This window comes from Oncorhynchus nerka, linkage group LG12 (assembly GCF_034236695.1).
Source record: "Oncorhynchus nerka isolate Pitt River linkage group LG12, Oner_Uvic_2.0, whole genome shotgun sequence".
NCBI lineage: Eukaryota > Metazoa > Chordata > Actinopteri > Salmoniformes > Salmonidae > Oncorhynchus > Oncorhynchus nerka.
The window spans coordinates 39,097,228-39,169,316 of record NC_088407.1 but is presented as its reverse complement, the minus strand read 5'-3'; positions in this window follow the sequence as shown (position 1 = coordinate 39,169,316).

Genomic DNA, 72,089 nt, shown 5'->3' with positions numbered 1-72,089 from the left:
TTAAAACACCCCATAAACATACAAAACCCCTAGACCAGGGAAACACATAAATCTCCCATGTCACACCCTGACCTAACCAAAATAATAAACAAAACCAAGATAACTAAGGCCAGGGCGTGACAATAAGGTTGAATATATTATTATAGACCTGCTAGATCTACTGTCTCATTTATATTATGACAGACCAGCTAGATCTACTGCCTATTTTATATTATGACATTTCAGCTAGATCTACGTGTCTCTATTATATTATGACAGACCAGCTAGATCTACTTTCTCCATTTCACTTTGGTCATTGTTGTGGGCCTACCCTCTTTACACCGGAGTTTACTACATGGGTTGGTCTTCCAACACATAAACATTACATATTGCTGATTTCAAGACGATCAGTGGTCATTGGGTTAAAATACAGTCAATCAACAAAACAGCGGTCATATCATTGGTGCACATTGATGTTATTACTTGTTGTCCTCAAATCGTTTTCTTTCAGTCAATACGTCCCACGAAATGACCCATCAGGTTTGGTTGTGTTACAAACAAACCAGTTGATTGCAATGAAACCAAACATGACAGGAAAAGTCACGTTTCGTGTGTGTATTTACATCGAATGTGTCATCGTAAATGGAATGAGACAGAATTCACGACACAAGCGGTTCACAAAATGTTTCGTGTTAGGCTATAAAAATGGATGTTATCAAGCAAAAGACCATTCATTGTGTAACAATGAGCATTGGGATTGCAAACAGAGGAAGATCGTCAAAGGTAAACAATTTTATTGCAGTTTGTGATTTTGTTACGCCTGTGTTTGTTGAAATAGTTGATTTTTATGGGGCTCTATCCTCAGATAATCACATCGTATTCATTCGCAGTAAATCCTCTTAAAAAATCTGACAACGCAGTTGGATTAGTAAGATTCTAGGCTTTCAAAACATGTGAGACACTTGTATTTTCATGAATGTTTAATATGACTATTTATGTAGCGATCACCGTATGTTGTCGAATTTCATCCCGCTAACGGGTTCGGTGCAAAGAGAGGTTAACCTCTTCAGTCGACCCTCTACTTTTTTGAACATTCTGTTAAAAATCGTGCAACATTTCAGCGCCCTGCTACTCATGCCAGGAATATAGTATATGCATTTGCTTAGTCTGTGTGGATAGAAAACACTCAGACGTTTAAAAAACTGGTTAAATCACTGCTGTGGCTTTACCAGAACGGCATTTACATCGAAAAGCACAGGAAAAACTGATCACTGAAAATGGGGAAAATATATCCATGCGCTACTTGAACCCATTGATAAACGTGAACCACAATTAATTGACTGAGGTTGCAGTACCTACAGCTTCCACAGGGTGTCTACTAGAGTCTTGTCATTTCCCTTCGAGTTTTTTCTTGGTCAAACACATACAGGACACCGTATCTAATCCGGTCTAGGACCGGATATTTTCGTTGAGTTTCTAGCCGGACATTTTTCCAGACGGACAGCTAATGATTTTTACATCGCCTCCTGATGAATTTTATCGCTTATTAACGTTTACTAATACCTAAAGTTGCATTACAAACGTATTTCGAAGTGTTTTGTGAAAGTTTATCGTCGACTTTTTGAATTTTAAAAAATGACGTTACGTTTTGAAACAATGTTTTTTTCGTTTATCACACAGTCTACATATAACGATATCTAGGCTTTATATGGACCGATTTAATCGAAATAAAGACCCAAATAGTGTTTATGGGACATCTAGGAGTGCCAACAAAGAAGATGGTGAAAGGTAATGAATGTTTTCTATTTTATTGTGCGGTTTGTGTAACGCCAAAATGCTAATTATTTTGTTTACGTCCCATGTGGGTCTTTTGGGGTGTTGCATGCTATCAGATAATAGCTTCTCATGCTTTCGCCGAAAAGCATTTTAAAAATCTGACTTGTTGCCTGGATTCACAACGAGTGTAGCTTTAATTCGATACCCTGCATGTGTATTTTAATGAACTTTTGAGTTTTAACTAATACTATTAGCATTTAGCGTAGCGCATTTGCATTTCCAGAGCTCTAGTTGGGACGCAAGCGTCCCGAGTAGAAGCAACAGGTTAAGAAACAAGGTTCATGAAATTAATAACTTGCTATTAATTAACAGTGTAACGAATTTCCTCCTCTTCGTCTAAGGATCGGACCAAAGCGTTTTAAGTGTTCATGATGTAATCTTTAATGAAACGAACTGAACACTGAAATACAAAACAATAAAGTGAACGAACGAAAACCAAAACAGTACTGTGTGGACCAAACACTCACATGGAAAACAAACACCCACAAACCAAAATTGAAACCCAAGCTACCTAAGTATGATTCTCAAAACCCCAACATAGAAAAACACACAGACTGCCCACCCCAACTCACGCCCTGACCATACTAAATAAAGACAAAACAAAGGAAATAAAGGTCAGAACGTGACAAACAGATGACATTCATATTCTGATTATCTCTGAAACTCACTTAGATAATACCTTTGATGAGTCAGTGGTAGCAATACAAGGTTATAACATTTACAGAAAAGACAGAAATGCCAATGGTGGAGGTGTTGCTGTTTAACCCTTTCATGCGTGAGTTCCAAATATCTCTAACGGTCACCCCAGCATGAGTTTTTTTGCGTGTGATGTTAGATAGTTCTCTCCATTCCAGAATGTGATTGTTCGGTAACAGTACATTTAATCGGCGCTGCCCTCAAACCAAAGCACGCAGCCTGTTTTTATTTGTCAATTTTAAATTAATTTCTAATAAGCTTTTTATTTCTAATAACAGTTTGAAATGAGGTGTGTTCCGCCCCATTCATTCACATGCAAGTAGTCATTTTTACTTTTGCGGACCAATTAATTTTTTTGACATTTCTGACCGGGAGAAAATTAGCATGTGTCGTATTTTGAAGCTACCCTGGCTATATGACTCCCGAGTGGCACAGCGTCTCCGTGCTAGAGGCGTCACTACAGACACCCATGTTCAAATTCAGACTGCATTTCTATCAAAGTGCCTTATTACGTTATAATAGTTTCTGTGTGTCGTGTTATACTGTGTCTACTGTAGCTCACTGTGTGTATGGAACATCATATATTTGTGTATATTCCTTAGAACCGCAGACACGCGGTTATAAGGTAACGTTACTCACCTTTTATGGTGTTATATTCAATCGTGCTTATGTAGCTAGTTAAATTCGTCTGTTAGCTCTGTAAAACAATGCTAAATGCATCAGAAGAAGATGTTATATTTTGACGCTACCCTGGAAAAATGTTTAAATATCTTATACCACTTGGTCGTTTCCTGAGTGCATTCCACAAAGCTGTTTATCATGTCAGCCTTATCCACTGCCCCCATTTTGAGGTTATAGTCAAGCACGCAGTCTGGTTTGATGTTCCTCTGTCTGCTTTGTTTCTCTCTCCCGTCAGGTGGTCCAACTTCCCTGTGGTCGACATGGTTGCTGTATGGACAGAGGAGAGGACATGGACGTCTCGTTTGTCATGGAACTTTACTGGCAGCTGTTAACATTTTTTATTTTGTATAATGGGTCATTTAGGATGGCAGTAGCGTTGCTGATGAAATGCAGTCATAGCAGCAGAACTAGAAAGCAGTCTTGGGAAAAGAGGGTGGCAAAGAAGGGAGTTAATTTGGAAAAAAGTTTGCGTTGTAATGACTTAATTTTTATTTATTTTTTACCCAAACGTGATGAACAAAACGGAGCGATTTGTCCAACACAAATAATATTTTTGGAAAAACTGAACATTTGCTATCTAACTGAGAGTCTCCTCATTGAAAACATCTGAAGTTCTTCAAAGGTAAATGATTTTATTGTAATGCTTTTCTTGTTTTTGTGAAAATGTTGCATGCTGAATGCTAGGCTTAATGCTATGCTAGGCTATCAATACTCTTACACAAATGCTTGTTTAGCTATGGTTCAAAAGCATATTTAGAAAATCTGAGATGACAGTGTTGTTAACAAAAGGCTAAGCTTGAGAGCTAATATATTTATTTAATTTCATTTGCGATTTTCATGAATAGTTAACGTTGTTATGGTAATGAGCTTGATGCTATAAATAGGATCCCGGATATGGGATTGCTCGTCGCAACAGGTTAAAAAACAGATAAATTACACGTTATGGAACAGCGGGTACTGTGAAGCAACACAAACATAGGCACAGACACATGTATACACACACATGATTACATACGCACTATACACACATGGACACATGGTTTTTGTGTTTTAGATATGTGGTACTGGAGTAGGGGCCAGTATTGAAATGTTTTTAACATTTTGCTGAACCCCAGGGATCCACAATAAATACAAATAAAAAATGTAAAAAAAAATAATAATCTTTGAATAAAAGCATATGCTTACCTCTCAGACAAAGACGATTATTTGAGTTGATCCAGAAGGCCAGCCTAGAGTGGCTCAGGGCCCAATCCCCACATTTTTGTTCAAAGTGAAAACATAACACAAGTAGTGGGGCGGCCGCTGGGTACGCCAGCGGGAAGTGGATTCGCGCTTTAACCTCTCTGGGATATGTTGGACGCTAGCGTCCCACCTGACCAAAAGCCAGAGAAAATGCAGAGCACCATATTCAAATAAATTACTATAAAAATCTAACTTTCATGAAATCACACATGTAAGATACCAAATTAAAGCAACACGTTGGGAATCCAGCCAACATGTCAGATTTCAAAAACGCTTTTCGGCAAAAGCCAACGATGCTATTATCTGAGGATAAACAAAGAGAGAAAAGCATATTTCAACCCTGCGGGCGCGACACAAAGCGCAGAAGTAAAATATAAAACATGCCTTACCTTTGACGAGCTTCTTCTGTTGGCACTCCAATATGTCCCATAAACATCACAAATTGTTCTTTTGTTCGATTAATTCCGTCGATATATATCCAAAATGTCCATTTATTTGGCGCGTTTGATCCAGAAAAATACCGGTTCCAACTGGCGCAACGTGACTACAAAATATCTCAAAAGTTACCTGTAAACTTTGCCAAAACATTTCAAACTACTTTTGTAATACAACTTTAGGTATTTTTTAAAGTAAATAATCGATAAAATTGAAGACTGGATGATCTGTGTTCAGTACAGTGTTCAATACGCTCCTCTAACAAACAGTACACTTGAAGTGACCCTCGTTTTACTTCTTCATTACACAAAGGAAAAACCTCAACCAATTTCTAACAACTGGTGACATCCAGTGGAAGCGGTAGGAACTGCAAGAAGGTCCCTTAGAAATCTGGATTCCCAATGAAAACTCATTGAAAAGAGAGTGACCTAAAAAAAATCTGAATGGTTTTACCTCTGGGTTTTGCTTGCTACATAAGTTCTGTTTTTTAACCTGTTGCGACGAGCAATCCCGTATCCGGGATCCTATTTATAGCATCAAGCTCATTACCATAACGCAATGTTAACTATTCATGAAAATCGCAAATGAAATGAAATAAATATATTTGCTCTCAAGCTTAGCCTTTTGTTAACAACACTGTCATCTCAGATTTTCAAAATATGCTTTTGAACCATAGCTAAACATGATTCAAACAGTTTTGGAAACTTCAGAGTGTTTTCTATCCAAATCTACTAATAATATGCATATCCTATCTTCTGGGATGAGTAGCAGGCAGTTCAATTTGGTCATGCATTTCATCCGGACGTGAAAATACTGCCCCCTATCACCAAGAAGTTAAGTACATTGAGATTTTTTCATGAATGTAATTACTGCATTGACTGTTCCCAGATATAAAGGATTCCCACAAGCTCCATGATCCCAATGCATTATGGATTTCCACTACTCTTCCTACTTTCACTCCTTCCATCTCTCAATCTCTCTCACCCCTTCTGTTATTATTACCCTCACCCTACTTTAAAGGCTCTCCAATGATCCCAGATAAAAGTAATCCCACTTAATCTTCACCTCACCCGATGGTCTCTAGGTTGTGTGATATCATCAGGCGGATGTCATCAGTGGCGTGGGAGACTGGAGAAAGTGGCGTTCTCAACTTCTCACTCCTCCCCACGAGGGTTGTCCTCAACAACAAAGTGTAAATCGCCTCCTTTCGTCCGATTTCGTCAACCTCTGGACCGAACTGATGTCACATGTTGAACCTGTCTGGAACCTGTGTGAAAGCGTTACCCCCAAAGCTAGGATTTTGGTGTTTTAGGGAAGGGCTGTGTGTGCGTGTGTGTGTGTCAAAGTAAAGGGGATCAGTGATCCGTCTGCTTGTCTGTGTGTCACTGCAAATCCCCTTAATGTCAATCCTGAAATCCCCCCTCTCTCTCTCCCTTTTCTAAAACCTCACTTCTTTTTATCTGAGCATTTGCTTTTTCAGAGTTAACAGAACTTGATCATTATCTGTGGACCAAACAAACTTTAATATAACATTTCCCATTGTATACAGTGTATTTATTCATTTAAATTGAGTGTTTTGCCCCTTCTTTTTCAGAAAAGCAATTTACACCTCAAATTTGTTGGTTTTCAACTTAATCACACTTCAGATTATAGCTTTGACCTAAAAGTGAAGTCATTGCTATTTTTTTATCGTAGTTACAGCACCTAATTGTCTAAAGGCTATCAAGGGCATTTCTGTGGTCATTTTTTAACTGTAGTTCCACCGTATCACCAGTGGGTGACCCCATGCCTCCACTGATAACCTTCCAGTTGTTGGTTGGTTCTCAGGCAGGAGAATGAGTGGTGGTATAGGAGCTTTTTCTTTCCTCTGTATACTCTCCTCCTCTCTTCTGTTCTCCACTTGCAGACTCTATTATTAAAGGCTTTTAACTCTATAGCTGTGCCTTAATTGCTTGCTGAACCGTGAGTGTGTGTGTGAGTGTGCTCATTCTTGAGAATTGGAGAAAACAAAAAAAAGAACAAGTGAGAGATGAGTAAGAACAACAAGATAAAGGAAAGAGAAGGAGAAGTAGAGCAGATAGAGCGTAGGGAGTGATAGAGGGAGGGAAAAACAAGTGCAGTGCAGGAGAGATATGGACAGGGCGAGTGGAGGAGTATCAGGTCAGTGTGTCCATTATCTTGACTTATCTTGACTGTTTGAAGTGTGTGCACATGTGTATGTGTTCAACCACAACTTCTGTTGATCTCTTCATCAACAACCCCCTCCTCCCTCTGTCATATTATTTACACATGCTGCTCACAATAAAAAAATGTTCTTCCACAAAAAAAAAAAAATTAAAACAATAAATTATGTCTAACCCACATTACGTATAATTATCAGCATTATCAGTGGCATGAGTCATTTCATCCTATTTTCATTCATGTCCCCATCTCTCCATTTTCCATCTAGAGAGAGAGAGAGAGAAAGCTCCATATAAAATGCGGTAAAGTTCACAGCCCTTTGGTGGCGTTTGTGAGTGGCTCCGTGCTACTACACTAAATTGGTGCAATAGTAAAACCCCAGGGAGAGGTGCACATGCTCCGTGTCAGAAATTAGTGTTAGCTGCTCCCTGCTATTGTTAACAACCCACCTTTATTTGAGAGGAAGGATCCCTAGCGGACCCTATTAAGCGTCTTAATTTCGGCCCGTTTATCTTTTTCTTTCTGCAACCATCTTCTCTACCTCCCTGTCCATCAGTTTTTTAAGGTCCCCTCCTTTTCTTTTTTGAACACATCTCTATCTCTATCGGAATCTTTAATCTCTCCCTCTCTCTATCTCATTGGAAAGCATAATGTCCTTACTTAAATCTTCATTGGGGTATTTCTGGCCTGTATAGGATGCATAAATAGATTTGCATGTCAAGGTCACTCATTTAAGAAACTTACCCCAGCCAAACCCAGACAACACTAGGCCAATTGTGCACCACCCTATGGGACTCCCAATCACAGCCAGATGTGATACAGCCTGGATTCAAACCAGCGACTGTAGTGACACCTCTAGCATTGAGATGCAGTGCCTTAGACCGCTGCTCCACTCGGATAGTACAGCACAGTGCACCATCAGTATCTACTGGGAGCATCAGATTCAGGTCAACTTTATTGGAGAGAGAAAAAAAAGGAGACAGGGTGTTTTTATCCAGCGTACTTTGCAATGATAATGACATTATTGATATGAATAATGCAATGTCTGGATGGCCCTCTTTAATCCAGTACAGCATCCAGCAATAATGTATTCTAATTCACTGTGGGGAGAGAACATTATGGTAACATAATGTACTTATGCTTTATCCACCATCACTACAACGTTTCAGGGCTTTTTGTTTCAGTTTTCAACTTTATATTAAGTGTGAGTGTTAGGGTTTTGGACCGTTAGTAATCGTCAGTAGTTTGACGCAACATCAACATTGTGAGTGGGAATTTAAGGTTATGGATAGGTGTCTGGTTTGGCACAGTCTATTTTGACTTGATTTCTGACAATGTGGAAATGTGACCCAATACTTTCAATGTTGTTGCCTTGGGACACCAGCGAAAGAGGGTCACCGATGTCTCCAGTGCAAAATGATTATTATTTGCCTGCTCATTATTTGCTAGTGCTGGTTTGGAGTGTGGGTTAATGAAATACTCCGCAGCCCCCAAATCCCTGTTCACCACACACACTTTCTGTGTGGCTAGTACCACAGTAATGTGGTTCTATAATTATGGGAGTGGTTTGTTTTCTGGTTAGAGATTTGTTATAGGATTTCTATTAAGCACAGAGAATAATACGGTATGTGTTTGTATCATTTGTGAGTCGGTACGTGTGTGTGTGTGTATATGTAGTCTGTGTGTATGCTTGTGCACCAAACTACACCTGTGAATTCATGTGTGTGTGTCTGTGTTTGTGTATGCGATGCAGCTCTCTGTAAAATCTATGTGTGTATGTGTGGGTGGGTGTGTGCACCTGAAAGACCCACTGTGTGTATAAAGCATCATTGTCTCTCTGTGTTTCCCTACAGGAGATGTGCTCTAAAGGCCTAATCCTGTGTGGTGTGGTCACCACCCTCAGGACCTTCTAATTCCGGGTAGAGAGTGACGGTAAAGGGAGCACAACTCCCATCTCACACCTTACATAAACTAGTACTAGTAGTAAACTCTCTTACATAAACTAGTACCTACACCCTCCCTCTTATCTCCTCCCTCTATCCTTCCTCTCCTCCCCCAGTAAAATATAAAATAACCCCCACTGGCGATGCCTGTTAAACGTATGCATTAGAGCTGTTTGTGGAGTGCAGTGTAGCCTTGTAGCTTGGCAGCTTGCCTTCAGTCTCTCACTCTCTGTTTCATCTCTTCCACTTTCCCTTCCTCCCTCAAATTCTCTCCGTCCTCTCTATCTTATGTATCTGTCTCCCCCTTTTCCCTCTCCCCCCTCCCTCCTTCACTCTCTTTCGCTATTTATTTTCAAACAGAATAGTGGAAGAGCTTTCTTTATGTAAACATCTCAGCCAATTAGGTCCCCCCTAACTACGTTTGATGTATCCGTGGCCCGGGTCAAGCCTCGACCTGCTTCTGCCAAAAAAGTGACAAAGCGCCGATGCCATCACGCGGAGTTATAAGCCTCTTAGTGAATGATGATTCTTGGCTTGTGTGTCTGTGTATGCGTGCGTGCTTGTGTGAGTAGGCTATAGGCTAAAACAAACACTTCTGACAGTCTGTCCACATGAGAAGGCAATGTATACTTTACTTGATTAAGGGAATGTGTTGTCATGGCAACAACAATGACAATGGTGTGTGTCCCTCTCTTCAACAAAGAGTTAACATTGTCCTCAGACCTAAACTAGTACCAATAACAAAGTTTTTTCTGTACAAGTCGATAGAAATCTATACAAAAAAGTTACTGATCTTGAGCTCATCCATGTGACCCTAGGCATATCACCATTGAAAGCTTAATCCAACAGCCACAGCAATATTAACAATAACCAAACTACATAACCTACTCCTGAGATATATTGTAGCTACCCTCGCGACCGCCAGAACTGTGTCGTCAAACACGCACGCACGCACGCACACACACACCATCATCATACTGTATGTCCCTCTGTCAATATGTCAAGCGTATTGATATGCTGCTGACTTATCTATCATACTGTCTGGGAGATCATCTTCATAAGTCACACTCAGCCTTCCTGACAGTGGGGGGAGAGGAGGGTCGTGTTTGATGTTGCGCAATGGATACTGGGTGAGTTTGGGGAAAGTCTCACACAGAGTTGTTGAGAGGGGGGGGTGGATCTAGAGAGAGAGGGAGGAACGTAGGGAAGGAGATAGGGATGGACAGGTGGGGGGTGGGGAGAAAAGAGGGAGAGAGAAGAGAGATAGAGAGAGAAGAGAGATAGAGGGGAATAGAGTGGGAGAAAGAGGAAAGCTTGGCCCCGTCACCTCATGCATCTTTAAACAGGCCCCTGGACCAGTCTGAAAGAGTCATCAATCTTTGGGCAAACATGAGAGAGCATAGGAGAAAGGGATAGATTGGAAAAAGAAAGTGAAAAGGACAGCATGGAGAAAGATGTATCTTTAGAAAACCAAAAGACCCAGACGGAAAGAGAGAGAGCGAAAGCAAGAGAGCAAGGAATTTTGAAATAGAGAAACAGAATGTCAAAAACATAGACACACTGAGGTAGAGAAAGATGGTGAGCGAGAGAGAGATAGAGAGAACGATAAAAGAGAGAGAGAGGGAGGGAGGGAGTGAAAGAAAGAAAGAAAGAAAAAGATAAAGAAGAGAGATGGAGCAGAGAGCAGATTAATAATTTAAGGAAATAGAGAGTCCCCACAGCTCTCCGCTGCATGTTTTTTCACTGGACTGCAGGTGCACTGTTCCCCCAGATATACCTCACCTGGAGATAGATGGAGGGAGGGAGGTAATTGAGGGAAGGATTGAGAGAGAGAAGGAAAGAGTGCATGAGGGAGGGAAAGAGAGTGGAGATGATGGAGAGAGAATGCATTAGAGCAAAATATATATATTGAGGGAGAGACAACGGGGACAGGATCAAGTGGAAAGTTAGTGAGAGATCAATAGTGGTAGAAAGCATTAAATTAAAAAGTGTGAGAGAGAACGGGAATTCTGATTATGAAGAGGCTTGAACATTTGGACGATTGAAATATTGGCGATAAGATTTTGCCATTGCGGTAAGAAAAGACTGGCCACACCATTTTGGAACGTTCAGAAATAAATATTTGATGTATAAAAAAACTTCCCTCCTCGTCAGATAGAATAAGGAATTGTCTCCTTTAGTCATGGTATTTCTATCAGCAATGTTCAACAACACCCTGTTCACCTCTGGACTGTACCTCACCTCTCTGAGGTTCCCCTCTCTTTTATGATGGAGAGAAAGAGAGGGATAGGCAGTGAGATGGTGAGAGACAGACATGAAAATACGTTTGCATCCCAAATGGAACCCTCTTCCCAATTCTCACACTATTCCCTATCAGCCCTGCTCAAAAGTAATGCACTATGGAGGGAATAGGGTTCCATTTTGGATTCAGACAGTGTGTGTCTGCTTTGTTTTTCCTTACTCCATTGATGTGCGTCATGATGGCGTCTGTGTGGGCTGTGATTTCAGTGATCTCTGCTGTCGTCCATTTAACAGACTAAAACCCCCATTTAATTTCATCAACACTGAATACTTTTTAGCCTTCCTATCCCTTCTTTGTCTCTCGCTCTCCCTTCAGAACATATAGCCGCTCTGCTCTGAATGGCATCAAAGTTGCTGAACGCTGTTTCTCTCTACACTCGTTTGTTTTTTCATGTGAACTGAGGATGGCGAAGAAGAGATTAGTTTTCCACAGTGTGAAGATGTTGTGGTCTAACTGTCCTCTCTATTCTGTGCACATGCTTTAGATACAGTTGAAGTCGGAAGTTTACGTACACCTTAGCCAAATACATTTAAACTCAGTTTTTCACAATTGCTGACATTTAACCCTAGTAAAAATTCCCTGTCTTAGGTCAGTTAGCATGACCACTTTATTTTAAGAATGTGAAATGTCAGAATAATAGTAGAGAGAAGGATTTATTTCAGCTTTTATTTCTTTTATCACATTCCCAGTGGGTCAGAAGTTTACATACACTCAATTAGTATTTGGTAGCATTGTCTTTAAATTGTTTAACTTGGGTCAAATGTTTCGGGTAGCCTTCCACAAGCTTCCCACAATAAGGTAGGTGAATTTTGGCCCATTCCTCCTGACAGAGCTGGTGTAACTGAGTCAGGTTTGTACGCCTCCTTGCTCGCACACACTTTTTCAATTCTAGCCACACATTTTCTATGGGATTGAGGTCAGGGCTTTGTGATGGCCACTCCAATACCTTGAATGTGTTGTCCTTAACCTCTTGCTTCTACCCTCTACTTTTTTGAACATTCTGTTAAAAATCGCGCAACATTTCAGCGCCCTGCTACTCATGCCAGGAATATAGTATATGCATTTGCTTAGTCTGTGTGGATAGAAAACACTCAGACGTTTATAAAACTGGTTAAATCACTGCTGTGGCTTTACCAGAACGGCATTTACATCGAAAAGCACAGGAAAAACTGATCACTGAAAATGGAAAAATATATTGCTGCGCTACTTGAACCCATTGATAAAGGTGAACCACAATTAATTGGCTGAGGTTGCAGTACCTACAGCTTCCACACGGTGTCTAGAGTCTTGTCATTTGCCTACGAGTTTTTTTCTTGGTCAAACACATGCAAGGCAGCGCATTTCTTCAGGTCTAGGACCGGATATTTTGGTTGAGTTTCTAGCCGGACATTTTTCCAGACGGACAGCTAATGATTTTTACATCGCCTCCTGATGAATTTTATCGCTTATTAACGTTTACTAATACCTAAAGTTGCATTACAAAAGTATTTCGAAGTGTTTTGTGAAAGTTTATCGTCGACTTTTTGAATTTTAAAAAATGACGTTACGTTATGAAACGCTGTTTTTTTCGTTTATCACACAATCTACATATAACGATATCTAGGCTATATATGGACCGATTTAATCGAAAAAAAGACCCAATAGTGTTTATGGGACATCTAGGAGTGCCAACAAAGAAGATGGTGAAAGGTAATGAATGTTTTCTATTTTATTGTGCGGTTTGTGTAGCGCCGAATATGCTAATTATTTTGTTTACATCCCCTGCGGGTCTTTTGTGTTGTAGTGTATTGTTACATGCTATCAGATAATAGCTTCTCATGCTTTCGCCGAAAAGCATTTTAAAAATCTGACTTGTTGCCTGGATTCACAACGAGTGTAGCTTTAATTTAATACCCTGCATGTGTATTTTAATGAACGTTTGAGTTTTAACTAATACTATTAGCATTTAGCGTAGCGCATTTGCATTTCCAGAGCTCTAGTTGAGACGCAAGCAGAGTAGAAGCAAGAGGTTAAGCCATTTTGCCACAACTTTGGAAGTATGCTTGGGGTGATTGTCCATTTGGAAGACCCATTTGAGACCTAACTTTAACTTTTGCCAAAACCTTAGTTTGTTAACAAGAAATGTGTAGAGTGGTTGAATAACGATAATTATTTTAATGACTCCAACCTAAGTGTATGTAAACTTCCGACGTCAACTGTACATACACACACACTTGACCTCTACAAACCCCTCTGTATCCGTGTGTCTCAGCTAGTTGTGAGTATTTGTATGGTCCAACCACTCTGACCATGTGCGTCTCCCTCACCTTTCTCCTGGTGAGTCAAATTTACGCAGGCTTGTTTGTCTCTCTTCCGTGCCTGTGAACGGCCAGGCCTACCCTCTCACTCTCACTCACTCACTCACTCACTCACTCACCACTCACTCACTCACTCACTCCACTCACCCACTCACTCACTCACTCACCCACTCACTCACCCACTCACTCACTCACTCACTCTGAGTGACGAGGCAGGGCAGATACAGAAGAGGAAGGAAGTCCCAAAATAAATGAAGATGCAGATATGAGTCTACCAGACAGACAGGTAATGAAACTAAGAAACCAGGGGAAACACAGTAAAGACTGGTGATGTAAAGATCTGTGAATTATTAAAGGCTTTATGGATTATTAATCTGGTTTCTTTGTGAATTCATAATATATTGAGATTTTTGGGAGCTGTCGTGAAAATGTCCTGTATCACCAAATGATGAGAGAGCAAATCACACACCAGTCAGAGTTATGCTTAATCTTCACCTTTAATAATAATTAAGCTTTTGCAATGGCATTTTGACTTTCAACATTTCAGTATCTCTAATGAAACGTTGAGAGTGGTCAACATAATGGCAACAGAGATCTTTTATAGCAAAGATCCACCACCCTAGTCGACATGACAAACCACAGATAATAGGAACTTCACAAAGTATCCCATAGCCAGACAGCATTAGCTATAAATTATCGTTCAGTTTGGTCTCCTAAACGAAGTTCCTATTTGTTCTTGGTACAACATAGTACCAAAACATTACCTCATCCAATGGTGTATATCAATTGTCAATTCTAGATACTCCCATCTCAAATCCATCCCTCCTGGACAAGCTCACGGAGAGGAGAGTGAGCCTCTAGGTCAAGATATGGGCAACCTCAGAGGGGACATACAATGTTTCCAGACACTGCCATCCTCCTCCCCCCAATGAGAAAAGTAGGGAGTAACTAGCACACAGACATTGTGGAGCCAAGAGATAATTGGTTCCCCCTCAATCATTCCTTCACATGGTTTAAAAGATACGTTCACATATGAAGACAAGCCTGACTGTAGAAAAGGCCCATGGAGTTGGTGGAATAATCCTTTAATTCATTGCCATTTACTCAGCTGGGCCAGGGGCGCTTTAATTAGGTCAGGTGGAAATGTCCGACAGATCTCAACTCCATAAAAGGAGGAAATTGCCATCGCCTGATCTCGCTGCTTTCTCTTCCTTAAACTCCATCTGATCCAGAAGTTCTGTGCATCCATGAATCCACATCCTTTCATGTTACCTTTCATCTGAACTATCTGTTGCGATCCGGAGATGGGCCATCAGTTATTGTTAATAGTTATTACCGCGGAGCGCGCGCTTCAAAAACATTGTGTAATGTGAATTGTCAATGATCACGTCCCTACGGATCCTCATAGGCCATTTATGCAATCGATATGGTTCATGTGTATTGAAATTAATTATATGTACACATGAAGACAATTTAAAGAGTGAAATGAGAAATGTAATTGTTTGCTAACTGATTGACTTTGATAATGGGGATTATAGATTGTATAACCATTCACTGTTTGTATTCTTTCATGATTTATGATAAATAGTTACGAGCCTAAATGACTCACGGATGATTACTATTGACTTAATGAACTGAACTGTTGACCTCCCTAACTTATGTTAATAATGAATGATATGATTTGATCTTTGATTATGAATTTGATTGGATACATGTTATTTGTTTCCTTTGTGATGCAGCACAGACTACTCAGTAAATATACCACTTTATGGTTAAAGGAATTCCTGCCTCAGTCTCATACATTCCTCTGTCACCTGACACGTGACCACCTGTTCACCTTCACTGACAGTCATCCTACCTGTCCAGCTACCCACACAGATTCCACTAATCTTTCACTGAACTCTCCCCTCTCTGGGGCCCAAGTAACTGAGCCCTAGCAGAGAAAGGATAACTGCAAACTGCCAACACTATAGTCCAAAAATATACATTCTAAATGACAAGTATCTCACAAGCATATTATGAAAATAAAACATCTTATCTATGTTACCTAACTAATTCTGATTCATCCCCCACAGAGCACAGAGGGGATAGTGTTAGGATGGGTGTGGAGGGGTTGGGGTAGGTTTGAGGAGGTTCTTCTCTATACAAACAGGCACATTTGGTCCTCGGTCAGTGAAGGTCAATAGTGACTAAACACCTGGATTCGGTCTTATGTAGCAAAGTTTGTAATGGTGTTTTTTACATTATATAAAAGTAGAGACTCAGAGCTACAAAATGGTATATCATACACTGCATTTGAGGAACAATGGGAAACTAATTCTGCTTTGAAAGTTGATCAACTTGTAAAATCACTTTTGAGAAAATCGTCTTTGAATGTTTTACTATCTAGTAAAGAGCTCCTCTTTGTCGACACCCATTCAGCATATTTCACACCCACACCCCAAGCATAAGCCCCAACCATCCCGTTTTGCTATAGAAGCGCACACTTGACACTCTCACAGATAATTTTCTTACCTCTGGATTACATGAACAGCCTAACCAGCTCTGCCGGCAACAATTTCATTACACTTTTTTGCAGACGTTTACTGACACAGACCATATTCAATGGGTGTTGTATACATGTCATGTAACGTTAGCTAACGATGCAGCCAGCTAGTTTAACAATAAACAGTGCCAACAATGCCACGGTGCTGGGAGATAACCAACCATGTTCAATGTTAGCTAGCTAACATTAGGCTCTAACTGTCAGTCATCCTACCTGTCCAGCTACACTAATCTTTCAATGGTCCTTCGAGCCGGATGATGACTGAACCAAAGACAGGTGAAAAGGAAATTGAGGTGGAGAGGGAAGAATTGTCTCCACTGGAACGAAGAAGAGAGGAGGAGAGAGCAGCTGAGGGAAAGGTCTTGGAACAAAGGAAATATCCAGGAGCTAAGCCTAAAGCAACAAAGGCTTCATCCACAACCACCAGCAGCACCAGAAGAACCAGGCAAGCACCTGGTTATCTTAAGGATTATGTGGTGGAGTTTCTGACATCAAACGGCAAGCCCACCAGAGCTCAAAGTGTTGATGGATCAACTATACGTTTCAGCCATCAACCATCCCCTCTGAGCCAAGGACCGGAAACTGCTTTGGAGCAGGAAAGTGGTCTACATGAAGAACCTATGGAGGAGGTAACTCCCACCGCACAGGTCGACCAGCTGCCAGAGGCAGGCTCCGCTCACCCCTTAACTAATGGGAAATCGTCGAAGCACTCTAGACGGAGTGGGAGTTCGACCAGTGGATACCCCTTTGGAAGTGGCCATGGCAGCCGCCATTCACTAGCCCTCAGCGATTCACAGACCGCTGTCCTACAAGAGAGGATGAAACTATTAGCTTTGGAAGAAATTGAGCGTCAGATTGAGGAGGAACGACAGGCTGATGAACGATGTCACCAATTGGATGTGCAGGCCGGTAGAGCTCTACAGGAACGGGAATTCTTTGCCAAGGACCTGGCACAGCAGCGACGGCACCGTCAAGCCAGAAGGGAATTGGAGGAGGCATGGATGGTCTCATCCTACCTGGAGAGGAACGAACAGGGAGTTGACCTGAACACCCCTCCACATGGACCTGAACTGTCTGCCTTTCTTTCCCAATCTGCCCCTCTGGTACAGCATGGCACACAGTCCCCGGAGGCTCCGGGGTCAACAGCCAACACGGAGCACGCGAGACAGGCCGCTCCGCCAACGCCCTCTATGCCAGTGACACAAGTTAGCATTCCTCCAGCTGGACAAAGCATCACTCCTTTGCCTTTCCGCCAATTACCAACCAAGGCAAATCGTTCCTTTCATCCAGGGCCAGGCCAGTCCTCAAACAACGGGTCGGAGGGCTCTCGCCCAATTCCGGCTGCCACAAATGGAGGGTCTGGGGCAGTAGGGGACCGGCCGAATGAGGCCACAGTGGGCTTATCAGAAGTCCCGGGTTTATCCTTCACGCAACCAGAAGAGGGAGCCAACATTATGAAACTTCTAGTAGCCTCAGCCTATGGAATTCCCAGACCCAAACTGCCATACTTTGAAAACGGAAAGGAGAGTGAATTTGTCCTTTTGGAAATGGCATTGGAGAGCCTACTGGGTATTCACAGTCATCTGTCAGAATGCTACAAATACCAAGTACTAATGGATCATTTGCAGTTTCCCAGTGCATACAGGCTGGCCCAATCCTTTATGCACTCCGCAACACCATACACTGCTGCTCTCCAGGCCCTGAAGGCGAGATATGGTGAATAGTCCAGAATGAACTAAACAACATCCTGAACACGTCTCCAATTAAAATGGGAGACCATGCTGCCTTCCAAGAATTCTCCCTGGCTGTCCAATCCCTGACCTCGATGCTCCAATCCGTTGAAGGAGAAGACGGGAACGAGCTGAAATATGGCTCCCACGTGGACAGGCTTCTTAGCAAACTTCCAGTGTACCTCAGAGACAGTTTCATTGAACATTGTTTGAATAAGGGCATCCTGAAAGAGGGCTCGAGAAGCACCTATGCTCTTAGAGACCTGGCCGCATGGTTGGAGGTGAAGGCAAAGGCGAAGAGCATCGCTCACCAGGCCACAATCTCAGCCATAGCCACCGGGGGAAGGAAGGAGTTTGAACGCCAGGAGGGACAGAAAAGGCCAAATCCCACTACTATGTACTTAAATAGTGAAGCTGGGGAGGAACCCGGGAAGAAGACCACTCTCAAGAGCAAGAACATCAAATTCCAGCCTTACTGCCCATATTGCAAAAGTAAGGGGCACTTCCTTGGCTCATGCCCCAGGGTAAAAAAGCTCACTCAAACTCAATTGAAGGCCTGGATCACTTCAGGCGAGCGATGCTACAAGTGTGCCCGTAGCCATAAGGCGGAGACCTGCACATTGAGGAAACCCTGCAACCGCTGTAAAGAAATCCATCTCACCGTGTTGCATGATCTAATTCCCCAAGCAAAGAAGGAGCAGAGTATGCTCATGGTGGGAGCTGCAAAGGAGCTGTACCTCGACCAGCAGAACCAGTCTCCAAGAGTCATGTTGAAGGTGGTCAAGGTCACTCTGCAAAATGAAGGGAGAAGCATTGATACATTCGCCGTTCTAGATGATGGGTCAGAAAGAACAATCATTCTCACGGCGGCCACCCGTCAGCTTAACCTGGAGGGGACCCCCGAGACCCTTAATCTCAGAACGGTGCGACATGATGTTATCCAAATGAAAGGTTCTGCTGTAACCTTTAGCATTTCACCTTCAGGAAACAGGGACGTGGCCTATAACATCACCAATGCCTTCACGGCAGATGGCTTGAATCTTGCAGAGCACTCCTGCCCGGTAAGTGTTCTACAGAACCAATATCCTCATCTACGAGGATTGCCTCTTCCTAACCTGGCCAGAGTAGCGCCACTTGTCCTGATTGGGTCAGACCACCCACATCTCATCACCCCGACTGAGCCTATACGAGCTGGACCAGAAGGAGGGCCCATTGCTGTCCATACATCCTTGGGTTGGGCTGTGCAAGGTCCATCCCATCTACTTCTCTCCACCCAAGCTGTACAGTCACAGCAAGTCCTCTTCACCAGAAGCAATCCAGATGCAGCCACTGACCTCCTTTGGAATGTTGAGATGCTCTGGAAGATGGACACCTTCTCCAACCGGAAGCTACAGGAGGTCACTCGCTCGAAACATGACTCCTATGCATTAGACCTCCTGGAGAAGAGCACCACCACCACCACTGAAATGGATGGCATCCGCAGGTATGCAACCCCACTGCTACAGGTGCCCAACCATCCTCCTCTGGCAACCACGACACGGGCTGTACTCCTACTACTGCGTGGAACGGACGACGCCTGGTGAAGAATCCTGAGCTTGCAGAAGTTCATAACCGAGAGATTCATAACCTTGTGAAGGCAGGCTACATCACTGAAATGACAGTTCATGAAGAGGGAAACGCACTCCGTGAATCCTGGTATCTCCCTCACAATGTTATCCAGCAACATGGTGGGAAGTATAGACTTGTCTTCAACTGTTCATTCCAAGCTGCTGGTCAAAGCCTGAATGACTGTCTACTCCCCGGACCAACCGTAGGTCCTTCTTTGCTCGGTGTCCTTCTCCGGTTCTGGCAGCACTCTACAGCCATCAGTGGAGACATCAAAACCATGTTTCATCAGATTTGTTTACTGCCTTCCGACACCACACTGCTCCGGTTCATATGGCGAGATATGGAACGAGATGCAGAGCCCACAATCTATGAATGGCAGGTACTCCCATTTGGCACCACCTGCAGTCCTTGCTGTGCCATATACGCTCTGCAGAGACACGCACGGGAGCATCCACACAGTGACCCAGAAGTATTGGATTCAGTGGAAAATGCCTTCTATATGGATAACTGCTTACAGAGCATCCCATCCACGGCTGAAGCGAAAGCACTCCTTGATAAAGTACGGAATCTCCTGTCCAAAGGGGGATTTGAGGTCCGACAGTGGGCTAGTAACAGAGCGGAGGTTATCCAGCACCTCCCGCCACAAGCTAGGTTCAGTAGCAGTGAACTATGGCTAACGCAGTCTGGTGCTAACCCAGAAGAGCCCACTCTAGGACTGAGGTGGAGCTGCATACCGGATACCCTGGGGTATAAGCACCGCTCATCCCCGAGTACCGAAACCCCCGCTCTGCGCACCATCTATCGGACCCTGGCCAGTCAATACGATCCCCTTGGGTATATCCTGCCATACACAACACGGGCCAAAGTCTTAGTCCAGGACCTGTGGCAGACCAAGAGGGACTGGGATGAACCAATCCACCCGGCTGACCTAGTGGAAGGATGGATCTGTTGGGAAACAGAGTTAACGGAGCTCTCTGATGTCCAAATGCCAAGATGTTATGTACCATCCTGTGCTGACCAACTGGGATCACGCCTGGAACTGCATGTGTTCTGTGACGCTTCGGAGCGAGCTTATGGGGCTGTTTCCTATCTTAGAGTGGAGGATAAGGCAGGCCACACCCATGTCTCCTTTGTCATGGCCAGGTCCAGGGTCGCACCCAAGAAGCAGTTGTCAATGCCTAGGGTGGAACTCAGTGCTGCCCTTTCCGGAGCCCAGTTGGCCTCTACCTTGCGAGCCGAGCTCACCTTGCCAATCCAACGGGTCATCTACTAGAGTGATTCGACCACTGTATTGACCTGGCTCAAGTCGGAGTCCTGCAGGTATAAGGTGTTTGTCGGAACTCGCATTGCGGAAATCCAAGACCTAACAGAAGTCCAGGACTGGAGGTATGTTGATAGCATAAACAATCCTGCTGATGACGTTACTCGCGGTAAAACCCTTAAGGAATTGGCTAAACCCCATCGCTGGAGCTTGGGACCACCATTCTTGTCCCAACCAGAGAACGAGTGGCCGACAGCCCCCTCCGCAACCAACTGAAGCTCATGAGTTAAGGAAGTCCGCCCAATGCTACAGCATCTCTATGGAACCAACAACGGCTCTCCCTGACCTAACACAATCCCAAACACTGCCGGATCTGATCGCCAGACCAGACCTCAGATGGGGTGGCCTCTATACCCACCTCCCTCGCGGCAGAGACACTACTCCTCCAGCAAGCACAAGCAGTTAGCTTCCCTGAGGAGTTAACAGCTCTGAAAGCCGGTAGGGAAGTGGCTAAGGACAGCCGTCTTCTCTCTCTTGCCCCAGAATATGATCCAATCCTTGGAGTGATCAGAGTCGGAGGGAGGCTGCGCCAAGCAGAGGTTTTGGACCCAGATGCTATCCACCCAATTATCCTTGACTCCAGGCACCCTCTTACCAGGCAGCTCATCAAGAGTTATGATGAGAGGCTTCTCCACCCAGGGCCAGAGAGGGTCTATGGGGAGATGAGGCAGAGGTACTGGATAATTGGAGGACGAGTAGCCATTCGTAAGCACCAATACGCCTGCGTAGAATGTCAGAGATGGCGGGCCGGAGCTACGGTGCCCAAAATGGCAGATTTACCCCCTGCTCGCTTGCGCCTCCTTAAACCACCCTTCTGGTCAACAGGAGTAGATTGCTTTGGCCCCTTGATGATCAAGTTAGGTCGTCATGTGGAAAAGCACTGGGGCATTCTATTCAAGTGTTTGACCACCAGGTGTGTCCACCTGGACCTACTGAAGAGTTTGGATACTGAAGCCTTCCTCATGGTCCTACGGCGGTTTATCTCCCGACGGGGGAAACCCTACGAGATCCTGGCTGACGGCGGTACGAACTTCAAGGCAGGAGAAGCCAGGGTGGAGGAAGCCTTCCAAGCCATGGAACCCAGCCTCCAGGATCAGCTGATGGACCAACAAATCTCATTCAAATTTAACCCTCCAGGCGCTCCTCATTTTGGAGGAACATGGGAGCGAGAGATCAAATCTGTAAAGACGGCCTTACGAGTCATACTAGGGGACCAAACTGTCACTGAAACTGTCTTGAGGACCGTCCTATTAGAGGTGGAAGGGATTCTGTACTCCAAACCCTTGGGGTATCTCTCTGCAGACATCGCTGACCCCGATCCGGTTACACCGAATATGCTCTTGATGGGTATGCCGAGATGCGTCACTTCCTCAAGCCATGTATGCTGATACCAACCTCGTAGGCAGATGCCGGTGGCGACACAGCCAAATCTTAGCTGACCATTTTTGGGCACGATTCATTCGGGATTACCTACCAAGTCTACAGCACAGAGCGAAATGGCGGAGAGAAATGGCCAGCCTGGAAACTGGCCAAGTAGTAATGATGGTGGACCCTCAGCTGCCTCGAGCCTCCTGGCCGGTGGGCCGTATAACTAAGACCATGCCTGGGACCGATGGTCGTGTTAGATCAGTGGAGATTCAGGTGAAGAACCGGACATATATCCGGCCAGTTGCCCGACTAATTCCTCTCCCTGAGATGGGGAGCAAATGAGCCTTTTTTGAGGAGTGTTGGAATTTAACAAATTTCTGGGGTGGCTGTAGAAAAGGCCCATGGAGTTGGTGGAATAATCCTTTAATTCATTGCCATTTACTCAGCTGGGCCAGGGGCACTTTAATTAGGTCAGGTCGAAATGTCCGACAGATCTCAACTCCATAAAAGGAGGAAATTGCCATCGCCTGATCTCGCTGCTTTCTCTTCCTTAACTCCATCTGATCCAGAAGTTCTGAGCGTCCAGGAATCCACGTAAGTCCACCGACTCTGTTACCTTTCATGTTACCTTTCATCTGAACTATCTGTTGCGATCCGGAGATGGGCCATCAGTTATTGTTAATAGTTATTACCGCGGAGCGCGGCTTGGAGCGCACGCTTCAAAAACACTCTCACCGATAATTTTCTTACCTCTGGATTACATGAACAGCCTAACCAGCTCTGCCGGCAACAATTTCATTACACTTTTTTGCAGACGTTTACTGACACAGACCATATTCAATGGGTGTTGTATACATGTCATGTAACGTTAGCTAACGATGCAGCCAGCTAGTTTAACAATAAACAGTGCCAACAATGCCACGGTGCTGGGAGATAACCAACCATGTTCAATGTTAGCTAGCTAACATTAGGCTCTAACTAGAACAGCACACGGCTCTGGGAAACGAATAATAACATCAGCTAGGGAGCCAGCCAGATAACATTCACTAGCTAGCTAACAGTACACTTTAGCTTGAAATTAAACCTATTTCTGTCAAAATTAGAAAACGTGTAATATCTGAAAATGTAACCATCTTACCTGGATACAACATAGTGCATGGGCGCGTCTCCCTGTCAGGAATGCCATGCCACGGCTAATCCATAGACAGGTGTTTCCTCCATCTCTTTAGCTATCATACTCTAATTCCACTGATTTCAAAACTTGATCATCCAGAAAGTGGAGAGCCACACTTATGCAGCTCCACTACACAATATATTTTTGTTAAAGGCGTGTTCAACAGGATTACCAACACAGACTGACGAGCTTCTATGGCAGACCAATCCAAACTCCTCTCTCAGCATGTCCAGCCCACTCATTATCTGAGCCAATCATGGCTAGTGGGAAAGTTGCTCACTTTATCTGTGGCTTAACTTCTCTAGGGTAGGGGGCAGCCTGCTACTCTGGCAGCCTGCCAGAAGATATGATATGCATAAAACTGGTAGATTTCGATAGAAAACACTCTAAAGTTTCCAAAACTGTTACAAAAGTGTCTGTGAGTATAATAGAACAGAACTGATTTGGCAGGCGACAAAAAATCCATTCAGGAAGTCTTTGTTTTTTTGTTTTTGTAGTTTTCTATTCAATGCCATTACAGTATCCATTGACTTAGGAATCAATTTGCAGTTCCCATGCCTTCCACTAGATGTCAACAGTCTTTAGAAATTGTTTCAGGCTTTAATTCTTATAAATGAGGGAGTAAGACCAGTCTGAATGAGTGGACCCTGATGTGTCACAGAGTTTTTTCATGCGCAATCCCGAGAGAGTGCATTTCTTGTTTACCTTTTATATTGACAACGTTATTGTCTGGTTGAAAAATTATAGATCATGTAGGCTAAAAACAACCTGAGGACTGAATATAAATATCGTTTGATATGTTTCTATGAACTTTACGGATACAATTTTTATTTTTTTGTCTGCCTGTTTTGACTGCGTTTGAGCCTGTGGATTACTGACGAGCCTGTGGATTACTGAATTACTGAAGGTTTTTGGATATAAAGAGACTTTATCGAACAAAAGGAACATTTATTGAGTAAATTAATGTCTTCTGAGTGCCACCAAGATCATCAAAGGTAAGGGATTAATTTTAGCTCTATTTCTGAGTTTTGTAACGCTTCTGCTTGGCTGGTTACTGTTTGTAAAAATTTGTCAACTGGGCTATGTTCTCAAATAATCGTAAGGTATGCTTTCGCTGTAAAGCATTTTCTAAATCTGACACTGTGGTTGGATTCACAAGAAGTTCATCTTTAAACCTATGTAAAATGTTTTGTTTTCAGAATTTTTATAATGAGTATTTCTGTATTTGAATTTGGCGCTCTGCAATCTCACTGGATGTTGGCCAGATGGGACACTAGCGTCCCACATACCCAAGAGAGGTTAACCAACATGGCTGGTAATTTAACAATTTTATTCATATTTACAGATGGCATACTCGTTTGTTATTAAGGCACATGAAAGTCTACATGTTCAAGAAGACATTTCTGCCAGAAAACACATTTTTTACATTCAATAGTCTCTCATGTGAAGTCGCTACTTGCGACATACGCCAAGTTTCCTGAATCAGGTCACAATAGGTAAAGTTAGGACAGCACTGTGCGTGTGTGCATTCTCGCAGTTGATAAAATATAGCATCTGTGTCTGTGCATGCATGTTTTAGTTCTTTCTCTCTTTGTGTCTGTATGTCTAGTGGTGTAAAAACAAACTTGACACATTACATTTGACATTTTAGTCATTTAGCAGACACTCTTATCCAGAGAGACATACAATTAGTGTATTCATCTTAAGATAGCTAGGTGAGACAAAAACTTATCACAATTGTATCAATTACATTTTTTCACATCGAAGTCAGAGATAGTGGGAGGGGGGGTGTCGGAGGCGCCGTCAGAGACACTCCTAAAATCTTTTAGTCCCTCTCCAGCCATGCATGCCCCATGACACCCAACTACCATCCACTACCAGCGCTGTTCACAGACTCCAAAGACTCGTCTGAAAATAGCTGTTACACAAATGTTAACACTTTTTAAATATTTTTTAAAGGCTTTTGAGTTAGTGACTTGGCTGCACAGGGGTTTGTGATTGAAGGTGACATGTTTTGTGAGTTGGTTGTGGTTAAAAAGAAAAGTTGTGGTTAATGTTAAGCCTAGTGAGAATTTGTCTAAACTTTCTTTCCACCGCACCCCAATTGATGTATTGTTTGTTAGCCTAAAGTTAATAGCCCTTTCTCTCCGTCCTCTCCCTTTTTCTCTCGCTCATCTCTTACCTCATCCTTTCTTCTCTCCCTCGTGTGGTCTTTTTCAGAGCAGTTGCCAGGTGTTGTGGACCTGCACAAGGCTGAGTGTTCCAGCTGTTGTGTGTGTGTGAAGCTCTCCCAAGCCCCCGTTTAATATGCCACTGGAGAGGCTTTCGATACTGCAGAGATTTATGTATACTTCCTTTGTGTGTACTCCCCCCCCCCCCTGCCATACTCCTCCACTATCCCTCCACTCACAGACACCTCCTTACTTGATGGTCCCCTAAAAATAGCCTACAAGTCCCCTATTACTACATACAGTATCATAAATATTCTAGTGCACAAAAACTATTGAACGTCTTGAGTGTGAAAGTATTTTTCCACTCCAAGCATACATCATAGAAAGGGTGGGAGACGGAGAGAGGAAGGGGAGGGAGGGATTGAGAGAGGGAAGTAGGGAGTACATGAGGGAGGGAAAGACAGGGGAGAGGATGGAGAGAGAATGTGATAGCGATAAATAAATACACTGCTCAAAAAAATAAAGGGAACACTAAAATAACACATCCTAGATCTGAATGAATGAAATATTCTTATTAAATACTTTTTTCTTTACATAGTTGAATATGCTGAGCACAAAATCACACCAAAGTTATCAATGGAAATCAAATTTATCAACCCATGGAGGTCTGGATTTGGAGTCACACTCAAAATTAAAGTGGAAAACCACACTGTTCCTGCTTTGATGTAATGTCCTTAAAACAAGTCAAAATGAGGCTCAGTAGTGTGTTTGTCCTCCACGTGCCTGTATGACCCCCCTACAACTCCTGGGCATGCTCCTGATGAGGTGGTGGATGGTCTCCTGAGGGATCTCCTCCCAGACCTGGACTAAAGCATCCGCCACCTCCCAGACAGTCTGTGGTGCAACGTGGCGTTGGTGGATGTAGCGAGACATGATGTCCCAGATGTGCTCAATTGGATTCAGGTATGGGGAACGGGCGGGCCAGTCCATAGCATCAATGCCTTCCTCTTGCAGGAACTGCTGACACACTCCAGCCACATGAGGTCAAGCATTCTCTTGCATGAGGAGGAACCCAGGGCCAACCGCACCAGCATATGGTCTCACAAGGGGTCTGAGGATCTCATCTCTGTACCTAATGGCAGTCAGGCTACCTCTGGCGAGCACATGGAGGGCTGTGCGGCCCCCTAAAGAAATGCCACCCCACACCATGACTGACCCACCGCCAAACCGGTCATGCTGGAGGATGTTGCAGGCAGCAGAACGTTCTCCACGGCATCTCCAGACTGTCACGTCTGTCACATGTGCTCAGTGTGAACCTTCTTTCATCTGTGAAGAGCACAGGGCGCCAGTGGCGAATTTGCCAATATTGGTGTTCTCTGGCAAATGAAAAACATCCTGCACGGTGTTGGGCTGTAAGCACAACCCCCACCTGTGGACGTCGGGCCACCCTCATGGTGTCTGTTTCTGACCGATTGAGCAGACACATGCACATTTGTGGCCTGATGGAGGTCATTTTGCAGGGCTCTGGTAGTGCTCCTCTTGCACAAAGGCGGAGGTAGCGGTCCTGCTGCTGGGTTGTTGCCCTCCTACGGCCTCTTCCACGTCTCCTGATGTACTGGCCTGTCTCCTGGTAGCGCCTCCATGCTCTGGACACTACGCTGACAGACACAGCAAACCTTCCTGCCACAGTTCGCATTGATGTGCCATCCTGGAAGAGCTGCAATACCTGAGCCACTTGTGTGGGTTGAAGACTCCGTCTCATGCTACCACTAGAGTGAAAGCACCGCCAGCATTCAAAAGTGACCAAAACATCTGCCAGGAAGCATAGCAACTGAGAAGTGGTCTGTGGTCCCTACCTGCAGAACCACTCCTTTATTGGGGGTGTCTTGCTAATTGCCTATAATTTCCACCTGTTGTCTATTCCATTTGCACAATAGCATGTGAATTATATTGTCAATCAGTGTTGCTTCCTAAGTGGACAGTTTGATTTCACAGAAGTGTGATTGACTTGGAGTTACATTGTGTTGTTTAAGTGTTCCCTTTATTTTTTGGAGCAGTGTAGTTCATTTGTTTGCCCTCAAAATAAATGGTTTATGCTATGAGGGAGCGAGGCATGTGCAATAAAAGGGACAGAAATGACAAAAATACATAAAGTACAAAAATATACAATTGTTTCTGTAAATTGTTTGTTTGTCCTCTTGTGCTGGTATGGAGTGCAGTGCATAGCCTAACATATAAAAATGAATGGATTGGACCTATAACATTGGATACGACACTTGTCCTCCTCCGAGCATCAGTGACCTCCAGGAACATTTGCCTTTCCTTTTCACCAAGTTATGGCTCTGCAACCACTACAATACCCTCACTGGCATCGTGATTGACATTCGCCTGACTCAAGCTCTCCTAAACAAGGGTAAGAGAACTGTCAACCTTTTTTAAAGCGAAAAGTCCAAGTTGAGGAGAGAGATCTAGTGCCTGCTGAATGCAATTGACGGTTACATCAGAGGCAATGATGATCTAACAGCCACTGCTGCCATTATTTTGTTGATGACCCACTTCAAATAGAAGGATGAATCTCTGTTCCTCTTGGAAGATGTAAGGAATAGTGTTTTTATACTTATATGGGGTATATGATTAATGGTGTTTATACTGTACTTTACCCATGATTTGAATATTTGTAATATGTATGTTTTGTGATTTTAGGTCACTGCAACTCAGGTTGATTCCTTTGCCAGCCACACCAAATCTGATCATGCTCGATTATGCTTGTTAATACTTTATGTATTTAAGGTGGAACAGCAATTTATATAGTTCTGGTACCTAATCTAGAGATATCTAGTAAGTATACAATAACACCCTTACTTTTGTGTATTTCAGCAAATACTTTATTGGGTTCCTCAAAATGGATAGTGTTGATCGAGGGGAGAGGGGTCTGTGTTTTGAACAGTGTGAGTCAAACTTTGCTGCTGCACTCTCTGTGCTCTTCAGCACTTCCTATATTTTTAACATAGAATACCAGGAGTTGGCCTCTGCAACCTTGGAGCTGATACAGAGGTAAGCATTGAATATTAATTGATCCAACACTTACATTTCACATTTGTTAGTTAAATTGCAATGATATTTCTTATTGTTATTTTTTCAATGTCTCAACAGATTTAATATATTGTGGCAGACCAGGGGGCTAGGTCAAAACTTTACACAGATTAGACACGGAGAGAGTAGAATTAGCTCAGTTTCAAAGGTGTTTATTAAAATAATAGTCCAAAACAAAATAATAGGTCTCCCCCAAGAGACCCTCTCCGGCATACCGTCTTCTGGGCTCTGGGTCTTTCTGTATCCTGTGGGGATCAAAACTGAACTCCCTCCTGTTACCTCTGGTACCATCCCCAACTATACATGAGTCCTTTCCTCCCCCAGTCTCTCCCATGTGTGCTGCCCTTCTGGCAGCTTTATGGGACTTGTACAGCTGGTGAGCAATCAGCCCTTGATTACTCCCCAGTCCCCAATCAGCCTCAATTAGTCCTGGCTGGAGAGACTGTCGAGACTGTTGCCTCGTGATGTATACTCCGTCTGTCACCAGGCCTCGATGAGTCTCCCCCTGGTGGCTGACCTGCTGTACACCACAATATTCGATGTTGGGTTGTGCAAGTTCCTGGTTTGAATAAACCCCGAAGGAACCAAATGCACAGCGAAAGCAGGAGTGAACCGCAGGACTGGAAAGGTCATTCAGAGGAAACCAATACCAATTAACCAACATGTTACATGCTTCTTCGCAAACCTGAAGGAGTTTGGGTGGAAAGCTCCAGCATGTATATACACAATGTCGTGGCTGAATCAGAAATAGTTAGGTAACATAGATAAATAAGATGTATTATCTTATTTTTATCATTAGAATGTCTTCTTTTGGACTATACTGTTGGCAGTTGCAGTTATCCCTTCTCAGCTAGGGCTCAGTCACTTGCGGCCCAGAGAGGGGAGAGGTCAGGCTTGTCTTCATATGTCAACGTTTCTGTTAAACCATATGATGCTATGAAGAATATCAGGAGGGGAGGAGGACAGAATGGAGGCTTGTCTTCTTATGGGAATGTGTCTGTAACTATTGTATGTCCCCTCTGAGGTTGCCCTTATCTTGACCGAGTATATGACCGAAGAGGCTCACTGTCTCCGTGAGCTTGTCCAGGAGGAGTTGTATTTGAGATGGGAGTATCTAGAATTGACAATTGATATATGCCATTGGATGATGTAATGGTTTGGTAATATGAAGTACCAAGAACGAGAAGTAGAACCTTGTCTTAGAGAGCAAACTGATCGATAATTTCTAGCTAATGCTGTCTAGCTATGGGATACTCCTCTCTCTCAATGAAAAGTCTTCCTTTGTAATGTTCCTAAGATCTGTTATTCGTCATGTGAGTTGAGAGGGGTGTGTCTTGGCTATAAATGATACTAAGAATTGTTTTGTAAGCACTCTCAGAGAATTCATTTATAGACACTGAATTGATCTGAGAGTCACAGGGCTATGGTGAAGCTTATATTTGATTAAAGATGGACTTTACAATACAACTCTGTGTGTGGTTTGCTCTCTCAATGTTTAGTAATACAGGAAATTAACACAACATTTGGCGCTGCGAGCAGGGAATGAATCTTCACTCGGTGACCGTTCCTGATGATCTAGGTAAATAAATCGTGCACGAGGGATCCCTCAAACTTGGGATCTTAGGGAAACCACACTTCGGGAACAAAGCAGTTGGACCAACCTTTGATCTGCGAGGCAGCGAGCCGAGTGGATACCACATCTCAAACTTAGTTATTTTTTAAAGAAAGAGGTGAGCGAACCACACACACTTGAAGTCGAGTTTTTTAAAATATGCCTCTGTTACACATACTCTGAGTGTGAATTCCTTTGTAAGGGAAGACCCCCCTGTATTGGACAAAAATGAATGGGAAGTCATTGGCATCGGACAAACCATGTACACATTGTCCAATACCACCCAATGCGGCGTTGATTCATGCAAAGTGTATTGCAAATGCCATATGGCAATTGCCAGTTGTAACACTTAAAAAATTCAACAGGTGGCGAATGCGTTCCACCATGGTTTTTCATATTGGAAATGTAACCCAAGTCAACGTCCAAAAGCAACATTTTGAAAAAATGATTTTTTTTACAAAAACTCACCCCTTAAAAAAGTGCTTTCTGGACCGTTTTTCGAAATTCTTTCGATTTTTTGTCAATTACACATGTGTAAGAACTGTATGAATATACTTTTGTCCAATTTTATTATCATATTGTTTTTTGTTTTTTTACATGCGCATAAGTAATATGTTTTGTCCATTTTCAATATGATTTCATAGGAAGTCAAAAGTCAAAAATGTCAAAATTTTGCAAAAAACTTCACACACCCTTAAAAAGTGCTTTCTGGATCGTTTTTCGAAATTCTTTCAAATTTTGTGTCAATTACACACGTATAAGAACTGTATCAACATACTTTAGTTGTATTTTATTATCATAATTATTATTTTTGTTTTACTTGTGCATAAGGAATATGATTTGTCCATTTACAATATGATTTCATAGGAAGTCAGAAGTCAAAGTCAAAAGTCACTTTTTTTGGGGCCAAATGCCAAATGAAATTTGACATGCTCAAAAATGCAAAATTGACTGGCCTGATGAACACAGGATGGCCGAGCAGTGATAGTTGTACCTTTCCATCACTCGTTGTGTTGATTTCATCATGTCCATTTGTTTATGTCTTCTCACTTTTGCAAAGTCACTGCGCATTTGCAATATGGTTCAATGGGCATGTACCATCACGATTTTGTCATGCTATAAAAATGCAAAATTGACTGGCCTGATGAACACAGGATGGCCTGGCAGTGATAGTTGTTCCTTTCCATCACTCGTTGTGTTGATTTCATCATGTCCATTTGGTGATGTTTTTCACTATAGAATCATATTGCAAATGCACGTGCATTGTTGTGCAACTGGTAACCCAAAAATAAAAATATGGTTGTAAATGCATTTACCGGGACTCCTATTGTCCATGCCCGCTATGGGAGTACCCTACTACGGACCTCTATCTATGGGGGCCGTCCTGAGTGCTTTATGGACTGTTTAAAATATTCTGATGGATACGCATTGTTGTGCAACTGGTGATTGAAAATAGGCACCTGGTAACCCAAAAATAAAAATATGGTTGTAAATGCATTTACCGGTCATTCTGATATTAATGCCCGCTATGGGAACACAGGATGGCCGGGCAGTGATAGTTGTTCCTTTCCATCACTCGTAGTGTTGATTTCATCATGTCCATTTGGTGATGTTTTTTCACTATACAATCATATTGCAAGTGCACGTGCATTTGCAATATGGTTCAATGGGCATTTACCATATGAAATTTGACATGCTCAAAAATGCAAAATTGACTGGCCTGATGAACACAGGATGGCCGAGCAGTGATAGTTGTACCTTTCCATCACTCGTTGTGTTGATTTCATCATGTCCATTTGTTTATGTTTTCTCACTTTTGCAAAGTCACTGTGCATTTGCAATATGGTTCAATGGGCAGGTACCATCACGAATTTGTCATGCTATAAAAATCCTGCAGGAATGTGAAATTGACTGGCCCGATGAACTCGGGATGGCTGGGCAGTGATTCTGGTTCATCTCATTGGCTCGTTAGGGTTGATTTCAGAATGTCACTTTGGTGATGGTACCTCACTGTTTAAACATATTGCAAATGGACAAGAGTCACCAGCAAGTCACTGTCCATCAGTCAATTAGATATCATTCTGACACCAAACTGATACAAACTGACATTAAACCCACTTTTCCAACTCGTTTAGTAGCCAACTATCACATACTTCAGAGCTGGCCCAAAATTCACAACGCCTTCGGTTCAAACCATAAAAAAAAACATAAAACACGTAGTTATGTTCTAGCTGCGGGTCCATTTCTTATGTTACTTGTAGGCCTAGCTGAGGCGACCCCGAATCCCAAGTTTCGGCTCGATCGGTCATTTGGTGTCCGAGCAAAACCCTAATTGGTGCTGAAAATCCACTTTTTTCCATGGCTTGCTACGGGGTCCTTGAATGAGCTATCGGACAGAAACGTTGGGGTCTGTCTATATGGGCCGAGTCGGTCGCAATGCACCTAGTCTTGCGACTCTGGGACATTTCTAAATGTTGCCATTTTCGTGATGCAAAAATTAATTGAAGTCATTGCAAATGTACGAAGCTGTTTCTCGGTCCGAGAACCGTCTAGAGCCACGTAACTCACCACGCACTATCGACCTGAGGTCTAGAACAGGATTCTAAAGTTTCGGAACTCTAGGGCTGACGGTTCTTTAAAAGTTCCAACAAGGTTAACTAATGCAGGCAGTGTATGTCTCTACGCACCCCAATGGGTCCCTACTTCCAAGCTGTGTGTGTGTGTGATTTAGTTTTCCTTTGAAATTTTATGGGAAAAATGACTGATTTACAGTTCATGGGGGTTGCCTAATCACATATATGAAGTTTTGGAAAGATCTGACTTTTTTAACCCCTCGAAACAGCCCAAGAAACACCAATTATGGCACTTCCGGTTGGCACAGGAAGCTATAAGTCAACACATATCCTCACTGGGGTATGCTTTTACAGAATCCCGAGTTTTAAGTCCTTACGTTAAGAATTGACTGATTTACACAGGGTTGAATGCACTATGTCTATCAAACTGCAGGCTGTGTATGGATCAACACTGATAAGGTGATTTCAACCACTTCCGGTAGCTTCAGGAAGCTTAGAATTGGCACAGGTAGACCTCATAGTGGTCTGATGGACTGTCATAGAAGACAGGTTCATAAGGCATTCATAACCCACATAGGCTTCAGGTTGAATTTAGAGGTGCAGGCAATGTATTCCTATGGGGAGAGAAGTCAATGCAAACTCTTTGAAGTAAACACCTTCTTTTAACTATTAAGGGTTAATGCTACACGGTCCAGGTTGGGCTTGCACGGATCGGGAGGACCTTAGGAACGTACCTGAGGTCGAATTGTGCTTCTCACCCTAACGGTTCTCTCACTGTCACCCAAAAGCAAATGACATTGAGGGCCAGGCTTAATTTTGGTTCTGCTTTTTTTCAAGGTCACTGCACTCAGAGCGAGCTACGGTCAAGCGGCGCGTCTCGTTGAACTCGGCACAGTCTGGAGACTATAGTGATGCCATTTTTTGTGTTGATTTCAGAATGCCATTTTGGTGATGGTCCCTCTCCATTTAAACATATTGCTAATGTACAAAAGTCAACTAGCAAGTCAGTGTCCATCAGTCAATTAGATGTCATTCTGACACCAAACTGATACCAATTGACACCAAACCCACTTTTTCCAACTCATTTAGAAGCCAACCATCACATATGTCAGAGCAGGCCCATAATTCACAGCGCCTTTAGTTTAAAACATAATAAAAACGTAAAACACATAGTTACGCTCTAGCTGCGGGTCCAGGTCGGACATTATGTGAAGGCCTATGTGAGGCGAACCCTAATCCCGAGTTTCGGCTCGATAGGTCCTTCGGTGCCAGAGTAAAACCCTAATTGGTGCTGAACATCCACTTTTTTCCATGCCTTGCTATGGGGTCCTTGAATGAGTTATCGGACAGAAACGTTGGGGTCCGTCTCTATGGGCCGAGCCGGTTTCAATGCACCTAGTCTTGAGTCTCTGAGACTTTTCTAAATGTCGTCATTTTTGTAATGGTCAAAATTAATTGAAGTCATTGCAAATGTACGAGGCTGTTTCTCGGTCCGAGAACGTTCTAGAGCCACCTAACTCACCACGCACTATCGACCTGAGGTCTAGAACAGGTTTCTAAAGTTTCGGAACTCTAGGTCTGACGGTTATTTTTTAGCTCGAACAAAGCTAACTATTGCAGGCACTGTCAGTCTCTACGCACCCCAATACGTCCCTCCTTACAAGTTGTGTGTCTGTGTGATTTAGTTTTCCTTTGAAATTTTATGGGAGAAATTACTGATTTACAGTTCATGGGGGTTGCCTAATCACACATATGAAGTTTTGGACAGATCTGACTTTTTTAACCCTTCGAAACAGCCCCTGAGACACCAATTATGGCACATCCGGTTGGCACAGGAAGCTATAAGTCAACACATATCCTCATTGGGGTATGCTTTTACGGAATCCTGAGTTTTAAGTCTTTACGTTAAGAACTGACTGATTTACACAGGGTTGAATGCACTATGTCTATCAAACTGCAGGCAGGGTATGGAAAAACACTTTTAGGGTGATTTTAACCACTTCCGGTTGGTCCAGGAAGCTTAGAATCAACACAGGTAGACCTCATACTGGCCTGATGGACTGTTACCAAAGACAGGTTCATACGGCATTCATAACCCATATAGGCTTCAGGTTGAATTTAGGGGTGCAGGCAATGTATTCCTATGGGGAGAGAAGTCAATGCAAACTCTTTGAAGTAAACACCTTCTTTGAACTATTAAGGGTTAATGCCACACAGTCAAGGTTAGGCTTGCACGGATCGGGAGGACCTTAGGAATGTACCAGAGGTCGAATTGTGCTTCTCACCCTAACGGTTCTCTCTCTGTCACCCAAAAGCAAATGACGTTGTGGGGCAGGCTTCATTTTGGGCCTACTTTTCTCATGGTCGCTGCGCTCAGACCGAGCGAGCTACGGTCAAGCGGGATATGTCGTTGAACTCGGCACGGCCTAGAGATTATGTTTATGCCATTGCCTGCTCTCTGTGTCTTTGAGCACCGCACTTTTTCACTCCATCCTTGCTGTGTGTGTGTGTGAGAGCTTTTCTTTGACATCTGTTGGGATAAATGACTGATTTACAGTTCATGAGGTTTACCTAGTCACACACATGAAGTTTAGGAAAGATGTGACTTTTTTAACCCTTCAAAACAGACAATGTGACCCAATTAAAGGCACTTCCGGTTGGCACAGGAAGCTATAGGTAAACACATGTCTTGACTGAGGTAGCCTCTTACAGAATCCTGAGTTTTAAGTCTTTAAGTTAAGAATTGACTGATCTACACAGGGTTGAATGTAGTCATTTTCACCTTTGAAGGTTATGTACATCAAAACACCTTTTGGGTCAATTTAACCACTTCTGGTTGCTCCAGGAAGCTTAGAATCGACACAGGTAGACCTCATAGTGGTCTGATGGACTGTCATAGAAGACAGGTTCATTAGGCATTCATAACCCACATAGGCTTCAGGTTGAATTTAGAGGTGCAGGCAATGTATTCCTATGGGGAGAGAAGTCAATGCAAACTGTTTGATGTAAACACCTTATTTTAACTGGTAAGGGTTAATGCCACACGGTCAAGGTTAGGCTTGCACAGATCGGGAGAACCTCAGGTACGTTCCTGAGGTCGAATTGTGCTTCTCACCTTAACGGGTCTCTCACTGTCACCCAAAAGCAAATGACATTGAGGGCCAGCCTTCATTTTGGGCCTACTTTTTCTCATGGTCACTGTGCTTAGACCGAGCGAGCTACGGTCAAGCGGGGCATCTTGTTGAACTCGGCACGGCCTAGAGAATATGGAAATGCCATTGTAGGCTTTGTGTGTCTTTAAGCACCGCACTTTGTCACTCCATCCTTTCTCTGTGTGTGTGTATGTGAGAGAGAGCTTTTCTTTGACATCTGTTGGGAGAAATGACTGACTTACAGTTTATGGGGGTTGCCTAATCACACATATGAAGTTTTGAAAAGATCTGACCTTTTTAACCCTTGGAAACTGCCACTGTGACACCATTTAAGGCACTTCCGGTTGGCACAGGAAGCTATAAATAAACTCATATCATGATTGGGGTATGCCTTTACAGAATCCTGAGTTTTAAGTATTTACGTTAAGAACTGTGTTATTTACGGAGGGTTTAGTGAGTGTGTGTTATTTCAGAAAATCATAGAAAATCACAGAAATCTCACAGAGCTCCGCAGCACGCTTTAAAAAGATTCGTAAAAACACCTATCCGTGAACATCACCAATCTGTCGTTGTACGATTTCTCTTAAATGACGATAGATAAATGGCTGGTTCTTTTTTTATTGACACCGGAGGCTCCTTAACTTTGACGTGAAGTGGAAAAATAATTTCTCTATTTTCATTTTGGACCTTTAATCCCAGATAAATGGCCATAACTCAAAAACCATTGAGGCCTAGACGCCATCTTGTTCGGGGCCAACTGCCAATTATGCCAAACCTACGCTCACCGAGTTTCGGCTTCAAAATATTTTCAGTTTTCGAGATAAGGCCCCGTCGTGAATCGTGATGTTTTGTCCAATAGCAATATGATTGCTTATGCCCTCTTGTGGGAATAAAAATGACCAAAATCTTATTATTTTTGTAAAACGGAAACCGAATGTCCGACAAAGTTCATTTGATGACTTCCTGGTAGGTCCGGCCCTGCCGCTCGGCCCGACGCCGTCCGCAAATTTTACAAACGATTTCGGACGTCTAGTAAGGGACCGTACATTTGCAATATGGACTTTCTCACTAACCATACAGCAACTGCCAAAATCTTAAGGTATGTAAGGAGGGCACCTTGGAGGCGTAAACAGGGCCGAGTCAGAGGAGAATGATCTGAGAGTTTGTGGACTCAAAGAATGCTCTGCTCTTGGTCGGTTGCAGGCGACTTAGAGCTGTCCCGGCACTGAATTAATCACAGTGGGGATTGGTGCGGTCTGTGGGGGTGAGGGGCCAGGGTGACTGTGTGTTCTGTGTGAAACATGGTACTTGGTGAAGCTCTATTGGGAAAAGGACCTCATTCTGTGTGTTCTGTGTGACTGTCTAAGTGACTCCAATTATTTGAAATGTGCTAGCCAGGTATGCCCTGGGTTACTCTGTGTGAGTATTTTGTTATGGGATCACTAGGTAATATTTGTAGGAGTGTTCTGTGTGAGCGTGGTAGGTTGACTCTGTGTGGGTAACCTTTTAACCTGTTGCCTCTACTTGGGACGCTTGCGTCCCAACTAGAGCTCTGGAAATGCAAATGCGCTACGCTAAATGCTAATAGTATTAGTTAAAACTCAAAAGTTCATTAAAATACACATGCAGGGTATCAAATTAAAGCTACACTCGTTGTGAATCCAGGCAACAAGTCCGATTTTTAAAATGCTTTTCGGCGACAGCATGAGAAGCTATTATCTGATAGCATGCACCAATACACTACAACAGAAAAGCACAGCAGGGGAAGTAAACAAAATAATTAGCATTTCGGCGTTACACAAACCGCACAATAAAATAGAAAACAGTCATTACCTTTCACCATCTTCTTTGTTGGCACTCCTAGATGTCCCATAAACACTATTGGGTCTTTATTTCGATTAAATCGGGCCATATAAAGCCAAGATATCGTTATATGTAGACTGTGTGATAAACGAAAAAAACAGCGATTTCACAACGTAACGTCATTTTTTAAAATTCAAAAAGTAGACGATAAACTTTCACAAAACACTTCGAAATACGTTTGTAATGCTACTTTAGGTATTAGTAAACGTTAATAAGCGATAAAAATCATCCGTAGGCGATGTAAATATCATTAGCTGTCGTCTTGGAAAAAATTTCAGGAGAGAGCTCTTCCGGAATGATCTGGGCGGAGACCGGAGGTAAGCGGTGCCCCTCTTTCGGTTCAACCAAGAATCAAAGATGATTAAATTCACAAGACTCTCGACAACACGGGGATGCTGTGGGAGTTGAATGCTCGGTCTTATCTAATTCGGCTCACTGTTAACAATTGCTGGAAGTGGCGCAAGGATATTTATTTCCATTTTCTGTGATCAGGTTTTCCTGCGCTTTCCGATGTAACGCACGTTATGTAATAGCCACAGTCGTGATTTAACCAGTTTTAAAAACGTCCGAGGGTTTCCTATCCACACATTCTAACCATATGAACGTACTATATTCCTGGCATGAGTAGCAGGGCGCTGAAATGTTGCGCGATTTTTAACAAAATGTTCAAAAAAGTAGAGGGTCGACTGAAGATGTTAATTATGTTCTGATGTTCTGTGTGAACATCTGACCAGTTCTGTGTGAACATCTGACCAATCCTGTGTGGGTGATCCTTAAAGTTCTGTGTGAGTACCTAAGATTTTCTTACGTTTTATATGGATTCTGTGAATATTTGAAATTATGTTTGTGAAATTGTATGTGTGTATAATCAATTACTAGAGATTTGAAAAAGTAATGCTGAGAATATAATTAGATACAATTTAAACCACCCATTCGTAGACGTACATAGGTTTTGATTATCTTATCAAATTATCTTTAACCTGTTCAACCTATGGGGGCGCTATGTCATTATTGGATAAAAAGACGTGCCCGTTTTAAGCGCAATATTTTGTCACGAAAAGATGCTCGACTATGCATGGAATTGACAGCCTTGGAAAGACAAAACTCTGACGTCTCCAAAGCTGCAAAGATATTATCTGTGAGTGCCCCAGAACTAATGCAACAGGCAAAACCAAGATGAAGTTTCATACAGGAAATGCCCCAGATTCTGAAGGCGCTGTGTTCCAATGTCTCCTTATATGGCTGTGAATGCGCCAGGAATGAGCCTGCGGTTTCTGTCTATTCCCCGAGGTGTCTGCAGCATTGTGATGTGTTTGTAAAACTGCCCTTAAGGTTTGAATTTTTTTTCTTTTTTCTTCCCAGTATGAGAGAAGTTGTGGGATTTATTGAATAAACTGTTTTCCATAAAGTTAGAGCGAATTAAGAGGGAATCTCGACATAATTTATAATGTCGTACAAAGCCTAAGGTTTTCCATCAAACTAATTATCATTGCGTGATTAATGTGAGGCAGTAAAATAATTGAAATACGTTGCAAGAGAAAACAATCTATTTTTACTAAAAGGCGCAAGATCTGTTTCCTAGTCTATAAATGTTGATTTTATTCTTTGTGCATGTGAGAATCGTAGCCGAAGTAACGCTTGGACCTTTAAATTAGGGCTATTTATTGTATAGTGTTTGTATAAGATATAAACTGAATGTTTTAATAGCTTGTTTGGTTCAAATTGAAAGAAGGGATCAATTTAACTTGTTAATAGATTGTTTAGGTTAAATTGATAGACTAATTCATTCATAATAATAGCGAAGCGAATTTCGATGCAAGACGGTGCCTGTTGCCTAAATTATCTACTGGAATAATGTATTGAGAATTGAGTCGTATTTAAATAACTGTATCAATAGAGGAGAGAGTTACCTAAATTAAAGTAATTCTAAATAATAGTGGAGAGATAATGGCAATAGAGTGGTGCCCACCGAAATGTTTTTTCATTCTTATAGATTGACTGACACATGTTATAATTTTGGCGCTGTTATTTTTTATAAACTTGGACATTTCATAAGTGGGAAGAGCAAAGAGAAGAGAAAGTTGTAAAGTTTGGTTTTATTCTTACCACAGAGGTAAGGAAAAACGTTGAAATGAGAGGGGTTATATTTTTGAACACTGAGAAAAAATAAAGAGGATATGTTAACCTCTTAGTCCGCCCCATCCCGCATGCGGTATCGTTACTACAGCCTCAAGCTCATTAGCATAACGCAACATTAGCGATTTTTAAAAATCGCAAATGAAACGAAATAAATATGCCTGTTCTCAAGCTTATCCTTTTCTTAACAATCCTGTCGTCTCAGATTTTCAAAATATGCTTTAGAACCAGAGAAAATCACTAATTTGTGTAAGAGTGGTGATAGCTAGCTTAGCGTTAGCATTAGCATTTAGCACGCAACATATTCACAAAAACCAGCCAAGGAATCAAATAAAATAATTTACCTTTGAAGAACTTCAGATGTTTCAATGAGGAGACTCTCAGTTACATAGCAGATGTCCAGTTTTTCCTGAAAGATTCTTGTGTAGGACACATCGTTCCCTTTTGTTACTATGCATATGGCTACCGAAACTAACCGAAAATTCAGTCACCTACATGTCGAACTTTTTTCCGAATTAACTCCATAATATTGACTGAAACATGGAAAACATTGTTTGAATCAATCCTGAAGGTGGTTTGTCATATTTCTCTCCATTGAAAGCACCGTCCTTGTATCTTGCCTCGTTCTGATAAGTGAAAAATACTAGGACCTGACTTTTGCGCACCAATTGCCACGCAGACACCAAGAGGGACACCTGGGAATTGTAGTCTCTTATGGTCAATCTTCCAATGATATGCCTACAAATACGTTACAATGCTGCAGAGACCTTGGGGAAACAAGATAAAGTGTCCGTTGATTCCTGTCGCATTCACAGCCATATAAGGCGATCATGGAAAACGTAGCCTCAGAAATCCTGTGCATTTCCTGGTCGGTCATACATCTTGGTTTTGCCCGAAACATTTGTTCTAAGGGACTCACAGTGAAAATCTTTGCATTTCTGGAAACGTAAGACTGTCTTCTTTCCAAAGCTATCAATTCCAAGCATATTCGAGCATCTTTTCGTGACAAAATATTGCGCTTAAAACGGGCACGTCTTTTTATCCAAAAATGAAATACTGCCCCTATAGGACTAACAGGTTAAGCTGAAAGTGATTCAGGAAAGGAAACATTGTGGTAATGTATTATGATGGTTATTGATTCTTGGTTTGATTGTTTAGGTAACACCAGTGATTTTGAGCAAGAAGGTTCATGTAGTCTAACATTATAATATGTTTCTATTATGTGGAACAATGTCAGTTCATTGCAATTTGAGTAGTTTTATTTTTACAGGGACAATGCATCATTAATCACAGTTGTGTGTGTCTAATGGCAGGGTATCCCAGACATGGGAAGCTCTCACACGAAAGCAGATTGACTAAAGGTTATTTTATTTGAGGGAATTATACAGTCATTTCTCATGGCGGATCTTGTAGATCTGTTGCAATAAGGTTTTGGTTTTCTGTTCAATAAAAGTACTGAGTAGAGGGGGAGCCTGGACATTTAGAACCTGAATACAAGATAGGAGTCAATGTATTGCATAAGATTTTTTCCAACTCAGGAGCTTATGCTTTCTATAGCTATTGAGTTTCCTATCAAGTTTGAGAGCCTGTTTGCAGAAGACTGAATGGGTATTAATGTTGAAAAGCAAGCTTGTGCCAAACTAGTAAGGTAGTATTTTAAGTGGGGGAGTATTATACATTTTAAGTCTAGTTTTGTTACCTCTTTAGTCAAAACAATTTCATATGTTTTTTTGAATTTGGTTATTTTAGTTATTTTTTTAAAAGAGAGGTTGGAATCAAGTATGATGCCTTAAAATCAGATACCACCTGGAGCTTTTCCCCTAATACATAGATATCTGTCTCAGGTGCATCCGTTGTTTTCTTTGTGAGAAACATGCAGACTATGCAAACATGAGTCTCTGAGCAAGTTTGTCATCTGAACCATTATAGTAGTGAGTTCTTGTGTAGTTTGTTGTTTGTTATTTGCATGAATTTATCACTGTATTATTTGCATACTTTGGAACTTCCGACCCTGTACAGACAGAAGGAAGATAATTAATGTACAAGCTGAACAGTATTGACCTTTGGGGAATGAAAACATTGTGGATATGAGTGGAAAAAAAGTTAGTTTTGATTTTTACGCTGATGAGACAGTGCCAACTTTTGAAATAATTTAGATTTGTTAACCTCTTGAAGCTAGGGGGCACTATTTTTATGTTTGGAAAAATAACGTTCCCGAAGTAAACAGCCTATTTCTCAGGACCAGATGCTAGAATATGCATTTAACTTCTTCGATATAGGGGGCGCTCTTTTAATTTTTGGATAAAAAAACATTCCCGTTTTAAACAAGATATTTTGTCACGAAAAGATGCTAGACTATGCATATAATTGACAGCTTTGGAAAGAAAACTCTGACGTTTCCAAAACTGCAAAGATATTATCTGTGAGTGCCACAGAACTGATGCTACAGGCGAAACCAAGATGAAATTTCAAACAGGAAATGTCCCAGATTTTGAAGGCGCTGTGTTCCAATGTCTCCTTATATGGCTGTGAATGCGCCAGGAATGAGCCTACACTTTCTGTTGTTTCCCCAAGGTGTCTGCAGCATTGTGACGTATTTGCAGGCATATCATTGGAAGATTGACCATAAGAGACTACATTTACCAGGTGCCCGCTTGGTGTCCTCCATCGAAATTATTGCGTAATCTCCAGCTGCGTGTATTTTACCATTTGCTTCAGAGGAGAAACCCAACTGCCACGAATGATTTATCATCGAATAGATATGTGAAAAACACCTTGAGGATTGATTCTAAACAACGTTTGCCATGTTTCTGTTGATATTATGGAGTTAATTTGGAAAAAAGTTTGGCGTTGTAATGACTGAATTTTCTTTTTTTTTCTTAGCCAAACGTGATGAACAAAACGGAGCGATTTCTCCTACACAAATAATCTTTTTGGAAAAACTGAACATTTGTTATCTAACTGAGAGTCTCCTCATTGAAAACATCCGAAGTTCTTCAAAGTTAAATTATTTTATTTGAATGCTTTTCTTGTTTTTGTATATTTATTTCATTTAATTTGCGATTTTCATGAATAGTTAACGTTGCGTTATGGTAATGAGCTTGAGGCTATGATCACGCTCCCGGACACGGGATTGCTCGACGCAAGAAGATTGACAGATTAGGATAGAAAACACTCTAAAGTTTCCAAAACTGTCAAAATATTGTCTGAGTATAACAGAACTGATATCGCAGGCGAAACCCTGAGAAAAATCAAACCAGGAAGTGGCTTTCTATTTTGAAAACTCCATGTTCCATAGCTCCCATTGCTCCATTTAAAGGGATATCAACCAGATTCCTTTTCCTATCGCTTCCTCAAGATGTCAACAGTTTTCAGACATAGTTTCAGGCTTTTATTTAGAAAAATGAGCCAGAAAGATAACATCGCGTCAGGTGGTCACATGAGTTTTGGTCACGCAACAGAGTTTGGACAGCTATTGTTTTTCCCTCTCCTACTGATGAAGACATTTGCGGTTGATATTTTATCGATTATATATATATTTTTAAACCTGAGGATTGATTATAAAAAGTTTGACATGTTTCTGTGGACATTACGGATATTATTTCGAATTTGTCTGCGTTGTCGTGACCGCTTGTCACGCCCTGACCTGAGTATTCTTTGTTTTCTTTATTGTTTTGGTTAGGTCAGGGTGTGACATGGGTGATGTATGTGTTTTTGTACTGTCTAAGGGTTTTGTAGGTTATGGGGTTGTTTATCATCTAGGTGTTTATATATGCCTATGGTTGCCTAGATTGGTTCTCAATTAGAGGCAGGTGTTTATCATTGTCTCTGATTGGGAACCATATTTAGGCAGCCATCTTCTTTGGGTATTTCGTGGGTTATTGTCTATGTCTAGTTGCCTGTGTCTGCACATTTGTAGTATAGCTTCACATTCGTTTTGTTGTTTTTGTAGTTTGTTTAGTGTCCGTCTTCATTAAATTATAATATGTATTCAATTCACGCTGCGCCTTGGTCTACTCCATAAGACGAACGTGACAGAGTAACCCACCTTAAAAGGACCAAGCAGCGTGATTGGGAGGAACAGCGCTTAATGGAGAAATGGAGGGACGAATGGGTAACAACCAGGAAGGAGATTGAGAGTTGGTCGATCCAGGGAGAGAGCCAGAGCCTGCATGGGATTCTTTGGAACAGTGCGAGGAGGGATACAGGAGAATGGAGGAACGGCAAAGATATAAGGGTACACTGCTAGCACGGAAGCCCGAGAGGCAGCCCCAATAATTTTTTGGGGGGGAGCACACGGGGAGATTGGCTAAGTCAGGTAGGAGACCTGAGCCAACTCCTCGTGCTTACCGTGGGGAGCGTGTAACTGGTCAGACACCGTGTTATGCAGAGATGCGCACGGTGTCTCCAGTGCGCATTTCTAGCCCGGTGCATTATATTCCAGCTCCTCGCATTGGCCGTACTAGAATGAGCATCCAGCCAGGACGGGTTGTGTCAGCTTTACACTCCAGACCTCCAGTACGCCTCCACAGCCCAGTACGTCCTGTGCCTGCTCCCTGCACTCGCCCTGAGGTGCGTGTCCCCAGCCCGGTACCACCATTGCCGGCACCATGCACAAGGCCTATAGTGCGCCCCGGCAATCCAGTACGCCCTGTTCCTCCTCCCCGCACTCGCCCTGAGGTGCGTGTCCTCGGCCCAGTACCACCAGTGCTGGCACCATGCACCAGGCCTACAGTGCGCCTCGCCAGTCCAGAGCGTCCAGCAACAGTACCCAGTCCAGAGCGTCCGGCTACAGTACCCAGTCCAGAGCATCCGGCAACAGTACCCAGTCCAGAGCGTCTGGCAACAGTACCCAGTCCAGAGCGTCCGGCAACAGTCTACAGACCGGAACCTCCTACGACAGGCCGCAGACTGGAACCTCCTACGACGGGCCGCAGACCGGAACCTCATACGACGGGCCGTAGACCGGAACCTCCTATGACGGGCCGCAGACCGGAACCTCCTATGTCGGGTCACAGTCCGGAGTCTACCACGACGGGTCACAGTCTGGATCCGCCAGAGTCTCCCTCCAGTCCGGAGCCGCCAGAGTCTCCCCCCTGTCCTGAGCCGCCAGAGTCTCCCTCCTGTCCGGAGCCGCCAGAGCCGTCAGCCAGCCAGGAGCCGCCAGAGCCGTCAGCCAGCCAGGAGCCGCCAGAGCCGTCAGCCAACCAGGAGCTGCCGATGCCGCCTGTCACGCTGGCGATGCTGGAATCTCCCTCCTGTCCGGAGCTGCCAGAGCCGCTCCTCAGTCCAGTGATGCCCTCTACGATGATCTTCAGTCCGGGGTCCGCTGCGAGGGTCCCCGCTCCAGAGGCGCCACCTAAGTGGGTCAAGACTGAGGTAGAGCGGGGTCCACATCCTGCACCCGAACCGCCGCCATGAAAAAGGCCCACCCATTTTCCTTGACGGCCCTTTAGATTAGGTTTTGTGGCCGCACATTTGTGGGGGGGTACTGTCACGCCCTGACCTGACCTGAGTATTCTTTGTTTTCTTTATTGTTTTGGTTAGGTCAGGGTGTGACATGGGTGATGTATGTGTTTTGTACTGTCTAGGGGTTTTGTAGGTTTATGGGGTTGTTTATCATCTAGGTATTTATGTATGTCTATATATCTTGCCTAGATTGGTTCTCAATTAGAGGCAGGTGTTTATCGTTGTCTCTGATTGGGAACCATATTAAGGCAGCCATCCTCTTTGGGTATTTGGTGGGTTATTGTCTATGTTATATTGCACGTTAGCACAGTATTTTGATAGCAGTCACGTTCATCTGGTTAGTTTGTTTGTTTAGTGTACTTCGTGTTTTTCCGTCTTTTCATTAAATCATGCATTCACACCACGCTGCGCTTTGGTCTCCTCAATACGACTATCGTGACATCACTCTTTCCTGTGGATTTCTGAACATCGCGCGCCAAACAAACAGAGTTTTTTGGGAAATAAAAATAATCTTTATGGAACAAAAGGAACATTTGTTGTGTAACTGGGAGTCTCGTGAGTGAAAACATCCGAAGATGTAAACTATTAATTTGATTGCTTTTCTGATTTTCGTGACCAAGCAACCTGATGCTAAGTGTACTTAATGTTTTGTCATGCGATCGATGGCCGCCTCGCTTCGCGTTCCTAGGAAACTATGCAGTTTTTTTTTTTTTTTTACGTGTTATTTCTTACATTAGTACCCCAGGTCATCTTAGGTTTCATTACATACAGTCGAGAAGAACTACTGAATATAAGATCAGCGTCAACTCACCATCAGTACGACCAAGAATATGTTTTCCGCGACGCGGATCCTGTGTTCTGCCTTACAAACAGGACAACGGAATGGATCGCATGCAGCGACCCAAGGAAACGACTCCGAAAAAGAGGGAAACGTAGCGGTCTTCTGGTCAGACTCAGGACAAGGGCACATTGCGCACCACTCCCCAGCATTCTTCTTGCCAATGTCCAGTCTCTTGACAACAAGGTTGATGAAATCCGAGCAAGGGTAGCATTCCAGAGGGACATCAGAGACTGCAACGTTCTCTGCTTCACGGAAACATGGCTTACTGGGAAGACGCTATCCGATGCGGTGCAGCCAACAGGTTTCTCCACGCATCGCGCCGACAGAAACAAACATCTTTCTGGTAAGAAGAGTGGCGGGGGCGTATGCCTCATGACTAACGAGACATGGTGTGATGAAGGAAACATACAGGAACTCAAATCCTTCTGTTCACCTGATTTAGAATTCCTCACAATCAAATGTAGACCGCATTATCTTCCAAGAGAATTCTCTTGGATTATAATCACAGCCGTATATATCCCCCCCCAAGCAGATACGTCGATGGCTCTGAACGAACTTTATTTAACTCTTTGCAAACTGGAAACCATTTATCCGGAGGCTGCATTCATTGTAGCTGGGGATTTTAACAAAGCTAATCTGAAAACAAGACTCCCTAAATTTTATCAGCATATCGATTGCGCAACCAGGGGTGGTAAACCCTTGGATCACTGTTACTCTAACTTCCGCGACGCATATAAGGCCCTGCCCCGCCCCCCTTTCGGAAAAGCTGACCACGACTCCATTTTGTTGATCCCTGCCTACAGGCAGAAACTGAAACAAGAGGCTCCCACGCTGAGGTCTGTCCAACGCTGGTCAGACCAAGCTGACTCCACACTCCAAGACTGCTTCCATCACGTGGACTGGGACATGTTTCGTATTGCGTCAGATAAAAATATTGACGAATACGCTGATTCGGTGTGCGAGTTCATTAGAACGTGCGTTGAAGATGTTGTTCCCATAGCAACGATAAAAACATTCCCTAACCAGAAACCGTGGATTGATGGCAGCATTCGCGTGAAACTGAAAGCGCGAACCACTGCTTTTAATCAGGGCAAGGTGTCTGGCAACATGACCGAATTCAAACAGTGCAGCTATTCCCTCCGCAAGGCTATTAAACAAGCTAAGCGTCAGTACAGAGACAAAGTAGAATCTCAATTCAACGGCTCAGACACAAGAGGCATGTGGCAGGGTCTACAGTCAATCACGGACTACAAGAAGAAACCCAGCCCAGTCACGGACCAGGATGTCTTGCTCCCAGGCAGACTAAATAACTTTTTTGCCCGCTTTGAGGACAATACAGTGCCACTGACACGGCCTGCAACGAAAACATGCGGTCTCTCCTTCACTGCAGCCGAGGTGAGTAAGACATTTAAACGTGTTAACCCTCGCAAGGCTGCAGGCCCAGACGGCATCCCCAGCCGCGCCCTCAGAGCATGCGCAGACCATATTCAATCAATCCCTATACCAGTCTGCTGTTCCCACATGCTTCAAGAGGGCCACCATTGTTCCTGTTCCCAAGAAAGCTAAGGTAACTGAGCTAAACGACTACCGCCCCGTAGCACTCACTTCCGTCATCATGAAGTGCTTTGAGAGACTAGTCAATGATCATATCACCTCCACCCTACCTGACACCCTAGACCCACTCCAATTTGCTTACCGCCCAAATAGGTCCACAGACGATGCAATCTCAACCACACTGCACACTGCCCTAACCCACCTGGACAAGAGGAATACCTATGTGAGAATGCTGTTCATCGACTACAGCTCGGCATTCAACACCATAGTACCCTCCAAGCTCGTCATCAAGCTCGAGACCCTGGGTCTCGACCCCGCCCTGTGCAACTGGGTACTGGACTTCCTGACGGGCCGCCCCAGGTGGTGAGGGTAGGCAACAACATCTCCTCCCGCTGATTCTCAACACGGGGGCCCCACAAGGGTGCGTTCTGAGCCCTCTCCTGTACTCCCTGTTCACCCACGACTGTGTGGCCACGCACGCCTCCAACTCAATCATCAAGTTTGCGGACGACACAACAGTGGTAGGCTTGATTACCAACAACGACGAGACGGCCTACAGGGAGGAGGTGAGGGCCCTCGGAGTGTGGTGTCAGGAAAATAACCTCACACTCAACGTCAACAAAACTAAGGAGATGATTGTGGACTTCAGGAAACAGCAGAGGGAACACCCCCCTATCCACATCGATGGAACAGTAGTGGAGAGGGTAGCAAGTTTTAAGTTCCTCGGCATACACATCACAGACAAACTGAATTGGTCCACTCACACTGACAGCGTCGTGAAGAAGGCGCAGCAGCGCCTCTTCAACCTCAGGAGGCTGAAGAAATTCGGCTTGCCACCAAGAGCACTCACAAACTTCTACAGATGCACAATCGAGAGCATCCTGGCGGGCTGTATCACCGCCTGGTACGGCAACTGCTCCACCCTCAACCGTAAGGCTCTCCAGAGGGTAGTGAGGTCTGCACAACGCATCACCGGGGGCAAACTACCTGCCCTCCAGGACACCTACACCACCCGATGTTACAGGAAGGCCATAAAGATCATCAAGGACATCAACCACCCGAACCACTGCCTGTTCACCCCGCTATCATCCAGAAGGCGAGGTCAGTACAGGTGCATCAAAGCTGGGACCGAGAGACTGAAAAACAGCTTCTATCTCAAGGCCATCAGACTGTTAAACAGCCACCACTAACATTGAGTGGCTGTTGCCAACACACTGTCATTGACACTGACCCAACTCCAGCCACTTTAATAATGGGAATTGATGGGAAATGATGTAAATATATCACTAGCCACTTTAAACAATGCTACCTTATATAATGTTACTTACCCTACATTATTCATCTCATATGTATACGTATATACTGTACTCTACATCATCGACTGCATCCTTATGTAATACATGTATCACTAGCCACTTTAACTATGCCACTTTGTTTACTTTGTCTACATACTCATCTCATATGTATATACTGTACTCGATACCATCTACTGTATGCTGCTCTGTACCATCACTCATTCATATATCCTTATGTACATATTCTTTATCCCCTTACACTGTGTATAAGACAGTAGTTTTGGAATTGTTAGTTAGATTACTTGTTGGTTATCACTGCATTGTTGGAACTAGAAGCACAAGCATTTCGCTACACTCGCATTAACATCTGCTAACCATGTGTATGTGACAAATAACATTTGATTTGATTTGATAAAATTTGTATTTGATTTGATTTGAACAGGTGTTTATATACTGAGATCATGTGACAGATCATGTGACACTTAGATTGCACACAGGTTGACTTTATATAACTAATTATGTGACTTCTGAAGATAATTGGTAGCACCAGATCTTATTTAAGGGCTTCATAGCAAAGGGGATGAATACATCTGCCCGCACCACTTTTAGTATTTTACATTTTTTATTTTATTTTAAAACCTTTTGGCGCATGAACTGCTAGCGGGACACATACGACAACATTTGGTGAAATTGCAGAGTGCGAAATACAAAATACAAAAATCGTAATATTAAACATTCATGAAAATGCAAGTGTCATACATCATTTAAAAGCTTAACTTCTTGTTATTCCAACCGTGTTGTTAGATTTCAAAAAGGCTTTAGGGTGAAAGCATATCATGCAATTATCTGGGGACAGCGCCCCACACCAAAATACTTGTTCAACCAGCACAGCACAAAATCACAAATAGCGATTAAATAAATCACTTGCCTTTGAAGATCTTCCTCTGTTTGCAATCCCAAGGTTCCCAGCTACACAATTAATTGTAGTTTTGTTCGATAAAGTCCTTCTTTATATCCAAAAATGTCTGTTTAGTTGACGACAATCTCAGTAATCCACTCGTTCAACATTCATAGAAACGAATCCAAAAAGTTACCGGTAAAGTTCATCCAAACAAGTCAAACGATGTTTCTAATTAATCCTCAGGTACTATCTAAATAAACAATAATATTTAAGATAGAGAATAGTGTGTTTAATAGGGAAGATAAATCATGAAGAGCGTGCGTCTCATTCACGCGCCAACAAGACTACTTTTCAAATGAGAGACACCTTGTAGTTCTTCCAGCTACTTGCTAATTTTTCAAACAACAAGCCTGAAACACTTTCTATAGACTGTTGACATATAGTGGAAGCCATAGGTACTGTAATCTGGATCCTATCTATTTGTATTTCCCATAGGCTAGCACTGAAATCGCCTGTGACCTCAAAATAAAATAATTCCGGATGGATTTTCCTCGGGTTTTCGCCTGCCATATCAGTTATGTTATACAGAGATATTATTGTAACAGTTTTGGAAACTTCAGAGTGTTTTCTATCCAATACTACCAAGTATATGCATATCCTAGCTTCTGAGCCTGAGTAACAGGCAGTTTGCTTTGGGAACGTTAGTCATCCGAAATTCTGAACAAATACCAACCATGTCCGTTACATGAAGTCCAAATAAAAATCTATTTAAATAACAGGTTGGAATGCAACAAAATAGGAAAAATGCCAAGGGGGATGAACTATTTTGCAAGGCACTGTATACAGAAGATAGCCCTATTTGGTAAAGTTCATATTATGGCATGAACAGGTTATAAGCAAAGGGAAACGACAGTCCATCATTACTATAAGACATGAAGGTCAGTCAATCCGGAAAATTTCAAGAACTTTGAAAGTTTCTTCAAGTGCAGTCGCAAAAACCATAAAGCGCAATGATGAAACTTGCTTTCATCAGGACCTCCACAGGAAAGGAAGACCCAGAGTTACCTCTTCTGCAGAGGATATGTTCATTAGAGTTACAAGCCTCAGAAATTGCAGCCCAAATAAATGCTTCACAGAGTTCAAGTAACAGACACATCTCAACATCAACTGTTCATAGGAGACTGGGTGAATCAGGCCTTTCTACAAAGAAACCACTACTAAAGGACACCAATAATAAGAAGAGACTTGCTTGGGCCAAGAAGCACAAGCAATGGACAATAGACCGGTGAAAACCTGTCCTTTTTAGTTCCAACCGCCGCAGGTGTGGTTCCCACCATGAAGCATGGAGGAGGAGGTGTGCTTGTGGGGGGGGGGGGGGGTGCTTTGCTGGTAACACTCTGTGATTTATTTAGAATTCAAGGCACACTTAACCAGCATGGCTATCACAGCATTCTGCAGCAAGAGTTTCTGCCAACCCGTGAGCCAGGGTGGTCAAACCAGCTGAGGCTTCGGGCACTGATTCGTCCGGAGCTGTGCTACCTGGGATGTAAGACATGGTCCTGATTACCATGCCCACCTCCTCCTTTTATCTAATGCAATTCTATTCTGTCAGGTCTTCCAGCTGGTTGCTCCAGTCTGTTCTACAAACCCTTTAATAACCCTTCTGGTAACTATAATTAATCCGGTCTACATTATTATTGAGAGTAGACCACTCTAATCCTGCTAGTATCTGATTTCTTGCCTTGAACTCATCCGGCACACCTCGTGGAACCCCAATGTTATCAATATATACTCTTTCGCCAAAAGACCTAGATGGAGCATCTCTTCTCTCTCGTTTTGGCTAACTTCATGTCTTGGTGTTGTATGAGTGTAAAAGGCATTCCTAACCAGTCCAATCAGTCGGCAATACTGCACAAACTCATTCCCCCGCACAACCACCAGATGTCGACACTGGCCCATTTTTATTTTATTGAAGTCCCCAGAGTTCAACCAGCCTGTCAATTCAGACATGGTCTCGTCAGTGGTCATATTCTCTGTACCAACTTGGTTCCTGGGGATATAAATAGGGCAAATCAATACAACTGTCATTATTTGGCATTCCTGCTTTCATGAACAGCTTTACCATACATGCCATTCCCTTAGGGGAATTAATTCCGTTCAGTGGAAAAGGGATAGTTGTTAACTGGGGTTTAGCGTTCGCACAGGCATAACATTCTTCTTTAGCCACTGATCTGGCCGTATATTGAATCCATTCCAACCATAAGTTGGCCTCCCCAAACCCAGTCTCCACCTCTATAACTTAACCACTTAGTCCTATAGGGGCAGTATTTCATTTTTGGATAAAAAGACGTGCCCATTTTAAGCGCAATATTTTGTCACGAAAAGATGCTCGAATATGCTTGGAATTGATAGTTTTGGAAAGAAGACACTCTGATGTTTCCAGAACTGCAAAGATTTTCACTGTGAGTGCCCTAGAACAAATGCTTCGGGCAAAACCAAGATGTTTGACCGACCAGGAAATGAACAGGATTTCTGAGGCTACGTTTTCCATGATCGCCTTATATGGCTGTGAATGCGACAGGAATGAACGGACACTTTCTCTTGTTTCCCCAAGGTCTCTGCAGCATTGTGACGTATTTGTAGGCATATCATTGGAAGATTGACCATAAGAGACTACAATTGCCAAGTGTCCCGCTTGGTGTCTGCGTGGCAATTGGTGCGCAAAAGTCAGGTCCCAGTATTTTTCCATTCGAATCAGAGAAAAAAGCTTGCATAAAGGACTGGGCTTTCAATGGAGAGATATATGACAAACCACCTTCAGGAATGATTCAAACAACGTTTTCCATGTTTCAGTCGATATTATGGAGTTATTTCGGAAAAAAGTTTGACGTGTAGGTGACTGAATTTTCGGTTAGTTTCGGTAGCCAAATGCATAGTAACAAAACGGAACGATGTGTCCTACACAAGAATCTTTCAGGAAAAACTGGACATCTGCTATGTAACTGAGAGTCTCCTCATTGAAACATCTGAAGTTCTTCAAAGGTAAATTATTTTATTTGATTCCTTGGCTGGTTTTTGTGAATATGTTGCGTGCTAAATGCTAACGCTAAATGCTAAGCTAGCTATCACCACTCTTACACAAATTATTGATTTTCTCTGGTTCAAAAGCATATTTTGAAAATCTGAGACGACAGGATTGTTAAGAAAAGGATAAGCTTGAGAGCAGGCATATTTATTTCATTTCATTTGCGATTTTTAGAAATCGCTAACGTTGCGTTATGGTAATGAGCTTGAGGCTGTATTTACGCTACCGCATGCGGGGGGGGGCGGACTATCAGGTTAACTGGTTGAAGCCCACATACCATAACCCGAGGTCCTGAGTATTGACCGCCTTAATGTTAATTCGCACCTTTATACAATACTTCCTTTGCTCGGGAACACAGTCCAAAACGCCAACCCTTACTATACTCCACCTGATCCCACATTGAGTGTATGGGTTTACGTAGCCATCCCTTTCAGTGTGAGCTATGACCTGTGTCCACGATCAATATGGGAACCTGCACTGATATCTCTTCTATTTTTGAACAAAATCCACACCGTCTAAACCATGGGTCAAATTACCACTCTCCGCATCTCTAGTAGGGCGTGCTGTATCAGGAATATGTCACCCACGATAAGACAGCTCAGACGAACAGCTTCCATGTGAAACCCCACCCTTTCCCCGAGAACACATCACTTAGCAAGAGCCAGATACATCTTCACTTCTATGAACACAAACAGGGGTGACAGGACAGGGAGGGTTACTTCATTCGAGAGATGGCCCCCGGAATTCTGTTAATTCCAGTTCTCCTTCCGAACACTGTTTATTTGTTCGACAGTGAAATATGTATCTTACCCCCCCGCAGTGCGATATGAGTCCGGGTGGCCCACGGGACTGGATTGAGTGTCTTCACCTGTAGTTCACCTGTAGTGCATAAACTCTTGGACATACAGGTTTGGTTAATAAAACAGTTTCTTATTCGTCAAACCAATTAACATTTTTTTTTATTAGTTAATTATCCCGTAGGTCACATCCTATTCTAGAACACTATTTACCCATCCCCCTTTTGTTACCTGGCTCTGCCCAGGTAACAACCTTGCCTTATTCTTATACAATGACTTAGATAAGATTTAGTGAATTATCCTTATGTCTGAAATTCCATTTAGGAGTGTCCCTTTCATTTTCCACATGTCCAATTCTCACTTTTGTCTCCACTCAGTAACTTATCTACCCACTATGTTATCTTTACTCGTCCTGGCCCCCCTTCTAAAACCTTCTCTGCTCTCCAACCTTCAAGGTCTCTGCAGTGCGGGGGAGGGCTCCTCTGTCTGCCTAAAGCTATGTTTCTCATGTTTTCCAAATTTGAACTACATGTCTCACTGTTTGGCTCCATCCAAACCCATGGACCCTCTTTTAGAAAAAAAAACATGTCTATGAGCGGCTTTTCTCCAAATTCCTTAATCAATCTATCTTAATCCTAACAATAATCCTAACTCCTCATAGAGGTCCTATATTCCTGTTAAATATAATACTATTTAAAAACTTATAATCTAATAAATGCTAACCATATTAAAAATCCTTCCTACACTAACAAGCCCTCTCCTTGGGGACCCTCAGTATTCTATCTGACAATAACATGGATTTAATGTGTTGCAAAGTGTGGAATAAAACTTTGGTCCTGTAAAACAGAGTAAAGCAGAACAAAGCATTCTTATAACCCATCTGGTCCTCTCAGCTATTCTTATCCAGCACCAGGTGGGCACCATGCCACCCTTCACGACAGGGAGAACAAACATACATGGGTCATCCTCAGTCAGTCTTATCCTCCCCTCAAAGCATGCTTCACCTCAGCCTCTCCAACTGGAGCATCAAGCAAAGGCATCATGCCTGAAGCCTTCACCACATCTGTAACAGACTTCTTAAAACACGGTATGATGCAAGCAGCACGTCACATCAATAACAAATAATACAATAATTAGGGTCAGAAATCCAGTAACCACCATACCAGTATACTTACCAAACCAGGCTCCCCACCAAGAGGACAGTCAGACTCCTCTACCCCCGCCATGGTCCTCATCTCAGCAGATCATCAAGCCCATTAAGGCCCTTAGATATACTACCATCTGGACTGGTGTTATTAGGGATATACGTACAACATTGTTCACCGAACATCTTGCAGACTCCCCCCTGACTAGCAAGAAGCATCCCCTAAGCAAGTCTATTCTGTATAAGACAGCCACAATTTGTCCCTACCATCAAAACCAGTCTCCGTGCCTAATTGATCAATAGCTGAATAGTCTAACATTAATTACCTGAATGGGATTTTGAACACAGTGGTGGCAGGTTCGGTCCAGGGGTGGTAGAGGAGTGTGTCTGGCCCCCTGGCTCGTCTGAGACCTCTGTTTTTGGCAGTACCTTAATAGAAAACACACCCACCGTGTCTGTCCCGGTCCTTTGTAGTCCGGGGGTGTAAGTGCATGCATCAGAGAGCTTAATAGTTTTGATGGTTAGTAGGATTTCATCACCTTTACAAAGTTCAACAGTACTCCCAGGTTTCCCCCATATCATGGGAAACATATCCACCTTTGTGGGATTCCCTATGCCATAAGGATATCCTCTTCTCCAGTCCCAGAACTGTCCCAAATTGGTTATCATGTAATCCCCATACGGACACCCTCCCCCATTACACAGGTAATGTCCCCCGTCTTTTGACACTCCTGTACACGGGTGTTAAAATCAAACAAAAATACCTCAATTCCTTCCCTGCCCTGTTGGCTCAAAATATGTTATCTTGCCCTATTTATTCTCAATGATGAATATGACTTTCTCTCTGTTACAATACCAACTCCCTAATAGCCCATTCAAAAAAAAACTTCACAGCTAATGTTATAAGACAGAATCCTGAACCACTTTCTCATTTGCGGTTCAAACAGTAATTCTAAACCCTCAACCAAAACTGCTTCATTTCTAATGAATTTACCTTAAAACTAGTAACTCAATATGACACCATTCATTATACAAATGACTCTCCCCTGAGGCTGATCAGACCTCAGAAGCCAGTCATGATAAGGTCAAAAGGCCATACCATATTAGACATAAAGATCCCTTTATCCTTACAATAGAAATAGTCACCTGTATGATTCAAACCCATAAAAAACATCTCATAAGGTTCCATATGTGAGCGTGCCTCTTTAAAATCTCCTTGCACTAAAACAAATCGTTCTAACAGTTGTTTTATATATATATAATTTGCAGACCTTTTTCAATTTGGTCGTTTAAAGCTGCACTCTCCCCCAAAATTATAATCCCAGGAGGCCTCTAAAAGTGAGCCACCACATCTCTAACTATCATTCACTAATGCTACCTCGAATCAGAAACTCAATAAGTGAACTATAACTAAAACCTAATGATAATTCCCCTTTGACTCAAATCAATAATCATAAGTTTTAAACATCGTCTACGAATATCTTTACTTAAATGACCATGCTACCTTTAGATACAATTCACCCGATAACATTATTATCCAATGCATTACTTTTTCTCTCTGCCGCAAATGTCGTACATTTCACAGTGTAAGGAATCCATAATTTAATCCCCGATATTTAATAAATATGCATTCGCATTTCTCTCATGGCTCCTTTAATTTACTTATTTTGGTTAACTCTCATCCGTTCCGGAACAAAGAGTTCTACCTAAACCCGCCAGAACACACTGTTCAACTAAGTTAAATCAAACCCTAAAATTGACTATAACCAATAAACAAATAAACAAAACACTTTTATCTCAACTTCTGAAAGGTTACTCGACACCCCGATACACACACTAACAGCCATACATTTTGCTCCCTTATCCCCAGCCCCTGGTGACAAGTGTCTCGCTAGTGACGTCATCATCAAGCGCTCAACCTGCCAATTCGTAGCGACTTCAAATGAATTGTAAATAATTCTTGTTCGATTAACCAAACCTAATTTTTCACATCTGTTCAAATCCTGAATTATAATTTACCACCCCAACCAACATCTCTAAATTCGCCAATTTTATAAAAGCTTTTCGATGGGCATAAATCATAATTGTCTCTTTGTTATCATTTAGAATCCATTTTGCTCTAAATACCTGTCTCGTCTTTGACTTAGTATTTTAATTACAACTCTATTCCCAATAATTCTGATGATCCCTTCACATCGTTCGTTTTAAATCTCTTGATGTACCATGTAACTTATTTTTCTATCTTCGAATTGTCGTCCCACAATATTTTTTCCACTGTCATGCACTCAAACCACTGTGATTACCGTGCACTGTCCCTTTAAGATAAGACATTTTATTTGTTCCCCGCGATGAGGACGGAATTCAGATCATTTTTAGAATACGTTACTTTTTGTTCAAATTCACTGGTGTTACCTTAACCAAAAATCAATAATCAGAAAAACAATCACAACTTCTTACGATTAAACTATTCTTACCTAATTTATATTCCAAAGCGTTGCACTATATAGCCCCATTGAGTGTCTAGCAATTCCGTTGCTTGGCTATAGACACAAATCTGCCCGCTTTGTAAAAAATATATTCCCTATTCAGATTGAGTTCAGTTTTAAATTCTAATCATCAGAGTAAACCCAACCGAACTTCTCAATTTACTATACCCTAACATTAAATGTACCATGTTTTTGTGTTAAACTTCTCATGTCAATTGATTCATAATTAGCCGTAACGTCCAGGCAGGCTGGAATTGTATTGTATCTCTCCGTTATCCCCTCCATTTAACTTTAGGTAACTCTCTTCTATGATACATCTATTTAAATACGACTCCCATCTCAATACATTATTACACCAGATCATTTTGGGCGAAATAGCGTTTTACATCGAAATTGTTTCGCCGTTATTTTTAATGACTTCTTTTATCAATTCTATCTAGAACACATAATATCCGTTCAGTTATATCTTTTGCAAACACTGGCGACCGTATTTTTCAGGCAAAACATGCAAATAGGTCAATTACGATCTAAAATCAATTTTAGTTAAACGGGAACCGAACTGTGGATTACCATTGGTGAGACTGCCGCGCTCACCACTCCCCCACTAGTACAATGGAATTGACTGAGACTCTCCGCAAATATACCCATTTTCACAGTTAATTGTATTTGTTACTCCGACATCTAGACAACAGAAAATAGCCCAAATTTAAACGCCCAACGTTTTCTCTCAGTTTAGGATTCTCATTAATCTCACTCCCTTTGTATCTGTTTTAGAAGGGATTCTAACTTTTCGACATCTAGGCGTCCGTCAAAACCATACATTTTTTCCCATTTAGGACAGAAAACTACATTCCTTTATCTTTTTGTTTCATATAACGGTAATCTTCCGTCTTTGCAGAAAGCAGTTTAGAAGGGTTACTACCCATTATAATAAATTCCTGCCCCCCCCTAATAATTCCAATCTTCAACCCTTTATGTTAATTTCTCTTTCTTGGAATCCTTATTTACTTACGCCTAGTAATTCCAATATTTAACACTTTATGGTTAATATCTCTTTTATTGGAATCCTCATCTACCAAAGTCTGACATTAAGTCTCACCCGTATACAATACATTACTGTTCCTTTAGGACTTTTACTAAGATTGTCGCTCCAAATCAGCCTACTTGTAGGGTTGACCGAAGACAAATAGACCGAGTCTCAAGAGTCTCCGTCCACTCGCCGTTTAATCTGATATTAGTTTTCACCCGTATACAGCGATCACTGCAGTAATATACAGTAATCCCTATTGCTATAGGACTTTGAACTAAAATATCGCCCCAAATATAGCTTAATCTGTAGAGTTGATTGAAAATTACCAACGGAAAAGCAACTCAGTTGTTCCCCATAATCTACAAGATCTATATATCTATGGGGTCACTTGTTCCGTCTTTCCGCTGGATACATTGTTCAATCTGACATTTAACTCACCCGTATACAGTAATAATTGTTCCTATAGGGCTTTTAACTTTAAACTATGTCGCTCCAAACATAGCCTACTTGTAAAGTTGACCGAAAACAAATGGACCGAGGCCAGTCCCAAAACCAATCCTGCAGTGCCTATTCTTGAAAGCCGATGGCATAAAATCACCTATTCCGTTTCTTCCCACGGAACCTCAACCACACGATCACTTTTCACTATCAAGAACACTGACTACTAAAAACTGACTACTAAAAACCGCTCGATCTCCCGTCAGTTCTGGGGCCTCTTTCGAGGCATTTCTCCCCATTCTTAATCCTTACCGTTACTAGTAGCTATGGTCTTTAAACACTTATCTATGCCTTTCTATATAATTTTAAATTCTATGTGCGTGCAGTTCTATAAATTTGTAATTTACCGTTACTTAGTTACTTCTAGTTACTATTCTGCTTGCCTATGTGTGTGTCCCTTTAAAAATAATCAGTATGTATTTTCCATCCTGTGAACTGCGTCCATAGAAGACTTTTGATCGGACATCATTTCCCCCATAGGATATTCCTTCTGGGACAACGTTAAATGTCTCAAATCTCACTTCTCTAGACTAAGTTGACCTCTCCTGTGAACCACGTCTATAGAAGACTTTTGATCGGACATTCAAATTTCACCCGTAGGATATTCCTTTTGGGACTTTCAACGTAATGTCTCAAATCTCACTACTCTAGACTAATCACGTATCATTTGATATTAATTTCTTTCAGCATTGTACAGGTTCATTTATTCTGTTCGCCTAGAATTACCCTGCCTTCTCACCAAGCCTAATTTATCCTCACCTGTTTTAACATATCTATCTGCTACTTTCCACAGTCAGTTTCCCATATACAGATAGACTATTAGGTAAAAACTTTATTTAGGTATGTTTATTGAATTATTGGCCATCCTATTTGTACGGAACAAGCGTCCTAATTCTCCAATGCGTACTATATCACTCCTTAATAATCCTTGGCTTGCAAAACCAGGCCGTATTAAGCTCTAGTTTATTTGTTGGTAGCGCACCTTACCTCAGGTCAATTTCGGGCCTGCTTCCATTTTATCGATATCCTGGTTAATACCCCCGGTAAAAACCCATTTTATTTGTTCGGAATATTCAAGCATCTATTATTGATCAAATTCAACTCCTTCATAACATTTTAATCAATAAATATCCTAAATAATCCCTCCCAAATTCGAGAATAAAGGCTACTTTACCTGCTGCCGACTGGGATAAGCATTGTTCGTTTGAATCTAGTCACCCTCTCTGTCCTCTGTGATAATACGCAGGCCTGTTTCAATTTTAACCTCAATTCAGAGGTCAGGTCTTTAGTAAAACGAGTCAAAACTCGTCTGTGCACGATTTTCCAGCGTACTACCTACAGGCACAGAGAGGGATATTTTAGATCCGGCTCTTCGAAGGACCAAATTGATAGAGGAATTTTAGATTCCTTTATGCTTTAATTGCCAAAACCAATTAGCACTCATTTCTAATTCATTAATGAATTGTAAGTTCATTAATTATGCATGAAGTAGATCGAGACCAGTCTTAAAAGCCAGGTAAAGAGCGTTTAATTCCAGAGAGTACTGAATGCTTACACACATTTCCACAGGTTATAAACTGAAAATGACGTCAGCGTTTTCCAAACGTTCCGTTTCACAAACAGAGGGCCCCTCTTAACCTCTTGCCTCTACTTGGGACGCTTGCGTCCCAACTAGAGCTCTGGAAATGCAAATGCGCTACGCTAAATGCTAATAGTATTAGTTAAAACTCAAAAGTTCATTAAAATACACATGCAGGGTATCAAATTAAAGCTACACTCGTTGTGAATCCAGGCAACAAGTCCGATTTTTAAAATGCTTTTCGGCGACAGCATGAGAAGCTATTATCTGATAGCATGCACCAATACACTACAACAGAAAAGCACAGCAGGGGACGTAAACAAAATAATTAGCATTTCGGCGTTACACAAACCGCACAATAAAATAGAAAACAGTCATTACCTTTCACCATCTTCTTTGTTGGCACTCCTAGATGTCCCATAAACACTATTGGGTCTTTATTTCGATTAAATCGGGCCATATAAAGCCAAGATATCGTTATATGTAGACTGTGTGATAAACGAAAAAAACTGCGATTTCACAACGTAACGTCATTTTTTAAAATTCAAAAAGTAGACGATAAACTTTCACAAAACACTTCGAAATACGTTTGTAATGCTACTTTAGGTATTAGTAAACGTTAATAAGCGATAAAAATCATCCGTAGGCGATGTAAATATCATTAGCTGTCGTCTTGGAAAAAATTTCAGGAGAGAGCTCTTCCGGAATGATCTGGGCGGAGACCGGAGGTAAGTCGTGCCCCTCTTTCGGTTCAACCAAGAATCAAAGATGATTCAATTCACAAGACTCTAGACAACATGGGGATGCTGTGGGAGTTGAATGCTCGGTCTTATCTAATTCGGCTCACTGTTAACAATTGCTGGAAGTGGCGCAAGGATATTTATTTCCATTTTCTGTGATCAGGTTTTCCTGCGCTTTCCGATGTAACGCACGTTATGTAATAGCCACAGTCGTGATTTAACCAGTTTTAAAAACGTCCGAGGGTTTCCTATCCACACATCCTAACCATATGAACGTACTATATTCCTGGCATGAGTAGCAGGGCGCTGAAATGTTGCGCGATTTTTAACAAAATGTTCAAAAAAGTAGAGGGTCGACTGAAGAGGTTTTAACTCTCAAGCCTCCACGTTATCAGCACGAAGTCAAGGCCAGTCAGCATAAATCAACATTCCCGACCATTTGGAGATGGCCCGTTCCCACCACCTGGAGATTTGTACAACTGAATGAACTAAGGAACAGACCTATTATTGTTACTAACTCCTGACTACATTATATACAATTGGGAAAGGGAGCAAGAGGGAAAACTCACATGTACCGTACATTATAGCATTTGGACTAGTCAGTTTCTGATTGGAATGTATACATAATTAGTCATTTCAACCATATTTTCCTCTATCAATCACCCTCGGTCTGGGGCTCCATGCAAGATCTCACCTCGTGGGGCATAAATGATCATGAGGAAGGTGAGGGATCAGCCCAGAACTACACGGCAGGACCTGGTCAATGACCTGAAGAGAGCTGGGACCACAGTCTCAAAGAAAACCATTAGTAACACACTACGCCGTCATGGGTTGAAATCCTGCAGCGCACGCAAGGTCCCCCTGCTCAAGCCAACGAATGTCCAGGCCCGTCTGAAGTTTGCCAATGACCATCTGGATGATCCAGAGGAGGAATGGGAGAAGGTCATGTGGTCTGATGAGACAAAAATAGAGCTTTTTGGTCTAAACTCCACTCGTATGTTTGGAGGAAGAAGAAGGATGAGTACAACCCCAAGAACACCATCCCAACCGTGAAGCATGGAGGTGGAAACATCATTCTTTGGGGATGCTTTTCTGAAAAGGGGACAGGACGACTGCACCGTATTAAGGGGAGGATGGATGGTGCCATGTATCGTGATATTTTGGCCAACAACCTCCTTCCCTCAGTAAGAGCATTGAAGATGGGTAGTGGCTGGGTCTTCCAGCATGACAATGACCCGATAAACACAGCCAGGGCAACTAATGAGTGGCTCCGTAAGAAGCATCTCAAGGTCCTGGAGTGGCCTAGCCAGTCTCCAGACCTGAACCAAATAGAAAATCTTTGGAGGGAGGTGAAAGTCCGTATTGCCCAGCGACAGCCCCGAAACCTGAAGGATCTGGAGAAGGTCTGTATGGAGGAGTGGGCCAAAATCCCTGCTGCAGTGTGTGCAAACCTGGTCAAGACCTACAGGAAACATATGATCTCTGTCATTGCAAACAAAGGTTTCTGTACCAAATATTAGGTTCTGCTTTTCTGATTGATCAACTACTTATGTCATAAAATAAAATGCAAATGAAGTACTTAAAAATCAATACAATGTGATTTTCTGGATTTTTGTTTTAGATTCCGTCTCTCACCGAAGTGTAACTATGATAAAAATTACAGACCTCTACATGCTTTGTAAGTAGGAAAAGCTGCAAAATCGGCAGTGCATCAAATACTCAGTTCTCCCTATTGTATATTTATATTTTTCAACACTTTTTTGGTTAATACATGATTCCTTATGTGTTCTTTTTTACGTCTTCACTATTATTCTACAATGTAGAGAAAATAGTACAAATAAATAAAAACCCTTGAATAAGTAGGTGTGTCCAAACTTTTTACACAGATACAAGCACACACACGGACCCGCACAAGCAATGAGCACACACACACACATAGACCTTAGAGGGAGAGGATTGGGTGCTTTCATACCTCAAGCCCCTGTGGCTCAGTTGGTAGCGCATGGTGCTTGTGTCACCAGTTTTGTGGGTTTGATTCCCCCAGGTGACCACCACCAAAACATAAGTGCTCGCTACTGTAAGATTCTCTGGATAAGAGTGCTAAAATGCACAAATAATAAATAGGAACTAAGACATAATTCCATCATCAGATAAATTAAAGGACCAACGCATCTGCTTTTTATCTCACTATCAAATATGTTCTGGGTAACAATTAAGTACCTTACCGTGATTGTTTTCAATGAAAATGGTCAATAATAAAGAGCAATTTCTCAAGCAATAATTTTGCTAGGACTGTCTGGGAGTGATCTGACTAAGGAGGGGGAAACTGAAAACGAGCTGTTTTTGGCAGAAACATCTCTTTCTTATTGGTATATTAACTAATTGACCACCTGGTGATATCACCATGCTGGCCAGAATGCCAAAACTGGCAGAAATTTCAGGTGGTCTTTTCAAACATCTCTTACACTAAAAGGGCATTATTATAATTTTCACAATATAACAGTATTATTCCAATTATTCCAAGGGAACACTAAAATAACACATCCTAGATCTGAATGAATAAAATATTCTTATTAAATACTTTTTTCTTTACATAGTTGAATGTGCTGACAACAAAATCACACAAAAATTATCAATGGGAGTCAAATGTATCAACCCATGGAGGTCTGGATTTGGAGTCACACTCAAAATTAAAGTGGAAAATCCCACTACAGGCTGATTCAACTTTGATGTAATGTCCTTAAAACAAGTCAAAATGAGACTCAGTAGTGTGTGTGGCCTCCACGTGCCTGTATGACCTCCCTACAATGCCTGGGCATGCTCCTGATGAGGTGACGGGTGGTCTCCTGAGGGATCTCCTCCCAGTCCTGGACTAAAGCATCCGCCAACTCCTGGACAGTCTGTTGTGCAACGTGGCGTGGCGTTGGTGGATGGAGCGAGACATGATGTCCCAGATGTGCTCAATTGGATTCAGGTCTGGGGAACGGGCGGGCCAGTCCATAGCATCAATGCCTTCCTCTTGCAGGAAATGCTGACACACTCCAGCCACATGAGGTCTAGCATTGTCTTGCATTAGTAGGAACCCAGGGCCAACCGCACCAGCATATGGTCTCACAAGGGGTCTGTGGATCTCATCTCGGTACCTAATGGCAGTCAGGCTACCTCTGGCGAGCACATGGAGGGCTGTGCGGCCCCCCAAAGAAATGCCACCCCACACCATGACTGACCCACCGCCAAACCGGTCATGCTGGAGGATGTTCCAGGCAGCAGAACGTTCTCCACGGCGTCTCCAGACTCTGCAACGTCTGTCACATGTGCTCAGTGTGAACCTGCTTTCATCTGTGAAGAGCACAGGGCTAGGGTTAGTGGCGAATTTGCCAATCTTGGTGTTCTCTGGCAAATGCCAACTGTCCTGCATGGTGTTGGGCTGTAAGCACAACCCCCACCTGTGGACGTCGGGCCCTCATACCACCCTCATGGAGTCTGTTTCTGACCGTTTGAGCAGACACATGCACATTTGTGGCCTGCTGGAGGTCATTTTGCAGGGCTCTGGCAGTGCTCCTCCTGGTCCTCAATACACAAAGGCGGAGGTAGCGGTCCTGCTGCTGGGTTGTTTCCCTCCTATGGCCTCCTCCACGTCTCCTGATGTACTGGCCTGTCTCCTGGTAGCGCCTCCATGCTCTGGACACTACGCTGACAGACACAGCAAACCTTCTTGCCACAGCTCGCATTGATGTGCCATCCTGGATGAGCTGCTCTACCTGAGCCACTTGTGTGGGTTGTAGACTCCATCTCATGCTACCACTAGAGTGAAAGCACCGCCTGCATTCAAAAGTGACCAAAACATCAGCCAGAAAGCATAGGAACTGAGAAGTGGTCTGTGGTCACCACCTGCAGAACCACTCCTTTATTGGGGGTGTCTTGCTAATTGCCTATAATTTCCACCTGTTGTCTATTCCATTTGCACAACAGCATGTGAAATTTATTGTCAATCAGTGTTGCTTCCTATGTGGACAGTTTGATTTCACAGAAGTGTGATTGACTTGGAATTACATTGTGTTGTTTAAGTGTTCCCTTTATTTTTTTGAGCAGTGTATACAATACAGACAAATCACATTACTGACTGCACTGGGCCTTTAAGAACATTGTTGTGTTGGGATAGTAGTACTGACAGTGTTTTTTTCTATCGCTTCTCTCTTCTGCCCTCCTCTCTTGCTTCCTCTGCTCTATCGCTCTGTCCCTTTGGGTCTCTCTTCTTTCTTGTTCTGATGCCAGAAAGATCTTGATAATTCAAAGGCCTGGCTGCCATGTGTAAATCAGTGGAGGCTGGTGGGAGGAGCTATGGGAGGACGGGCTTGTTGTAATAGCTGGAATGGAATGAACGGAACATGTGGTTTCCATTTGTTTGATGTGTTTGATATCGTTCCATTAATTCCATTCCAACCATTACAATTAACCTGGACTCCTATAGCTCCTCACACCAGCCTCCTCAGCTGTAACTATAATCTCCCTCTCCTCCCACCTCTCTATCTATCTATCTATCTATCTATCTATCTATCTATCTATCTATCTATCTATCTATCTATCTATCTATCTATCTATCTATCTTCATACCTCACAACAAGGCATTCTTCCAAGATTGCTTTGAAAAAAAACCTCACTTCTCCTCCCCTCATCCATTTGTGAAAAGCGCCTAATCAACAAAGATAGGGTCAATTCATTCCCCCTCTTTGTTTGTGGTACTGAGAATAAACTGTGTCGCAGGTGATGAACTGTTCTGCTCAGCGCAGAAAACAAGATTCTTGATAACAGCCAAGGTTGAAATTATTTTATGTTTGGTGCCATTGCAGCGGTTGTCAACTCACCATTATGATGTATTGGGCGAGGGGACTTTCTATTCTCCCTACCTGTCTCTTCTTCTCTGTCTCACTATTTTCTCTTTCTGTATTCCTCTCATTCGCTCTTCTTCTACTTTTCTCGCTTCCTTCCTCTTTCCCAATCTCTCTCTCAAACTCTCTCACAATTTCTTTCTCAATCTCTCATTTTTTCCCTCTCCGTCTATCTGGGGGCAAAATAAAAGTGTCTCCTCAGCTATTGTGAGCACAGTAGCAGGGGAACACAGTGGGGGTCGAGTAAATATGCTACTATGCTATTCCGTGTGAAGCCAGTGCTTATTCTCTTCTAGTGTTGTGTCCATGAACACACAGAGACATAAAGCCAAAGACAGTCATTAGTTTTGCCTCCCAGTCCCAGATGTGCACTTTGCTGCTACTGGAAGGCCTAAACAAATGCCGCACACTCACACACACACAACAAGAAAGGAAATTAAAATAATGGAATAATGCTAAAACAGCTACAGTAAACCAAAAAGTGAGTATGGTTATTTTACATTTTTTATGTTGTTATATAGTCTTTTCTTCATGTTTTGTAGAACAACTGTTCTCTTTTGGCCTCATCCTCTCACACCTTCTACTTTGTCTTAACTAGTGTGACTCTATGCAAAGGCCCCTGGGAAATAGGGCGCGGCAGCAGACTTTAAGTGGGTGTTAAAGACTCTGTCACGTACAGTGTTCATTAGTTTTTATTCGACCAAATGACACCTGAGTCTCGTCGAAGGGGGCGGGGAGGATGGTACCTATCTTAGTGTCCCTTGCGAGAATGAGCCTAGTATAGAGCAGCTATTAATGCTCCTCCCTTAGGTACATTTTTGCATCGGCAATGCAGACAAATTCACTGTCTGGGTAGTTATACAAGAAGAAACTTAATGAAAACAGGACGCAAAGTTGATTGAAAGACAATGGCGGTATGGCAAATGTTGGTGACCAGTTCAAGTTTCATCACTGTGGCAGTTACATGTATATATTGAATGACCCGTTTTGTGCCAATAAATGAACCCTTCTGTGTGAATGACCTATGGCCCCCATCCTCTCTCTCTCAATTCAATTCAAAGGGATTTATTGGCATGGGAAACATATGTTTACATGGCCAAAGCAAATGGAATAGACAATAAACAAAAGGTACATTAACTTCTTGTAACTAGGGGACAGTATTTTCATTTTGGAAAATTAACGTTCCCAATGTAAACAGGCTATTTTGTCAGGACAAGATGCTAGAATATGCATATAATTGACAGCTTAGGATAGAAAACACTCTAAAGTTTCCAAAACTGTAAAAATATTGTCTGTGAGTATAACAGAACTGATATTGCAAGCGAAAGCCTGAGAAAAATCCAATCCGGAAGTGACTTATGTTTTGAAAGCTCTGCGTTCCGATGTGTCCCTATTGAGCAGTGAATGGGCTATCAACCAGATTCCTTTTTCTACGTATTCCCCAAGGCGTCTACAGTATTTTGACGTAGTTTTACACATTTATGTTGAAGAATGAGCGTAAGCGACTATATTTGCGTAAGTGGTCACCTGATGGCTCTCAGAGTAATTCTTGCGTAAAATACAGAGGTAGCCATTACTCCTCTCCGTCCTACTGAAAAGTCAATTGTCCCGGTGGATATATTATTGAATAGATATTTGAAAAACACCTTGAGGATTGATTATAAACAACGTTTGCTATGTTTCTGTCGATTTTATGGAGCTAATTTGGAATATTTCCGGTCGATTTCTCAGGCAAACGTGAACAACAAAGGAGCTATTTCGCCTACAAAAATAATATTTTTGGAAAAAAGGAACATTTGCTATCTAACTGGGAGTCTCGTGAGTGAAAACATCTGAAGCTCATCAAAGGTAAACGATTTAATTTGATTGCTTTTCTGATTTTCATGACCAAGTTGCCTGCTGCTAGCTAGGCAAAATGCTATGCTAGGCTATCGATAAACTTGCACAAATGCTTGTCTTGCTTTGTCTGTAAAGCATATTTTCCAAATCTGAGATGACAGGGTGATTAACAAAAGGCTAAACTGTGTTTCAACATATTTCACTTGTGATTTCATGAATCTGAATATTTTCTAGTAATATTTATGTCCGTTGCGTTATTCTAATTAGTGTCAGATGATGATTACGCTCCCGGACCCGGGATGGGTAGTATCAAGAGGTTTTAATTAACACGGGAAACATTAGTAAACATTACACTCACAACAGTTTTACAAGAATATAGACATTTCAAATGTTATATTATTGGTTATGTACAGTTTTGTAACAATGTGCAAGTAGTAGAAAATAAATAAACAGATACATATAAGTTGTATTTACAATGTTGTTTGTGGGTCACAAATCTTGCTGCTGTGATTGTACACTGCGGTATTTTACCTAACAGATATGGGAGTTTATCAACATTTGATTTGTTTTCAAATTCTTTGTGGGTGTGTGATCAGTGGGAAGTATGTGTCTCTAATGTGGTCATACATTTGGCAGGAGGTTAGGAAGTGTAGCATAGTTTTCCACCTCATTTTGTCGGCAGTGGGAACATAGCCTGTCTCTTCTCTCAAGAGCCAGGTCTGCCTATGGCGGCCTCTCTCAATAGCAAGGCTATGCTCACTGACTCTATACATAGTCAAGGATTTTCTTAATTTGCGGTCAGTTGTTGTTGTTAAATTACGAGCCTAGTTAGTTAAATAATTTGGAGAAAACATTTATATTTTATTCAACTTTGTTCAATTGTATTCTTCAGACTATAAAATAATGCCACAAAATTATAAGCATATCTTGTCTGCTAAATGACTAGTGTAGCCCAAAGCCATTTGGCATAGCCAGATCAGTACCTAACATAAGGACAACTCAGAGTATGCTTTTTTGAAGTTGGATTTCATCAAGTGTCCTGTGCTCTATAAGCTTATGTTCAAGAGAAAATATTATTTGACAGTAAAACAACCACCTCAAAATACTTCTTCCTTCTCTCTCTTAATTTCTGTACTCATAGCAAATAGACTATTACCTGCTTTAAAGAGTTCAATAACGCTACTCTTTCAGCACTGGTGGTGATCAAAACAAAGAACACCACAGGGTGAATGTATCCCGCCATTAAAAAACAATGAAAACTCACTGAGTGAGTCTTCACAGTTTAAAGTGAATACATTAGTCTATATCTCCGGTAGGAGAAGCTAGCAAGGCTGGAATTTATTAAATCCACGGAACTCCCTCAGGTGCCCAACACCTCATCAGGACGTTACACCAGTCCCCCAATTAATCTTACAGTCCTCTTTTTAGCACAAAATCCCAATTACGTTCAGCTCTTTATAGAACTGATGTAGAAACAAACATGACCATTAAATAGGTAGAGAGCAACAAACAGATCGATCAGACATATACACCAGGTAGAGAGCCATACGCCAGGTGGAGAGCCAAAAGGAAAAAATAAACAAAACGATAGAGGGGAAATAAACCTAACAAACAGACAGTGTTTTGTCTAGGCTCCCAGTAGATTGGTTAAAAAAGGCTAGATCAGTAATGAGCAATTGTCTTTCTGGACCCCCGCTCTCGCATTTTGCACATACTGTAAAAAAATTCTGGGGTCAATTGAAATTGACAGAAATATACAACCAACATTCAATGATTTGTTATTTTCATTTCATCGAAAACATTTAAGTAAGAATTTTAGGTGTATGAATGTAATTAAAAAATATATATATTTCTCTCTACTTAATAATTTTATGTTCTTGCAATAACTTGGTGAGTGTCTCTGTTTTTAGAGGATTGTGGGTATTTCAAAATGTTTAGACTCTGTGATTATTTTTCATAATGTTGTATGCATGTTTAAAGAAATAGAAGTATATTTATATATAAGTGTTAAGAAGCTTGTTGTGTCATGAAGTGTAATGGAGCAAGATGAATGGATATCAAAACCGTCAAGCAAATTGATGTTCGATGATGAGACGACCCATTCCCATCACCACTCTTTTAAAGCCAGAAGCAAATGCAGCATTCTGCAATGCTTGCATTTCTACCTCCAGTTACTGCTGGTGGATTGAGCCATGTGCTCAACAATACCTACCAAAAGGGTTGAAATAGCAAATGATCAAATACATTAAACAATGTTAAATGTTTATCAAACACTGATATTTTGGTTTACTAAATATTTTTATCACATTTTTAATAATTTTATCAGTAAATCCAACACATCTGTATGGCTATTATTCCCTGGGCTGAAAAACACAAGACATTACATCTATTCAATAATATTCTGTGTACATTTGTTGCCTTTATTTTTTTAAAGTAGATTCAACGCTTACATTTTTTACAGTGCATGGGAGGGCGATCACATAGTAATGAGCTAGGTTGTTGGTGTGCGTGTGTGTGTGTGTGTGTGTGTGTGCAGAGGCTCAGTGGGACACACACCAAGAGGATGAGTGGGACGTGGCCAGGAAAACAAAACAACACAGTTAAGAACAGGCAAAAGGGCATCAAAAGCAGTTCAACTTCCTCTAATCAACAGTAGATTATAAGCATCAGGTTCAGATCTCAAGGAGCAGTGTATTTAGAAGTTCATTTTCAGTCTTCCTCTATAGTCTTTAAACTGTAGCTCACTCTCCCTCTTCTTCTGTGGTCTTGGAGGCAGCAGTTCACTCTTCCTCTTCCTCTGTTGTGTTGTAGTTACTGTACAGACTGTGATGGGAGAAGTCATCCCTTGGACCTCAGCAGAAGCAGATGGGAGAGCGTCTGAACTCAATCAACCTATCGATCTGAACAGGGTAATATGTGTGCTACTGCTGGGGTGTAGCAGCTCACTCTAGGCTATACCTCCCTGACCCCCCATGTCAAACGGAGAGAGATCGAGAGAGCGAGAGAGAAGGGATGGAAAGGGAGGGAGTTGAGGGAGACAGAAAGAGAGAGGTTACCATGGAAATGACTAGTCTAACTTCATCCCAGCATCTCTCTTTCTCCTCCCTCCTCTCCTCCCTCTCTTTCTCCCTTCCTTCTTTACAGCAGCAAGCAGACAGAGAGAGAGATACACCAGCTCCACTTGCAGCTGCAATGTGTGAATCTTTATGAGTGCCCGTGAGAGAAAGTATAGATATGTTGAAAAGCTTTGCGGGATGGAGATGCACTCTGCCTTGGTTGGCTTGAGGTGCCGGGTCCGTAGTTTTCTTGCTGGGAGCCTAATGAGTGAGACATGGCTGGATTAAGTGACAGTGTAGCGGCCGTCTCGGGAAGACTCTCAGTCGCTTTAGGCTCTGATAGGCACCCAATTTGGGAGCTCTCCCTCTCGTTCGGGAGGGTGGCATAAAGCAGGAGGGATAGGGATGTGTGTGTGTGTGTGTGAGAGTGGAGGGATATGAGACAGAGTGGGATGTATGTGTCTGTAAAAGGATTCTGAGTGATTCAAAAAGATAGCAAAATGCCTGATAAGGTGTGTGTGTGTGTGTGTGTGTGTGTGTGTGTGTGTGTGTGTGTGTGTGTGTGTGTGTATTCAATCTTTGGTGCACAAGCAAGGGTGTCATAGACCATAAATATCTGAGGGGGCACTTAGTATGTGACAGTAGCATTTTGTTTTACACCTGAAATAGCTTTTTTTCCTGCAATCTGGAGCCATATTCATCATGCTTAATTATATTTGCATACCTCTTGAGCTGTCTGTATCCTCTGACTGGTGGTTCTTTTTTAACCTCATAGTCCGCCCAAACCCGTATATGCGGTAGCGTAACTACAGCCTCAAGCTCATTACCATAACGCAACGTTAGCGATTTCTAAAAATCGCAAATGAAATGAAATAAATATGCCTGCTCTCAAGCTTATCCTTTTCTTAACAATCCTGTCGTCTCAGATTTTCAAAATATGCTTTAGAA